The 72089-nt window shown below is 38.7% G+C and overlaps 3 protein-coding genes across 5 annotated transcripts in view; 2 read left to right on the forward strand and 1 right to left on the reverse strand.

Annotated features, from left to right (window-relative positions):
* Positions 1-3824: 3824 nt before the first annotated feature.
* Positions 3825-35542, forward strand: LOC129375251 (uncharacterized). 2 transcript variants are annotated; one of them, XM_055054206.1, is made up of 23 exons: positions 8165-8359; positions 8521-8592; positions 8880-10279; positions 10685-14027; positions 14207-14383; positions 15536-15574; positions 16266-16384; positions 17428-17584; positions 17792-17931; positions 20871-20997; positions 22908-22943; positions 23258-23418; positions 23571-23691; positions 24480-24625; positions 25776-25902; positions 27071-27100; positions 27221-27333; positions 27727-27859; positions 28939-29078; positions 31785-31908; positions 32460-32618; positions 33368-33533; positions 35031-35542. In XM_055054206.1, exons 2-23 carry the CDS (start codon positions 8545-8547, stop codon positions 35117-35119), a joined length of 7095 nt encoding a protein of 2364 aa, XP_054910181.1. In that variant the 5' UTR covers positions 8165-8359; positions 8521-8544; the 3' UTR covers positions 35120-35542. The 2 variants fall into 2 exon arrangements, with proteins under 2 accessions (XP_054910182.1, XP_054910181.1); XM_055054207.1 differs by lacking the exons at positions 8165-8359; positions 8521-8592 and adding an exon at positions 3825-4049.
* A 147-nt stretch (positions 35543-35689) lies between these two features.
* On the reverse strand, positions 35690-43663 carry LOC129375253 (reticulon-4-interacting protein 1 homolog, mitochondrial-like). The gene is made up of 9 exons (XM_055054208.1): positions 43094-43663; positions 42859-43010; positions 40848-40916; positions 40411-40535; positions 39636-39684; positions 39357-39493; positions 39084-39267; positions 37635-37730; positions 35690-36239 (listed from the first exon to the last, which is right to left on the reverse strand). Exons 1-9 carry the CDS (start codon positions 43353-43355, stop codon positions 36072-36074), a joined length of 1242 nt encoding a protein of 413 aa, XP_054910183.1. The 5' UTR covers positions 43356-43663; the 3' UTR covers positions 35690-36071.
* Positions 43664-64998: 21335 nt separating this feature from the next.
* The window catches only part of LOC129375451 (sine oculis-binding protein homolog), a 14706-nt gene continuing 7615 nt past the window's right edge, over positions 64999-72089 (forward strand). For both annotated transcript variants that reach the window (XM_055054539.1, XM_055054540.1), the window contains exons 1-5: positions 64999-65335; positions 67837-67966; positions 68248-68442; positions 70783-70934; positions 71933-72028. In XM_055054539.1, coding sequence (XP_054910514.1) covers positions 65243-65335; positions 67837-67966; positions 68248-68442; positions 70783-70934; positions 71933-72028 — 666 coding nt within the window. In that variant the 5' untranslated portion in view covers positions 64999-65242. The remainder of the gene's footprint in view (positions 65336-67836; positions 67967-68247; positions 68443-70782; positions 70935-71932; positions 72029-72089) is intronic.

Here is a 72089-nt window from a genome sequence, read left to right on the forward strand (position 1 = left end):
TGCCAATAATCCCAATATTTCTTTTCTTTCTTTCTTTCTTTTTTTCTTCTCTAGACGTTTGTTCTTTAAGTTTGAATGAAAATTACATTGAACACTTACCTCATTGCTGGCAATGATTAGACTTGACAGATGAAGTCAAAAACAAAAACACAGAAACTTAAGGCTGTTCTTTATTAATGTAGGATGATTTTCCCCAGTCAAAACAAATTAAAACTGTTTTGAGGGATATTCAGTGACGATTATGCAAAAGTACATTGCTTCTCATCATAACGACTCATCAGAAAATATGCAAGCCTCATACACAATATTTCTTAGATGGAAGGGTGTGCAGGGAATGCCAGACAGCCCATCAAAGCTGATGTGGCACCAACTCAGCCAACTCATTCTTTGATTTGGCTGAGTCGGCCAACAAGGAGCCCATTAAATTCAATTTGAGAGATAACAAATAATGACCTTTGCTGATATTTTCTCTGATTTATTGAAAGGCATTCAGTAGGGAACAGACAGAGCAGATGTGCATTAACGCTCAGTGTGAATGCAGCTTCTGTGTTCCTCTTTCACACAAAACTCACCTCAGGGAACAACCTATTCTTTAACTACTTTGCAGCTTCATCACATTGTAGTAGCACTTAATCATTCTCTCTCCCATTCTCTGTTCACCTCGCAGCTTTCAAGAGGTAAAAAGAAGAAGATGAATCAGAGAACCAACACGCTATTAAAGCTGTGGCATGTAGTATTCCAACATTCTTGGAATAGATCATCACAAACAAGACTGCAAGTAATGCCTATGTCACTAAACGTAGCTGCTCATTGTCAGAACCAGTGCAGAATACCAAGCTCCCTTGTTTATTCCCTCCTCTGACAAAGGCAGAGCTCTGAAACAAAACTCTGCAGGTAGCTTCAAGCTACGGGCAGCGGATCAGACTACAAAGAGTAGTGCTGAAAACAAACAGGTCAGTATGTAAAGTCATACAATATCGGCATAAATACTTCTTGACTTTGACACCCTCGAACAAAACAAGAGGCATGCTATACATGAGAGAAGGGCTTGAATCATTTCAGAAATTAATCACTCTTTTCATCACAAGAAGTGTTTTCCAGCTTTGAATGTCAGAACTTCAAACTCAAGCCGTGCACACATCCACTGCGACGGTTGCTGTGGTGATGCAAGACTAAATGGCTGGGCAGAAACAGAAAAGAGCAGCAGTGAATCACATGTTTTCTTTACTAAGAGACTGAGGGGGCATTCAGTCAACTGTGTCCACTGAGTGGGCTCAGAGATGAGAAGGTGGAAGGTCATTTGTGGGGACTCAGAAGAGAAGACTGTCCTTTGCTGTCTACTTTGTTTGCTATGCAAGTTATCAGACTGTCCTTCCTGGTGGTCCTACATAATATTGTTTTCTCCAAAAATTTAATTAAACTATGGTTTTATTTTGCACTTTCTTGCAAATGCATCATTACTTCTTGAACTTTCTCATGTCTTGTCACATTACAAACCTCAAACAATTCGCTTATGTTTTAAGATAAACCAAAACAAAGTGTTCCATAATTATGAAGTGAATGGAACAAAATGCTTTGCTTTCAAATTGTAAAAAGGATAGCATATATCTTTTACCACTTGAAACAATATTTTTAAAAAGCACATTTCGCTACACCACACCAGATTTGTACATTTGGAGACTGAAACATTTCACAATATTCTTGTAAAATAACTTCACTTTGGAAATCATCTGCAAACATGAATTGCCACAGGTTCTCAGTTTGATTTAGCTCTGATGTTACCTAAGGAATTCAGTTCAGTGTGATGTGAAATGATCACAAGTAGCAGTTTGTGCATATGACAAATAATTTATTTCAATCTAAAGGGAACGGCTACTTTCACATATTTTCTATGTCTTTGTGGTAAAATTTAAACAGAGCTTGCCAATCTTTCATAAAGAACTGAACTGCGGATATTTGCAGATACTCCAGAGGAAACATGAGGCTCTTGGCTGCCTCTTTAATTCATGTTTTCCCTGTTTGGTGTGTCAACTCAGGTGAACCCTGTATCCATTTCCTTTTGATTTCAGAGCTATGAATTGCTTCGTGTTGATTTTATTGTTACAAAAGTTGGAATACTTGAATGTATTAAAATTATAAATGCATCAACTGGCAGGGGCAACATGGTTCAGTAAGTTTTACTTGCCTGTTTTTTTTCCTGTGGAGACATCGACTCCGCGTTTGCATTATAACCACAGTAAACCATGTTTTCTATGCATGGTATAGAGACATTAGATCAGTTACACAATAAAACTTTAGTTTTAATTGTTTCACGAAATCTCCCCAAGGCATCTTAAAATTGAATGTATAGTCATGATGAAAATAGGCAAGACTTACTATCCTTAGAACACCATCCTTTAGGGTGGCAGCTTCATGTTTTGTTGCAGTTCAGCTGCAGGAGAAACTGGTGCATCTCTCTGGTGGCATCATGAGGAAAGTATGTCTGGTAGAAATATTAAAACATCTCAGGAAATCAGCAGTGAAATTAAAACTTAAGTGCAAATAAGTCTTCCAATTGGATACTGACTTTAAGCAAAACACTAAATCAGTTACTTAAGGACAAGCTACTCTATGTTTCAGAGCAGCATCACAAAACTCTAATCAGTGTATGAAAGTAAATTTTTAGGCAGAGCCAAAAGGAAAGCTGTTAATGTTTGCCATTAACAATATTGAAAAACATGAAAATATGTTGTCATTATTATGGCTTTTAACAAATACAAAAACCTATTGTAATCCTAATTGATCAAAAAGTTAGGACAAAAAACACCAAAAACATTAGCTGATTTGACATATAGGAAGATGCTTTTTAGCCCTCTCAAATTCAAACACTAATAATATTAAAATACTGTTATGTGATCTTGGTATCTTGAGGAGGGAGGAAAGGAGAAGTCAAGAAGAGATGAGACAGTCAAAGAAGGACACTATAAAAGGAATATATAATAAACTGTCTTTATATAAAGGAATAAATGTGCAATTCATGCGAGTTTTTCCATTTCCCACATTCACACAGGAAAAAATCTGCATATATACAAAGTATGAGAGACTATTTGCAGCCGTTCACAGATGCCCCCAGCAATGCTCTTCTCTGCAACAGAAGGAGGCATCATGGTGAAAACAGCTGCTGGCTGTGCAAGTCTGTAACTGTGTGAATGTAGAGCATTAAACTCTGTAAAAATATTTCCTGAATGAATAGACGCTTAAATACCTTCTTCTCCCACTGCTCATTAGAACTGGGCCGCTTGCTCATTGAAATGAAATAAGTGTTATTTATTTAATTAGTTCAAATAAACTAAAGCTAGACTTCTGATGTGAAAGTGGAAAAGGCCAGTGTGTTTTCTCTATAAATTACATTCAGGCATGTGATAAGGAAGAGAAAGATCAGTCAAAGGCCAAGTGTGAATATTTTATGGGGTAAAAAAAAAGAGACAGGGTCTTATGTTTCTGCATCTCATCAATGAGGCATGAAAAAAGGACAGAAAACAAAGAGCTGCGTTCAACATAGGCAATGATGAATGCTATCTTGTACACAGCATGTGTTGTGTTTCTGCAGACAAATCAGAAGATCACTGAAAAATAAAGTTGAGCAAAAATTCATAAAAGCTCGGGTTGTTGAAAGGCGTCTTCTGTCTCAGGTCCGAAACTCCGGTGTGTCAGCCATTCACTGACATGGTTGCAAAACAAACCGCCTGAGCAGCGAACTGCTGCGTCAAGGTGACAGTATGCCCTGGGGGTGTGTTACCTGGCCGGGGCAGATTCCTCCGCAGTTACTGTCTCTCTCCCTTTTGGGAGAAAGTATAATTTTACAATGACATCAGTCTGGCAAAGACATGTTTTTTTCTTTCTTTTTTTTTCTATTTTTCCTGACGAAATATTTATAAGGCTCCTCTGTTCTGCGTGAGGAGGGACAGTTTACCTGAAAGAGAGGCTTCACTCCCAGCAGGTTCCCCTGCAGCAGGCTGCATCTGACCGGCCTATTCACTGGACAACCAACGGGAGACACTCTAATCATGGTAAGAAGTGACTTTCTGTCTGCAGTGAGATGGTTATACAGGAGAGCAGCTCGGAGGGGCTTTTGTGAGGGCGTCGGTCGATAAGCCGTTTGAGGTCTGCACAATCTAATTTCACTGTAAATTAGGGCCGCTCGCTGAGTTTGATGGAAATGAGGCACTTTGAGATGATTTCTTTGAGCTCGTCACAATTTCCGAGGAGGACCGCATTTAAAAGTGAAAAGGTCTATTTTATAGCAACAATAGAAATGCGGTCATATGAACTCGTGTGTGCTGGAAACATCTGGATCTAAAATTAACTCAAATTCAAATGTAGGAGTGAAAATAATAATTTAAAAAAGTGATCAAGACCACTCCCATCTCTACTTGTGGTCGCCGAATTTTACTGAACGGTAAAAATGAATCTTTTTTAAAATGCAAACTACCGCATACATACCCTTTATTTATATAAAAGTGCACTACAAGTCACGTAAAACATGAGAAGTTAAGGATTAATTCTGCCTTAAAGGCTGCCTTGAGCTACCCTCATGAAGAAACCTGAACAAGAATTAGAAAAAACAGTGAAGCTGACTTCCACATGCTTTGAAAGTCACAAGTCCCTGCGTCATTTCCCGTGAAAAACTTTATTTGGACACTGCTTCCTGCTGCCTTCGCTTGTTCAAATAAATGTCAGAATTTTGAAATATGTTCACATAATATACAACGAACCATAATGCATTCCCCCTTTTCACTTTCAAGCAACCAGTTTTAGAAGTATGCATATTGTTTTTATTTTACTGCATTTGCACCTTAATCTGTGAATCAAAGCTACTAGAGCGGTCTGAACTTGCATCCTTATCTCGGCCTGTAGAGTACTGACATTTATGTGAAGTTTTTACTTGTCCAGGCATGCCATGCGTTGACATCTAATAACATGTCACAGTTTGCCAGCTGAATTGTATCACTGGTGGTACTCGGGCTCCCTACAGTGGCACTCTGGAAGACATTTCTGTTACCTGCAATTTTCAGTGTCAAGCAGAAATATTAATATCACTAGAAATTTTGACATTTGGCTGCACTGCAACCGCAAACATGAAGATGTTTCATTGGGACAAAAAGAATGAAGATTATTGACAAATAAAAATTGGAAAATATGTCTCACTGCTTTTATTCTAATAGTCCAAATAAATGCCACACAATACATTAACTTCAGAATTCACTTACTTAGTAAATATTGTGGCATTTCTCGTATTTTCAGTAAAAATACAGTATTCCATGAAGGCCTCAGGGGTTTATTGAACAAAACTAGAATCCATAATGCATCATGAACATGAACACTGAGAAGCATAGCAAACAGACCAGGAAAAAGTTGTGAAGAAATGTCGACCACAGTACAACTGAACTCTATTAATCTATTTTCATGATGAAAAACTGGAGCTAAACCCCAGAAGAAAAGCTATGACTGCAACCAAATACAAATATGAATACCGTTTGGAATTTTATTTGTAAAAATGATGGTAATACATTATGGATACAACATATTACTCCCCTTTCATTTCACTATAAGCTACTTTATTGCCTATCACATATAATTCCAATAAAGTACTAAAATTACTGAAGTATGTGGTTATACCATAAAAAAATCTGAAAAATGTCAATGGATACAAATAATTTTGCAAGGCACTGTATTAGTTTAAGGTTGTATAAGACTGATTTACTAAATTAGATTTTGAAGTATCAAACACCCAAGACCCAAATGTAATGGGTGTTTTTGTATGGCCAAAAGTGAGGTTAAATGGAGGTTCTCTGTGCTGTTGACAGATATTTGCATGTATGAAAACAAGAAAACAACAGAAACTATGGAGGATACTGCAACACAGTTTTGCAAAACCATGTCCATGCAGTTGTCTATGTGCAGTCATATGAACTTCCGTTTTCAGTTGTTCATGCCAGTTATGTTACCTTGTATGAATGCATACGGGAAGAGTTTGACCAGTGTTATTGCACAACAACTCTTGACGTTGACTCTTTATATTGGGTTCATGAAGCATCAGTCAGTTACACTAATTCATTAATGGACTGGCTTACTTGCTTTTCATTCTGCTGCTGCAGTACAAAGCACAGAACAGACCGTACAGTGGGGTTTCTCAGCCGGAATAATAAACATCCTGCAAACGACACTAATGCAAATTATCTGATCTGATGTAGACCAGACTGTTTCTCTGCTTACGTGCGTCATCACATTCAGATGGAATGTTGAAGTATGAACAAAGAATTAACATATAGAGTCTCTGTAATTGCCTTTTAGTTAGAACATTTACATGTGACTCAGAGTTGATTGAGACGTAAGGTTTTTGTCTTTAGAAATCAGTTTGGGGAGGGCTGCGTCTTCTGTTGCTATATTTCTGTGTTGATTTATTCTCAAAGCTGAGAGCTGGCACTTCATAAGACTATCCTGTCTTCACTTGAATTTGTTAAAACGTGAGAGCAGATGTTTTGTTTCTGTACAGAAAAGTGTCTGATCTGACTCAAACACTGGTGGTTCAGGTACATACACGTGATGATCCTTATTTTTTAATAATGCTCATGACATACTGTAGCTAGTTTGGCTCAATAAAACATAATAACTTTGCCATGCCATGCAATTAGTAATTAATGAGTCATGTATGCATAATGTGCCTGTCGCAAAAGCAGGATCTGAAACTAAGGTTGCATTTAAAACAAAATATATTTTTTTAAGTTTTTTTTTATGGAAGCATCTTTCTTCTTACAATTATTTTTAATAAACAACAAAAACAAGGGCTGCACAGTGGCACAGTTGGTAACACTGTTGCCTTGCAGCAAGAAGGTCCTGGGTTCAATTCCTAGCCCTAGTTTGCTTGTTCTCCCTGTGCATGGGTGGGTTCTCTCTGGGTATTCTGGCTTCCTTCCACAGTCCAGAAACATGACTATAAGGTTAACTAGTCTCTCTAAACTCTACCTAGGAGTGAGTGTGCATGGTTGTTTGTCCTGTCTGTCTCTGAGTTGCCCTGCGACAGACTGGCAACTTGTCCAGGGTTTACCCTGCCTCTCCTCCAAAATTTAGTTGGAGAAAGGAACCAGCACCCCACCTGACAAGGACAAAGGGGTGTGACAAAAATGGAGGGATGGATGGAAAAAAAAACAACACAAATAAAAATAAACCCCATGTAGACCAACTCAGATGTCCATTGCTTTAAAAAGAGCAATGACAGGACTACTTATGATTTTGACAATTTGGTACAGATTAAATCTTTCATAAAGCCAATATGACATCATTTTGCTCCAATGTTTGTGAGTACAACATCCTGTGTTGGCAACCATAATTAGCCAGGTCCCTAACTATGTAAATTAACAAATCTCACTGGTTCTCTAATTTTGAGAACATGGTTAACTTTTCTCAAGTGCACTCTTATTTTGAAACGCTTATCATGAAGTAAAAATCAAATAGCTTGGACAAATCCTGTTTTTGGTTGTTGGTGGTTATTAGCTCTATGTCAGACATGAAAATCAGTTCATATTTACTAAAAAATGAGCAGCAGCCTATCAGGAGTAAAGAGAGCCTGAGTTCTACCAATGATCAATCTACTAAATGCTAGCTTAACTAAATGTTAACAGCAAAGCTTTTATGTTGTATTACATTTAGAACAACTCGCATGTAAATGTTTTCATACAGATTTTTTTCATGCAAAATGGTGTTTAAGATAAATGTATTTGTTTTATTTTTGTGTGTTTTGTGAGTCAAAGTATTATCTTTGACAATACTTCTAAAAACAGAAAAAAACTTGCAAATTAAAGAAATAGATAGAACTACATAGTTTATAATATTCCACCTAGAATTAGCTATAAAAGCGATAAGAGTAAGATTAAAACTAGAGAAATAGACTTCTTGAACGTATCTGAAAACTGATTAGCCATTTAACTGAATTAAAAGTAAAACTAAAAGTTGTCCATCAACCACAAGTGGTTGATGGACAACTTTGAACTCCAAATTGAAAACGCAACTGGGCGGCTTACGTGGAAATATTATTTGATGACTCACTCCTAAATAACTGCCATGTATAAAAGTTACGGAGGAGCATTTGAATGCATCATTCGAAGCGCCGGGCTACGCGCTCGAGCTCCAGGCGGAGGGGGGCAGAACTGTTTAACAACACGCGTTGACACAGGACTCAAATAGTTTGGGGATGCTCGACTGGAGACAAACAGGAGTAACGCAAGATGTTCACCAGTTACCCTTTAGTGGAGACTCTATCCTGGACTATCTAACAAACTGTTTGCATTAAAGAAAGAAAAGCTTTCCTCAAGAATTAAGGGTGAGTTTATCGTGTATTGACATTCTGGACTTCTTCATATTTTAGAAAGTCAGGTATGAGCTCTCACTTTGATGAGGCGCTGTGCCTTTTTTCTAAGTCTGCTCTTTCTTATAGCTTTTCATTATGGTGGAATGATTTTGTGTTTGTCTTATGCTCTGTAGGAGTTTTTGTTCAAAACCAAAATCATGTTCACATCCTACATAAAGACTCTCAATGATATGGTATTTTCTACGGTAAGCGTACAGGTTCATGCACCACTGCATGTCTTTGCATTGCTAAGAGATGCATGGCTGCAGTCAACATGTCTCTGAATAACACTTATTTGACTTTAAATACCAAAGCTTGCACTCTTACTTTGGTAATAGACAGTTGTGCATGTGCTCAGTTACATGCAATTATTAGATTTTTGTCAAAATATATTTTATTCTTTAAGTTCTATCAATAGTTGCAACAGTTTTGATATATTTTTAGATGGATATGTTAGTAAGTACTTTTTGCTTTGGTCTGCTTTTCGCTATAGTCTGAGAGCCCTGAGGAGCAGCCGAGTACTGGAGTCTTGGGCCGTATTGGCAGCTGGCTGTCTCCATGGAGGGGAAATTCTCCAAAGAGCTTGGATGGAAATGACTTCTCAGTCTCTGATTTCACGCAGAGAAGAGACGGTGATCACGAGAGAGAGGACTCTGTGAAAATCCAAGCTGAAGAGCAACAGTGGCAGGAGAGGGATATTAGTTCACTTGGCCTCTTTAAAGAGGTTTTCCCTTGTGAAGAGAGGGACGCCACGCAGTCTGCCCACAGAGACAACTCAGTTGTATGCAGCACTGGGAGAAGAGAGGGCGGTGCAAAGGAGGGGGAGCTTGGAGAGAGGTGGAAGCAGAGAACAGGGCAGGGCAAGGAGACAGAGGAGAACAGTGGTGCTCCTTCAGCAAGTGGGAATCCTGAGAGGAATGTCAGTCATCTGACGCATCCCTCGTCTTCGTCTCAACGGGGAGTGGCGTGGGACTTTGACCAGGCCCACACCCAGCCACACGCACTAAAAAAAACACAGGCTCAGACAGGTAGGAAGCTCCATGTGTACCTGGAGGAGACTAGTGTGATTCAGTGTGGCCAGAACATCTGTGAGGGAGAGGAAGTTGTTTGCAAAACTGTTAAAAAGAGCTTGCAGATACTTCGGAAGCCAAAGTCATCACAGAGTTTTGATTTAGCAGCGAGCTCAAGTCCAACAAACGCTGAGAAAAATGTGAGGCCGGCTGCCGGGGAACAAAGTTATTACAGTGTTTTAGGGGGAGTGTCGCTCAAAACACACAAAGACTCGTGGTTAAAGACTCAGGCTGAGCAAACAGAGGCAGACGACATGGGCCGTAAAAGCTCAGGCAAGAGGAGGGTCAGGAAAAATTCTCAAGGAGACGGAATAAAAAGCCCCACAGGAAAAAGCCCTGCAGGCAAAAACCCCACAAACACTCAATCCACAGATGACTCTGCAGGTAACTCTGCAGAGAGTCTGCAGGACAAGAGTCCAAGCACTCAGCTGAAAGAAGCATCCACAGACTCCTCCTCCCAGCCAACCCCCTCCTTACAGGTCTCACCTGAAGGAGGAGAAAGCAAGTTCTCCTCTACAGATATGGTCAAGCAGTTGGACCAGTTCCAGAGCTCAATCTCAGTCTCTGCAGCCAGCAAGACGGGTGAGGTGGAAGTGGGAGCAGACATGGACGAGGATGAGAGCCTTTACAAAGTACAGAGGAAGACCGAGACACCCGAGTCCAAACGCAGGAGTATTAAGGTTTCCAAAAGTGAAGTTAAGCTTTTTTCAAAAAATGTTCCTCTTAAACCAAAACAAAGCACTACAGCAAATCAACAGGATTTCAGCAATACGCTAAAGGAGATCACAGAAGAAGAAAAGCCTAAAACAGAGACAGATTTAAGGTAAGTTAAAACTTTTAAGTAACTGAAAGTTGTACAGTCCACATGCAACACCAGTTGGTTGGAAGGTGAGGGGTTAACTATTCAGACTGACTAGCATACTTTTGTTAAATGTCACTTCGCAGACATTTACACAGCAGGTAACTTGTGTGGGAATTGATTCAGGTATATCCACAGAGAAACAAAGGTGTGAGTCATAATACAAAGTTCAGGTCTGAGCTTTAGGATTGGACTTGTAAAAGTGTAGCTGAGATCTAAATTGAGGTCAGATAAATCTTTGGATGATTAAAAAATTCCCTCAAGATTAAATCATTACTTGTTCATAGAAAGTATGTGGTTTCAAGTAAGTTATCTTTAAGTGCTACATTATTTTAAGTATTTCAAATGTTTCCCTTTTGTGTTGCGCAGTGTCCCTGGCCCAAAGACAATTATTCAAGAGCCCAAACCTGTTGCTGGTCGGATTGCAGATAAAATCAGCCTGTTTGAGCAGAGAAAACAAGATGGGAGTGTCAACAAGACTATCCAGACCCCAAGAAGTGCTGATGTCTCCCCAACCAGATCTGTCTCAGATAAACTTAAAACTGACTTCCTTTTGTCTGAGCAGAGGTCAAAATCTGCAGAACGTCATGGCAGCCCCAGGTCGGGCATTGGGTCAGCTGACAGTGAGAAGCCAATGACCATCAAGGAGAGAATGAGAAAATTTGCAGATTCATCAAAATCACAAATAAAACCAGCACCGACTCAAATGCCACCTGTAAAAGGAATGTCTATAAAGTCCCATGCCTCTGTGACAGTTCCAGTATCAAAGTCATCAGAACTTGACATTCAAGATAAACTTGATACCAAAGAGCCAATGCAAACTAAAGCAAAGTCAGAGATAACATCAAATCAAAATGGACAGGATATTTCTGCTGCAGGGGTACCGATGCCTCCTCAAGAATTGCAACAAATAGACTCTAAAGCTAGCAAAACAGAAGCAAAGGATGCACATCAAGTCACACATTCAAGCACTATTGCAAAAGATGACCTAGGAGATTCTGCAGATACTACCAAAAACATAACACCAGAGCACAAAAGCCCAAGCAGAACAAGCTCCCGGTCTAAACGAAGAAAAAATAAAGAAGCGGCTAGTCCTGTCAGCCAAAATGCACAAATACAACCAAAGAATTCTGATGCAAAACAAGAGAAGGTGGAACATACAGAGGAGATGTCCTCTACCCCCAAAAAACTTCCAAAATTGATGTCATCTCAAAATTTCCCTGGAGACATTTCAGAAATACAGACTCTAACAGAAAATGAACAGGATCAGTTCAGAAATGAATCAAAGGAGGTTGATGAATCACCTGTCAACAGAGATGAACCTGATACTGCTAGCTGCAGCAGTGAAACAAAAGACACTATTGACAAGAAGGCCAAAATCATACCCAAACAGGAGGAAAAATCAGAAGAACAGAGCCTTACATTTACACAAGACAGACAAAACTCAGAGGACAGGAGTCAAATTTCTACCTCCTCTCCATCAACACCTCCTTCAGCTAAACAGCATCTTGAGACGCCACCTGCAGCAAATCAGGAGTTATCTGCTGAGCAGCCTAAATTAGATCAAGAATTATCAATGCAGCTCGACTCAACAAGTAAACAGGAAGAAGGCACAGCAGCTAAAGAAGAAGCAGAACAAACCCAGCTTCCTCCTAGCACAGACACAGCGTTAATATGTCAAGCTGAGACTGAATATGTGGAGAAATTAGAAATAATGAACAGGGGAAATCTACATCAAACTGAGGAGAGAGACACAGAAAACACCCAGCAGCTTCTGCCTGGAGACAAAACCTCTGCAAAGGGGGATATTTCAGACAGTGGGAAAAGTATCTTAGGAAAGGAGCAGAGTTCTGAAAAATCAAAACAACCACAAACAACCTGTCAAATGTCAGACAATACCATTGGATCATCAGCCCTCCCTGATAATACACAAAAACCCAGTGAGGTGGTGACTGTACCTCCAGAGAAAGCTGCTATTTGTACAATCACTCCGACTAATGAGGCTGTAAGTGCAACAGAGAGTGATAAAGAGCCACAGAAGGCAGAGTTGGCCACAAATGTGCCTCCTGAGTCACAAACAAAACTCACAGAAAGCTCTGGAATACAAAGTGAGCTGGTGGCAGGAGTAGCCAAGCCCGATTCTGTATCTGTGGAAAAATCTGAGAATCCACTTGATGACTCATGTACACATGGAGCTAATGATGCTGAGCTGTCCGAGTCAGAACCTATTACCAAAGCAGCCACTCCAGATGAGGGAGTGAGTGCCAAAGGCACTAATGGCACTCTCTTGGTGGTACCTGCTCAGGTTGATGTGACATACAAGGAAAAGACAGATTCAACTGCTAAAAATTCTTTTAGTATTTCTGACTATCAGTCTACATTAGACAGAGGGCTAGGGGAAAATGTCAGGGAAAAAGAAACCACTATGTCATCCGCGCAAGAAAACTTGACAGAATTCAAGAAGCACACTCTTACTCACACAATCACGGAGAGTAGTATTGATGTCTGTTCACTCAATGATGCAGAAAAAATAACTCCGAACCCCACTGATAGCATCACACTTCACGTGACAGGTAATAAAACAGAAAATGCAGCGGTGAAAAAAATCACTCTCCCAGCAAATAAACTTTCACCTGTTGCTAATGGGGATATTCCCTCACATTCACAACTCGGCAAAGTCATAAAGGAGCCAGCAAAAGACACGTTGAGTCACACTCCAAAAGCTCCTCAACCCCCAGAGGTTAATAAGCTGATCCCAGACCCAGTTCATCATTTATCCATGAGGAAACTGAATTTGCCAAGGGAACTTAAGAAAGATAATTCCTTCCAACAGCAAGAGACACCATCCAGCTGGCTAGACGTAGATGTTCCCAAGCACAAGCTGAAAGTCCCAGAGGCAAAACTGACCTCCTCTGGAAGTGAGAGCAACCTGTTGGACTCTTCTGCTGAGCTGGATGATGATGATTTTGTTGAAAAGATTAAGAAGCTCTGCACCCCTTTTTCCCTCCCACCTCGTAAGCACAACCACCTTCGGACCCCCCAGCCTCCCTTTGCGTTGCCGGCCATTAGGGAAGACCGCTTTGAGAAGTCATTTGACCCTGAGGAATTCACATTTGGCTTGAGGAAGAAGACTCAGCTCACATTAGAAACAACTCCAAGCCTTTTAGCCAAGCTCCAGAGTGCAGACACAAAAGCTGGCCTGATACCCGCCAGGGCGAGTTTTGCTGACAGGAGCCTGCTGCTTGGTGGCCGTGATTCTCACTCTCGCCTCAAGGACAAGGATGCTGGCAAGGATGAGGTGGAGGGAAAGGAAGAAAAAGATGAAATAAAAGTTATGTCTCGCTTGGAGAGGAGCTCGGTTCTCAGCAGTCTCTCCTCCTCTCTCTTAAGAGGTAAGCGGAATGGAGCTCAGTCTCAGACTGAAGGCACCGGCTCAGACACCGTGTTGCCTAGCAAACCCCCCAAGCTCAGTCCTCTAACTTCACCCCAGCCGGCCCCTCCAAGCCTGACAGACTCAACTCCAGTCAAACAAACAGCAGCCAAACAGATTGAAGAGGAAACCCGGACTGCAAAGACTGTGGTCTGTGACTCAAGTCCTCCACTTCCTGCTTTTAACGACATCAAGCTGTCTGACTATTTAGAGAAGCACCTCCCACAGGATCAAGCAAAAGCAGTGCCGGGAGTACTAGGATTGGACCAAGTCAAACCTGAGGTTAGTTTCAGTCTGAATGAAAATTCTTCTAATGTCATTGTTGTCGAAGTTAAACTAAAATAGTGATGCAACGGTATAAGCTGAAATGGGAAAGTTCAGTGTGTCGTGTGAGTAGGAAGTCATCTTGAATGAGCAGTGAGACAAAGAATCAACCAAAAGCATATTGTTTTATGTCCTAGCTAACAGGGAAAATGGCATCTCTGCTTTCTGGAGGAAAGGCAGGGGAAGTTACAAAACCAGGTCTGGTGCTTCCTGACTCTGCAGTTCCAAGTTTTCCTGGGATTCCTCCAACTGCACACCCTCATAATTTTTCCAAACAGCCTTTGTCCCAACCACACGAGGCTGTCAGAAATACCGTAAGTACATCACAAGCATGCTGCTGCAGGATGCTTTGCTGTGTTGTGCAACAGATTCATTCTCTACAGTTAGAAGTATCAAGTTTCAGTTGTTGGCATAGTGAGCTTCATACTGCTTTACTACAATTTCCATAAAGCTGCTGCTCCTACGGCTTTTATGGAAAAAAAAACAAAACATTGTATGTGTTATTTATAGAAGAGCTTTTACTTCTGTTTTTTTTTTTTTTTTTTTACTCAGCTTTGTTCCGCTTTCTCCTGTATCCCATTTGTTTATTTATAAATAAAGAATCTTTTCTTCAACTAATGAGGATTTTGGTAATCCTTTAAGGCTGAAACCACTTTCACTATGCATACAGCAGAAGTTTCTTTAGAGTTACCAGTGTAACTCTACAGTAAAAACCTATACATAAATCAAAAAAGAAAAGCATTTTTAAACATATCTTAGAAATTTTTAAAAGAGAATGATCAGTGTCCAGGTCTATCAAGGTAATTTTTGCTCCAGTGCATCTATCCCGATCCTTATCTGAATTTTCAGTTAAGTGCATCAGAGAACACACTGTTTGTTGAGGTACAGCTTCATATTGAGATATTAAAATTTGGGTTACAAGATTTCAGATTAGAAAGACAAGAACTTTAGCTATGCTTGTCTTGAGTTTATTTTTGGATTAGATTGTTGGTTTTCTCCTGGAAAGAACAATATAATTTTGTTGTAATTGCACATGAATCCATGCAAAATGTTATGTTCAGGATGACAGAGGCTTGTCGTGGGTAATTGTTGAATCACACATTTTTCCACAGCCAAACATGAAGGCATGTTTGTGCATTTGTTTGCAAATCTGAGCAGTGGGTTATTACAGAATCATGGTCCACAAAGTTATCCAATCTGGTCTTGTTGGTTTGAATTCCACATTTCCAAAACATTCCAGTAGAATTCATAGCATGCATTAAAATTTGCCCAGAATTGTGCGGTTTCAGTATGAAATCAGAGCTGTGTACTCACAAAATACTATAAATAATCTGTAAAGGTTAGGTTAATCTGCAGACACAGAGCAGCTGCACAAGGTTACATTAATTAGCATGCTTTCCATTTTGCAGATGTTTGCCATGATTCAAGGTATTTCTCACAATCCTAATTTTGCTTTTGTTTTTCAGAAAAGAGCTGTCAAGGGATTTCATAAACGCCCTGGAAAGGTACAGTAGGCAAAACCTTTGCCCAATAGAAACAAGATGGAGATAGGAATCTCAGTAGACAACGCTTTGTTTTGGGGAAAACATCTGTTCTTCATATATTGTTCTTGGGGGTAAAAAAAGGCACATTAAAAAGTCTTGTGCAAATGTTTAGCTGCATATGATTAGCATTATGAAATGTTATGCAGCTAACAGTGCATGAGTGTAGGATCTTCATTAGTGTATAACTTCATAATAGCTGTTGCAGCTAAGCCAGTTATTCCCCTGGTGCTCAGCATACTTAGTCTTTTGCCTTCTGCTTCTGTTGTGCTGAGGATCCACTGACTTAAAACAGCTTTGTTATAGTTGTTTATAAGATCTTTGGAAGCAAGTAATAAGAAAAAAACATTTATTCCCAAGAGAGAGAATTTTTGTGGTTCAATTCATTGCTTTTGACTATTTTTAAAATTCCGTCGGACTAGCACAAACATGTAAATAACTTTAAAGTGACTCAAAACATTAACAGCATGCCCTACTTGCATGCCTGCATGGGCTTTTTAGCCTGAGTAAACATCGGTATTCGCCTGTTAATACGTGTTCAATAAATCCTATTTTACTATGAAGCATTTAATGAGGGATGCTTTTTTCCCCATTATTTTCCGGCATGCTTAATGTGATGGAATGTTTTATTCTGCCCTCTGTGTCTCCAATACAGATGGTGTTGTTTGAAAAAGCTCAGTTCAGTGGCCAAGCGTATGAGATTTACAGGGACATGGCAGATGCTTCTTCTCTGGAGCTCTCGCCTTTCATATCTGTAAAGGTTGTGAGGGGATGGTAAGTGTATAAAATAAATAGCTTCAGTTGAAAATGTACCGTGAGATGTAGTTCTAATTAATGTCAAGTGACTGTGAGGGTCAGGGCATCTCAAAGGATTAATTGGGTGAAATATCAGAAGTTGGATTTCATCGTTGGTAACTGCACTCTTTTGAAGATGTTATCACAAAGATTTTACCGCTCATTTCGTGTATGTATATCTTTGTTGCCTCTGGCAGTTTCAGTCTCATAAACAGTGGATTAAGCCAAGATTTTTCACATGTCTCTAGTTTGGGAAAACACAAGGTCTTAGATTTTTAATTAGAAGTTCCTGGACAATGTGATCTATTTAAAACATAAACAGAAATTATCATCAGAGTTGTGTTCCTGATCATTTTATTAAATGTTGCAGCACAATCTTGGGGGTAAAAGACACATTAAAAAGTATTGTGCAAATGTTCAGCTGGGTATGATTAGCATTACTTTATTGTGCTGCAAAAACAGGGGCTCCTACAACAATTTGTGAATCCATTTTAATATTCGGATAGCTTCTGCATCCTTGAACAACAAGTAAATATATTTGTATATGCAAATGAATTGTTTTTCCTTCTATTAAATAAATGCAGAATAAAAACGCAATTTAAAATGAATCAGATGTGACCTTATGCAGGCACACTGAGCCAAACTGATTCAATATTCTGTCATCTTATACAAATACAAAGAATTAAAGCAATCTTATTAAACTATTTACAGAAGGGAAGGTTCTCCTCATTCTCTATCATTTGTTGATTTTACACTTCATCTAGCCAAAGGATTAATCAGAAAAATTATTACGCATTTTCCTGAGAGGTTTAGAGATGTAATTAAAGTTATCCAAGCTAAGCTAATCAGCAACTATGAGGCTTCCGATTTTTATATTTGCACAAAAGATATGAGAGTGAGCATCCAGTGAATATTTCTCTATTTTTTAACTAGTCAAAGCCTTTCATGTCCTTCCTTTATTATTCCTTAAGTTTAGTTTTCTGTGTTTATTGTGTGAAACAAAAACTGTTTTCAAATTACAGCTGGATCCTCTACGAGAAGCCTGGCTTTCAGGGACGCACCATCGCCTTGGAAGAAGGTGGAACAGATTTAGATTTAGAAAATATGTGGGCAGAGCCACAAACTGAACCACAGAACAGCCCACCGATTGTCATAGGCTCAATTCGACTTGCTGTCAGGGTGAGTACACTCATTAACTTTACTTAATTCTCAACTCATGAAGTAAAGTTTCATGGCTGATGTGACATTCAGGCCATATTTCAGTGCATATAAGTAAATGAGTTAGTCACTGATGTGCTTTCATTGGGAGGATTTATTGAAGATTTAGCATTGGCTGCAGCAGACGGTTGACATGTTTGATTTTTTTTTCCTCTGCTCTCTCTGTAGGATTACAGCATCCCTCACATTGATCTGTTTACTGAGCCAGAGGGCCGGGGCAGAGTGACACCGTACCATGATGATACAATAGAAACTGGCTCATTTGGTATCCCGCTGAACACCGCTTCCATCCAAGTCCACTCTGGAGTGTGAGTATTGCCATTTTTATAACATCTGGTTTCATTTAGATCTCAACATTTTGTATTAGATATTCTTAAAGAGTTTATTTTTGTATTAAAAATTTTCTAGTAATCTGAGATGACAAGAAAATGTGATTTTCAAAGTTAGGAACTTTGTGATGTGTTTGCTTACTAAAGGTTTTTCTGAAAATGAGCAGAGCACTTGAAAAACCACAACAATGATCTGGGGATTAATGCTGCATCCAGTCAACAGTACTATGACTGGTTTCAAAACACAAGTGGAAAAAAATGTTTTTGCTACAGTTTATATAAATGGCAGCTATATTGAATATGACCACAATGTCAGGCAGGCACATTCAATTATCCAGTTCAGACTTCTGACTTCATTGGGTGTTGTACTAGATTTCTTTCTCTTAGAACTTGCATATTCAAATTTCTCTATGCACATCAGTTGCATCTGCTCCCTGTAAGGTGAATTTCTGAAGTCCTTGGAGGAATAATCAGCACAATATATTGTGCATAGTTGAAATTTTGACTTGGTAAAATGTTTGCTTTTTCTCTCAAAACTTTTGAGCAAAAAAGTGTTTGTTGCCAAAAAACCTGGCCTTGTCTGACAATTCAGATGACTCCAGTTAAAACCCTAGCAGCTTTTAGCAAACTCCAAATTACTATTTGTAGTGTTAAGAAAGATGTTTTTTGTAGTGACATGTCTCCTAAATACCTGAATATATTCCAGTGATTGTTACAAAGACTTGCTCATCTTAAGATGCCCTTTGTTTGCTGCAGTTCTCTTGAGCTTCAAATGAGTTTTTTTGTCTCATCCTTTACCAGATTTTTCTTTGTATGTGGGTTCAAAACAAACAACTGATCTTCACTCAGTCTAGTTTGTTTTAAGCTTTTTAGTTATTGTATTGACTGTAGATTTGGACAACTTTCAACAACTTGAAACTTACTTGTGTTACATACGAGTAATAAAAGTATGTATTACTTGTTAAAATATTCATGGTATAGAAAACCATGAATATTTGGTAAAACTGATGTATAGTATGCAACCAGAGAGGGTACATGTGTTGTGTATGATCAAAATGTAGAAATTCAAAGAATGTCTTGAGCTTTAGCAAATTAGCTGTCACTTTCGTATTCGGCTTAACTCCCTTTCCCAGCAGTTTAAAACCTGTTGAGAAACCTCTGTGAACAACACTTAGGCAAAAAGCTGCCTGTTAGTATGAGCAATTAGTGCTGAGTTGAACTATCGAGAAAATACCCCGAGGCTCCAAAAGGCAAAAGAAAATGTAGTGAGACGCATGTGTGTTACTCCGATTTGCCATCACTTATGTTGCTTTTTTATTGACTGGGAGACTCTTCAGAGGTTGTCTTACTAGTAGAAATCTTTTCCTCCGTGAAAAAGATAAAAGAAATTGAGGGATAATAATCATGACTTTCTTCATTTATGTTTTGTTTGTTCTCATTCATACTCTTTAGAAAGCCTGGGAATGTCTGTCATGTCAGAAAAAAAAGGAATAGTTGAAGACTAGACGAAGAATGAGAACCAGACAAAGGTGTCCACTTGGAAAAATGTGCAATTTTTTTTTTCCCACAGGCACAGTGTAGGCATTTAGGACATTTTGTGCCTTCCCCAGTAGGCAATGCGTAATGTTAAACTTGTGCTTCATAGTTGCTTTTTGCTGCCTTCTCTTTCAATGAAGAATTGAATCTGACTATCTTCGCAGATAAAACAAAAGTGATGCCTGTCAGATTACATCTAGTTAGATAATTCTCAAAGATCTCCTTCAGTTGCTCGTCCTACATAACTTTTCCACTGCTTTGAGTGGAGACGACTGTGTAGCAGATGCGGTTTTGTTCCAGCCAAATGGAGTGAAGCTTTTCCTTTACTTAGCAGAACAAGGCCGGCATCGCCTCCTGGTATTACTTCCTCAGCGGTGGTTGAAAGGGATGGGTTTGTTTTTTCCTGCCAGAGGCTCACACATGGTGATCGGTATGAGGCATTGGTATTGTGCTCGAAATGCCAGAGAAAAGGGGGCAACAAAGGCTGCCCACGCTAAAAATTAAATGTGAAGAAAACTGCTTTAAACTGCTGCATGCCATTCCTCTGGCATCCAGTCTAAAACAAGAATCTTTTGTTTTTTATTCAAGTTTGTTTCACTTATGTCTGACAAAGGCATAAAACCAAACCCTATTAAGAAGCCTGATTTCAACACTCTTAAGTGCTGCATGCAGCAGGAAGTGTTGAAGTCTTTCCTGTGAGAGCTTCAGCTTTGTTCTTTTAGTCGATTTATGTAAATCGTGAACTTTTTCACATGATCACATTAGAGCCTAAAACATCACTGAATCATTGAATCATAGATCATGCTGTGTTTGGGGCTCTTGCTGGAAGGTAAAACTTCATCCCTGAGTTAAGTATTTTGGAGCCTCTAAAAGCTTTATGTCCAGGATTGTTTTGTATTCAGCTGCATTCATCCTCCCATCAGTTCTTGTTTGTGCTAACGAAGCAGATCCCCATACCATAATGGTACTACCATGTTTGACTGTGTGGATGGTGCATTCAAGGTCATGTACAGTATCCACATTTCACTGAGTGCCCTACTACTAAGCTTGTGACAAACTACAGACATTGTCTTGTTAAGGTCATTTTTCATTATTTGTCAAACATTTTTTTGTCAGTCTATCACAAAAAATCCCAGTGAAATTAACAGAAAAGGTTTACGCTTATAATACTAATTACAGTACTCATACTAATGATGCATATTATTGTAAGTGTGAGAACTATGTGCTTCCACTATTCACTATAAGTAACCACCTACATCAGGCCATGACTTCCTGATGTAGCTGAAACCATTCTGGGTTCAGCTAAGTATAACATAGAGGGAAATTTTGACATAGTAATAAATAAGATGGTAATGTTTGTTTTTTTGTGCATCTTCCGTCAGGTGGTTGGTGTTCAGCGATCCGGGATTTGAAGGCATGATAGGTGTGCTGGAAAAAGGAGTGTATCCTGTTCCTGAGGCTTGGGGATTTACTTCACCATTTGTGGGATCTCTTAGACCACTTAAAATGGTATGTATGTGTGTGTGTAACCTCTTATGCATATAACAGTTCAATCACTACTAGATGCCAGGCTGGTAAAGGGATTTTATGTCTATAAGAGTTAGTTAAATGTTTCGTTTTGCTGAAAACTTTATTGTTTGTTGTCAAACATAAAAGATTCTCAGTCTCTTGCTAACAAGTGCCATATCTGTAAATGTTTTCCATGACCACACTCTCAAGAAATTTAAAAACAGTACAGCAGTAGATTGACATTTTTTATCCAAATAAAAAAATTTATTTGAACTTCATGCTTAAGGAAATATGTTTCAAGGTTCAAACTGGAAAAATAAACAGTAAAACTCCCTTAAATCAGAATGCAAGCAGATGGACAGATGGAGATTTCTCACAAACTATTTGTTTACACTTCTGGCAATTTTGAAGTTATAAGACCTGTAAGATTTAAGACACAATGACCTCCGTTTGTAAAAAAAAAAAAAACAAAATCCTTTTTATGTTTAAATGCATTCATTTCATTGCCAACAGTTGTATTGCTAACAGGAATTAGCATCATCTGCTGGTTCTCCAGCTGAAAAGTGTTTAAGGTAGCCTTGAAAATAAGCCAACTTAATCATGTCTCTGAAGTATTTGGCTTCAGAGAAAAACTGAGCACGTCATAAAGTGCCATTCTTGGTCACTGACCTCTGATTCAGTTTCTGCAGGGAAATTTTTCAAAACATTTCCTTCTATGCTTCCCTTTTTGACCATCACCATTTGAATTTTTGATTTCATTTCATCTATTTAGAAGGGATGAGCTACACTGATAAACATATATAAGTAGTTTCAATATAATTTTATCAAAATTATCTAAAAGGTTGGTTATCCTCAGTATTCTTTGTGCCTTATGTGAATAGGAGTCCAGCTGTCTTTTGGGATGTTTGAACTGTCTAGGTCTATGTTACTTAGATTTTACCCTGTAAATACTGCAGCTGATCAAATTTTCTCATTGTAACAAAGAATGCCCAAAGACCAACAGTGGTATTTTAAGCACAGTTTTCAAACTGTGATATTTCATGATATTTACTATTTATCTAACTTTAATAAAAAGAAACCATCAACAAAACATTTTACATTTTCTCATTTGTTCCTTTGTAGAAACTTGATTCTGACCTGCCTTCTAATCCTCCTTTTTAGAACATAATGAAGAATTCAAGGCCATTATTACTTGTGAAACATACTTAAAACATTTATATTTTTCTTTCAACTATATATTTGTGCAATACTTTTTGTCAGTGTATCACTAAAACTTTGGAAACCATGTACTTTTGGGCATCTTGTTTTGCAGTACTTTGTGTTGGTCTGTCACATAAACCTATATTAAAATGCATTAAATTGGGCAGCTGTTGGGTGGCTGTTGGGTGGAAATCCATTCAAAGATTCTGAATGGATTGTCCTAATCTCTCCTCAAGTTGCATTCGGTAAATGAAAGTCATTACCCAAGACAGTTGGACTCACAGTCATAATTTGTCTTTACATTTTATGCAAGTCCATGACGAAACTGCTGTCTCTCACATCATCCTGTAACTATTTGTTTCATTTGGGGCTTACTAGAAAATGCTGCTGTGCTACAATGCCAGTGACACCATGTTAGAGAAATGCAAGAGAAAATTGTCTGTGCAAGACAATTAGCAGCTTAAACTGCACACTTTAGATTGCTGTTATTCCTTCCTCTTGCGTTTTGTTTTTCTACGTGAATCAGCTCAGGCATGTATGTCACTTTGTACAAAGGCTTTTGGCGTGACTGGAATCAGTTCACAGACATTCTTTCACTGTTTTTTTTTAACTTGCAATTGTTTGACACCTGTACATTTATTTCTAAAATGGCAGAATATTTTGGTTTTATAAAACCATATAAATAAATACATATTAATCAATTTTTCCAGGGTGGATTCAAAGTGGAGAATCCGAACGAAGTTAAGGTAAGCACACTTTGCTTCGCTTTTACATGATCAGTTTTGCAAGTGAAAAATTCAGGTTGGAAGCATCCTCTTGAAAAGCCTTTTGCTGCAGAGCTTTTTGTTTTCAGATCGAGTCTTTGCACTGTTCTTGCGCTGAGCCAAAAATAGTCATGATTTGGTGGAACTTTAAAATGATATGAAATTAATCCCTCTTTTCAAATCCATCCTTTTATGCTTCTGTTCAGCAACCACAGAAAATGTAAAAGAAAAACATGATGCTTATTGAATACTCATTGAATACACAAATCAATGTTATATTTTGTGGTTTTTTGCAGGCTTTGGTGTACGAGAAGGCCGGCTTTGAGGGCTCCTGCTTACAAATCGACAGTGACGTTTTGAGATTTTGCGAGACAGAAGAAGGCATTGCTACAGATGGAACAAACCTTGAAACAAAGGCACTTAAATCTGTGGGATCTTTAAAAATCATTGGAGGATTGTGAGTCATCTTCTCACACTTTTTCATCCTTACCTTGTGCAAGTTGAAATTAAGGTGTCTTTGTCTCAGTCCTAAGTCGAGTGTTTATGGATTTTTGTTTAAACAGCCAAATCTATAAATGCAGTTGAAGTACAGATGTTTTCCTCTTTCAGCTGGGTGGGGTACAACCTGCCCGAGTTTGAGGGTCAGCAGCACATCCTGGAGGAAGGGGAGTACCTGGACTGTAGCGAATGGGGAGGCTCTGAGCTTCTGTCATTACGACCAATAATATCTGTGAGTTCTGCACTAAATACATTCCTCTGGCCTATGAGTGACCAAAGCAGATGGAAAAATGTAATACACTAAAATAAGGTGTTGGAATTTATCTAAAATTGACCAGTCAGATTTGTGATGGGCAAACAACTTCTGACGTTTTACATGCAATTCTTAAGATATCAAACTCACAATTGGAATTCGGGGCACTATTTTTTCTAATTCCTCAAAGCAAGCTTATGCAGGTTAAATATTGTTACTGCAGTTTTTAACAATGCTGGTAAGATAATTGTCCCATTAAGGTTTAGGCTTGTGCTGCCCGATGGTTAAAAAAAGGGACATTAATGAGAAGTCAGAGAAAATATCAGCATCTTAAAATTCCCCAAGTTAAGTGACTTATAAATTTAATCAGTTTCCTAAGTTATGTTTTTCAAATAAAATATATATACGATATATATTGTGGGTAACATTGTTCTACCTACAAAAATGTGGTAAAATATTTTAGCACCAGTAAAAAAAACATTGTTTTTAGTTTCAAATAAATGATAAATAAATCTCATACTAAAATTACATGTTTTTACATATTTAGTGTTTCAGATGGTATGAATCGTTTATTGTGAGTAATTTGGGTAACCAACATTAAATTAGTGTTTAACCACACAATTAAAACATTTTACTAATGGGCTTCTTAGCTAGTTGTTGTGTTGTGGTTTGTGAATAATGCAGATTTTAGCGTGCTGTGACATGTTCAGCATTTTCTTCTTATCTTTGTTCATTTGTGAATCTGGTGGATTTTATTTTTGTGGCAGGATTTTCTGTCTCCTCACCTGAAGCTGTTCAGTGACAGAAACTTTGGCAAGCTTGGAGTGAATGTTGACCTCACTGTGCCTGTCGTTAACATGGATGGCACGGGTTACGGCATGAAGACGCAGTCTATTGATGTCAATAGTGGCGTGTAAGTGACATTTTTTAATTTATTCATCCTAGACGTTTTTGCTTTTTATCTAAGCAGCAAATGAAACTAAAAGACGCTTTGCTGGAAACATATCTTGACTACATGACATTCCTGTGAAATTCTAGAAATGTGCGTGCTTTTTAAAATGTTTTTCTTCCCTTCAAGTTAATAATTAGCTGAGAGTTCCTGCAAAGCCTTGTTGATTTACTGCCAATCGTTGTGGTTCAGGTGTAGCGGCAAAACTGCCACACCCAGGCAGACAGGTCAAGACAGAGGAACAAATTTACTAATGTTTTTAGTTCTGCAGCGTGCACTTCCTTGTCTAGGTATGTTTACGTTGGAGCATGCTGTCTCACACCCTGCTGTGGTGTGGGATAATTGTGAAATTCAGTTTCACACTATGTGTGGAGGAGGTGCGTGGCTCTCTGAATAAAAACACACATCTACTCATGATCTCTATTTATATGTAGCAGGAAACATGCAGCCGTGCTATTTGGTTATGGTCTCTGCTTTTTTTCTAGTGTATAAGTAAAACAAACTCAGAGGAAATAGGAATAATGAAGAGCAGAACACGCAATGCCAAGTTGCTTCCCTAGGGAGAAACTAACAAGACTGTTATTACTGCTGAGTGGAACATTGCGTCCTTCTTTACAAGGAAGAGCTCGCAGTGCTGAAATTCTTGCTGCGCTGCTAGTCTGCCATTAGGCTGCACCGCCTTGCCCATGTTCTCCCGCCGTGCCTGTGAGCCTGTGATTGGTTCTGACGCATTTGAATTCGACTTGCCTCTCATGCTATTAGTCTATGAAGGCAATACAATCCCTTTCTCAAATTTTTTATTTTTTATTTTTTTTAATTTAAGGAACCAGATCAAAAATGCCAGGTCTTAGGGTGATTTTCAATAAAAATGCTGACATGCCACCACATAGCATTAACTGCGGTATTAGTTTGGCTTCTGTCCAAATATTGTTGCATCTTATGAGAATTACACACGTCTGCTGGTGATCTTTCTCAGGAACTGTGGTCACAGCAAACACTCCCTTTTCTCTATTAATTAAAACAAAATGAAATTGAAAATTGTCACATCTGTCAGAGAGATCACGCTCCTCCTCATCTGTTTTGTTTTTTTTTTTGATTTTTTTTTTCCTTTTAGCTGGGTTGTGTTTGAAGAGCCGGACTTTTGCGGCGAGTCCTACATCCTGGAGAAAGGCCTGTATGGGAGCCCAGAAGACTGGGGCTCGCTGCAGCACAAAGTTGGCTCAACTATGCCTGTCGTGCTGGTAAGAGCAGTGACTCACAGGAAAACCATGAAATCTCACTGTTTTTGATTTGGTGGAAAAGTTGCCTGGTTATTACTCAGACAGCCCAGCGAGTGTCTCGCCTTTAGCATTCTGTCGCTAAAACAGCCAATGTTTTGGTTTGGGCTGGATGGTAAGAGGAGCGTGTTTGACAAGATTTCACTTCCCCAGCTCTGACCCACTACATGTGACCAGTCACAACTCTCATCTTTGTAGCACAATCTAATAATAAGACGGAGCGGATACATCTCAGGAGTTCTTGGGCAATTCTCCACGGAGAAAATATCTTCAGAAGCATGAGTCACCAGAACGTAAATGTGGCCTGTGGAAACGGAACATCATAAGAATGAACCGAAAGGTGACTCATGCAGAAGCTGTTTTGGTTACAAACATGAGAATAAACAGTTGCTGTTTAAGCAGCAGGATGTAGTGTAGCGTCACAGATTGAGTGAAAACAAAAAAAGATTGATTTTTTTGATTAAAAACCAAAAAACAGGCATTCCAAAAAAACAGTTTTGTCACTATGGAGGGAGAAATATGATGGATCAGAAGTCTATAAACCCACGAATGGGTTCATTCGATTGAAGTGTCTGCATTGCACTGAGCTCAATACATTTATAGACCTTGAAGTTATCCAACTCCTGACTCCTTCCAATTATTTTTTTTTCAGGTAATCTGAGTAACTAAAACTGAGACATGGGTTATTACTAACTTTAATCAATTTCACAAACAGATTTTTACATAAAGTAGAGCATCTCTCCACCTTAAACAGTGAATCTAATCAATGTATCTAGGGCAGTCTCAGCAAACTCTGATCAGAAACTGCTTTAAAACTATTCCAAGAACAATAACATGCATTATTCATGAACAGGTTTGAGGAATCTTAATAAAAATGCTGCATTTGTCTCCCTGCTGATAATTCCACCTCAACCTCCAAGGACATTGGGTCCATTTAAGCAATTGTACAGAAAGTATATTTTTATGCTGCACATTCATTTCATATCGACTTTGTACATAACAAATGAAAAAAAATGTTTGAGGATTTTTGTCGGCAATTATAAAGCACAGATGGTATTTTTATTTTCAGTTCTCTTTCCTTGGATGAGTTTTCTTTTTAAATTAGTTTCATTTCTCTTTCCTTTTAATGCAGGATGATTTTGAGAACACTGTCAAGTTTAAGGTAGGCCCTACCCACAACAATATTAGTGTGCAAACTTGTATTCTTGTCCATCTGATCTGACTACATGTGCAGGGATATGACTCATTCTGTTATTGTTTTGCTTTTCTTTGCGTCCCCCAGGCGCAGTTTTTCTCCGATCCCGGTTTCCAGGGCTCTGCCCTTGTCCTGGAGGACAGTGCAAAGTGTCTGCAGGATGGTTTCTCGGTGGCGTCCTGCAAAGTCCTGGCAGGGAGGTGAGTAATGCCGCATGCTGAGGGGAAAACATTTCACTGTAACTGCTTTTGAGTTATGACAGGTTCAATCAATAGTGCTTACTGACACTTTGCAACAACCTTCGAAAAGCAGAGCTTAAACGTAGAGGCCGTTGAGAGCAGTTGTGGCTGAAAAGAAGAATTTCTGAGGCTGCTATAGCTCTGCTTTTCAGTTATTTTCATGTACAAGCTGATGAAAATACACTGCACTGCCTACACATATTTCACTTTGCTTTTTGGCATTTGTTTATTGTCCTGCTTATCAAATAAAATTTGTACAAATGCAAAAAAAATGTTAAAGAAAATGACTTGTTTTCATTGTAATCTTCATTTTCCCTTTGCGTTCATGTCCTTGTTCATCCAAATGACCCTCAGCTGGCTGGCATTTGAAGGGCAGAACTTCACAGGGAAGATGTATGTGTTAGAGGAAGGAAGTTACCCAGATCTGAGAGCGATGGGCTGCGTCGGCGGGAGCTCATCCATCCTGTCACTGCAGACCGTTGGCTTTGTGAGTCTGTATTTCATCGATTCTTCTAATGCCATTCCACCCACCTCTTATGTTTCGGGTTGCTTGTCCCTTTAAAGGTGCAGTGCTTTACATCTTCTTTGTGTGCTGTGTTTCATAAATCAGTGTGTGTATAAGATAAAGGATTTTACTGATTGTGTTGCCATTAGTTTTTGCTCTGCTCCCTGGAAACTGCTTGGGTTATTGTTTGAGTAAGAAAAATGGAAATCAGTTGTGCTGCTTGTTCTATTACAGACAGAGTTGAACACCAAGAACTGAAATTTAATTGTAAATTACTGTCTGCCTCATTAAAAAATTATCAATTTAAATATATCTTTTTCTTGACTAACTACACATTTTACATGCAAGGCAGTTCTGGCAGATAAGAAACACTAATTTGAACAGAGATGTTGAAAAATGAAATACAGGTTTCAAAAATATATTTTAGCTTGTTTAACAGAGGATATTAATTGCTACTGGTTGTTTCTATCAGTGGACAAACTGTTAGCTGTTTCTGCTGTTTCACCCATTTTACACTTCCTTTATTAAGGAATTATGAAATATGATTTTCGTTGTTTTGTTATTATGTATTTTATGCTTTGAAATTTATTATACAAATGCGGTGTAACTATTTATACCATTACCACTCTTGTCTACAGCACTGGCCACCCACAATGGAATCCATCCAGCTGCCTTGTGGTTTCTAAACAAGACAAATGTTGTTATGTAACCCCTAGGGAGTGATTTACATATTTATGAACTTATAAGAATCCATAAACTAAATTTAAATTGTAAAGTATTTTGAGTTTGAAGTATTTCATGTTGATTTTGTACAAAGAATTGAGTAGTTCAGTTATTTGTCCTTGTACTTATAAAAGGTGTTGACCAGTAACAAATAAGACACCCACGTCAATTTAGAAAACAGGGCTTCTTTACAAGTTTCCAGACAGTTTATTTGCCAAGAAGCACACAGGTCTGAGTGCGGTCGGTTTCCAGAGCAACCTTTGAAATGACTCTTATTTCGAACTGCGTGACCTGCAGTTTTCCGAGTTTGTTAATGCTCCTTCTGACTTTCTTGGCAGGAGTTTTCTCTGCCATCCATCACTCTGTTCGAGCGATGCGGTTTGCGGGGGAAGAGGGTGCTGCTCACAGAAGGATCAGTCAACCTTCCGCTGGCAGGAGGATGCAGCCGAGTCCAGTCCGTGTTGGTGGAAGGAGGCATGTGAGTACATTGTAACCCCTGCTGGACTGGTGCAATCTAAATTATATACATATACAATTGAAATCAGATATTTACATACACCAAATAAAATGACACACACATTTTTTTTTCTCACTGTCTGAAGTTAAATCTGATCACACCTCTCTTGTTTTAAGTCAGTTAGAATTACTTGAATTATTTCTATTTCCTAAATGCCAGAGAACATAGTGGGAAAATTTTTTTGAGATTTCGTTTTGTGTCTTCTTGATTTCAGAAGTTTAAAAGCATTTGGTCAGCAGCCAGGATAACTCTCTTTTAAACTGTATGACTTGAGTCAAACCTTTTTGTAGAAGTTTGTGGAAGGAAACACAAACATCTGAGTTAATTGGAGGCACACCTGTAGATGTATTTTCAGGCCACACCTGGAACACACTGCTTTCTTGTTTGGCACGATGAAAAAGTCAAAGAAAATCAGCCAAGATATCAGGAAGGAAATTGTGAAACTGTACAAGTCTGGTTCATTCCTGGGAACAATTTGAACAGTTATATACAAGTTATATACATGATGGGAATGTCCAGCCATCATACTGCTCATGAAAGGAGACAGGTTGCCTGTCCAGAAAAAGAATGTATTTTGGTCCAAAATGTGCAGCTTTACCTCAGAGCAAAAGCCAAAGACCTTGTCTAGATGCTGGCTGATGCTGCTAAATAGTGTAATTATTCTCAGTCAAATTGTCCTGTACCAATGTGGGCTCAAAAGGATCTTCCAAATGGACAAAGCATAGAGCCAGAGTTGTTATAAAGTAGCTTAAGGACAAGAAAGTTAGGTTTTGGTGTGGCCATCACAAAGTTCTAATCTCAGTGGTATGGAGAAGTTGTGGAATGATCTGAAACGGTTTGTGCGAGTGTATCTTTTCTAAGAAAATAAAAGAGGTCGCAGTGAGCATCATGTTAATTTTTATATGTGGTTGTAACATTTTTTAATTGTAACACATCTGCTTACAAAAAACAACCTGATTATCAGCCAAGAAAAGCTAATAAATATCTAACATATCTTTTAGAGCTAGTGGAAACTGTGCAAAGAAAAACTGAAAAACTAATTTTTTTTCAAAACTGTGCTGTCATGTATCAGTGGACACAGCTCTTAAATGAACACAGGATGTTACAAGTTGAAAGAATAATAATCAAACTAAAATGAAAGATTCTTCTACTGTCACCCATTGCGGTTCTGTTTAATTTGTGGCAATCCTAAGGATGAAATATAGGAATTGAAAGAAAACCTGATCAGTGCATGTCTAAATAATAAGTCTATTGAAGCTGTCTTTGTTTAATCTTATTGCCAATGTTTTGACAAGTTAGCCATTTTGTGCATGTTTCTATTCTAAGCTCGCCTAACAAAGTCAAAATTCTTTAAATAAAAGGTAGCCTGTTTTCAATAAACTAAGTATAATCTACTTGTTTTTAACATTGTTGATTCATGACATTTCAGCTCCCAAATTTCTAGTATTTTGGATTCCTCCATTACACTTTTTCATTTGAAAAGATAAAAGGATGTTGAAGAACAAAGCTCTGGTTGAGTGGGCATGACATGACTGCAGAATGTAAGACAGGTAGCCAGCTGTCAGCAGGCAGTGACTGACAGGTTCATGCATGAGTGTGTCTCTGCTGCAGATCAGACCCACTGTCCTGTCAAAGAAATTTATTCTGCAATGGAAGGCATGAAGCAGAGAGCTATTTTTTTATTTTCACAGAAAAAATATAAAATCAGTCTTTGCTCTGCTGGTTCTTAGAAGCGCTGCTTCTAAAAGTGACATTTATGGTGGTTTTGAAGCTTTTTGCTTCCATAGTAATTAGCTTGGTGACAAACCTCTGCCGTCGAGTCTGTTAAAAATGGATAAATGTTGGCAGACAAACCAAGGACTGCAAATATAAATCTAATTGATTTTAAGCGATGAAACAAACAGGCTGAAAGGTTGACAATCTAAAAAAAACCCGCATGGCACTCTTCTCCTTTGCCAGGAGCTATTTTTAAATATGCTTAGGAGAGAATCTGAAAGTCTCTTATCGCGACAGAGGGAACATGAGCTATTTGTGTAAATGACTGTGTGTGAAATGACATTTGGAGATGTTCATCAGATTTCAAATTCAGAGTGCTGCCTCAGCACATCTCACAGTGCACTGTTGACATGTAGATCAATGATGGAAAACTGCTGCTGACGTGTCAGATTTAGACTGCAGGTGTGAGTCCTGCTGAGGAAATAAAGAGCTCACTGGCAGAGTCCTCTGTGGAGTGGCTTATTCCCACTGCAGAGCGAAAATCAGGATTACCTCAGAACCTTTTAAAAGATTATCTTAGAGAGAGGTTAGTGTTCTCTCATTTTATCAAACGTTTTTTAAAATGATCGACGTCAATCCATGAAATGAATCATAACTAGCAAAATTGATTACTTTCATACTACAAAAATACACAAGGGAATGTATAGTACTATAGTTATTTTTTATATAAAAATATGATAAAGATTAAGAACATATTTTTGGATGTATAAGTGCAATTTGTCTTTTTCTCTTATGTGTTGCAGTCTTGACAATAAGCAGTTATTCAAAGGCATTTATATGAAGACACAAGATGAAAAATGCTGCCTTTTTCATCGTGAAGTAATATTTATTTATGTGGGTTTCATACAAGATGTAAGATTTGTCTTTGTTTTTCTTTTTTTCTTGCATTAGGTGGATATTATACGAGGGAATCAACTACAGGGGTGGCCAGATTTTAGTGAAACCTGGCGAGGTTCCCGACTGGCAGAAGTTCAGCAGCTGGCAGAAAATTGGATCTCTTCGCCCTCTTCTACAGGTTTGCTCCATCCTGTGTCATACCTACCGTAGTTCAAAGCTTGTACTTAATATCAACTTCTAAAGACTGTGTTCATACATATGTACCAGACACATCTGTTCCTGGCATCCATTTTATTTGGAGATTCACGAGAGATTGGAGTCACCAAACTGCAGATCAGCAGATCAGAAACTGAAAAATCTTTTTTTATGTAAATGTATCAAAGCTAAAGGTTCCTGGGATTTTTGTTTTATAACTACATTAACCAGCGTCATGTACTTTGAGAGACTGTTAATTTAAGAAAAATCAAATCAGTTGAATCTGATGCATTGAAACAGAAGGATAAACTTGTAAATTCCTACATTTACTGTTCTGCTTCTTGTGTTTTACTTCTTGTTAAAAAGAACCTCAAAGAAAATGGGCCAGAAAAAACCCGACTGATGAGTCTTTACTTTGATTTGTTACCACTTTTAAAAAACTCAGAAAGAAAGAAAAAAACTATTTTAATCCAATAGCAAATATCATTTAACCTCTGATCTTCACAGCTTAAATGTCTTTCCTTGTGTGTGCAGAAGCAAGTGTACTTCCGTTTAAGAAACCGGCAGACGGGTCTAATAATGTCAGTAACTGGTGATTTGGATGACGTCAAACTTTTACGGATACAAGAAACTGAAGAGACGGATGGCGTGGAGCAGATATGGTCCTACCAGAATGGACATTTACACTGCAAGGTACAAGCTGGTCATTGTTATATTGGTAATGTCAAAGGTCTGCATTGTTACTACAGGGCTGCGGGACACAGTCCAAAAAATTTTATTTTATTGCATTATTTCCCAGATCTGAATAAGTACGGGAAAAGAAAATAGAGCATAAAAATTCAATCTGCAGTCAGGATATTGATATAAGTTCTTATGTTGTCCCTCTTGACAGACTTGTCTATCCATCCATCCATAAAGATTTAAAGCTGAAGCTCAAAAGAATACGACCAAAATCATTGCACTGGACATTTGAGTCTAACACAGTGTGTAGCTTTCAATATTTAAATGTGCAGGAATCCTGAGGCTGGGGCAATCTTTAATAACTTTGAAAAATGAAACTAATATAATAGTCAAATTTGAAACGAAAACTAATATTAGGCTAATTCTTTGGACTGAAAAGACCATTATTGAGTTTAATGCTGGAGTAAATGGAAATTGATTTAGACATTCAATCATTTTCGAGACAATTAAGAGAGAATACGTATCACTCACCTGTTCTTTGAGGTCTGATTTGATGATTGTTTTCAAGTTTGATGTCTTACATAACAGAAGAATGTAATAAATTTCTTAATATCTGACTGGTTGCTCGCTGATTGAAGACAGATTGTGAGATTTTGATCACTTCCCAGATAACTGGTATACTAAAATATTGCTCTTCTGTAGTAACAAAGGAACAAAACAAAGATGTTTGCTTCTGTTTTTTTCTAATTACCTGCATCCAGCTCTTGGAGGAGTGCTGCCTTAGTCCAAGTGGGAGCGTCACGATTGCTGGAAGCCGAGTTGGTCTCACGCCACCGGAGCTTAACAACCAAATCCACCTCTGGAGTATCACCCCTGAAGGCTTCATACGCTACAGCCCCATCGCTGATCTGGTCCTGGAAGTCAAAGGTGAGCCTCCAAGCCTGACACATAACTCTTGAATCTTAAAAGATAAGTAGTCCAAGTTATTTATCTTACATGTCTAAAAAAGCATCTCTGGAGATTTCTTATGAAATAAGAACACATTTTTTTTTTGGCATTTTCACAGATTTCAATTTAACATTTTTATGTATTTTGATGCTAATTTATGTCATAGACAAATATAAAATGGTTCATCACTATGAAGTGGAAGTGGAAGATTAATAAAACAAGCTTTTCATAGCTTTGAGACACATAGCTGCACTATCAATACATGAGAGGAAAGATTATCTAACAATCAGGAACTGGTCATTGCTCAGTCCATCATATCGTCACCTTCCTAAAATAATGGCCAGTCACTTTTTCCAAAGGTGACCTTGGCAAAAAAAATCACCTTCTTTATACCAAAACATGATATAGGCAAAAAAACTAAAAAATCACGTCTGGCAAAATGTGAAAATGGATACCTATACTGCCTCAGTAGCAAACAGGCAGCCTCTACAGAGTTCAGCTAATGAACTAATATTGGAGCTAGGTATGCTGAAGCAGGGTGTGCCCTTGAGAAATGCAGCTTGAGATCACTGCCTTACAGGAGAGAATGCTAATGGCATCCAATTTTTGAGATGTTTTTAGCATTAGTGGCCTTAATTCTACAGTAAACTGGCAGGAAACAGTGAGAGAGCGAGAAGGAAGACATGCAGCAAACTGTTGCATGTCAAACCCAGAACAACCACAAGGAATGCAGCTTCAGCACATGCTCTACCTTTTCCATCCACTTCACATCAGCACTATGCTTTGTGATGATCAGTCACTTAAAATCCCAATAAAAAAGACATTGAAGTTTGTGTTTGTAAAGCAGGGCAAGAATAAGAAAATGCAAAAAAGTTCAGCTGGTTAATTTTCAAGGAACAGTTTGAGACAAATAACCAATCATTTCAGGTTGAATCTCAATTACTCTATCCATCACTCTTCATAATAATGCAATAATGTTCTTTAATGTTGTCTGTGCTTTACAATTTTCGTTTGGACACATTATGTGAAAAAGAAAATTGAACAACTGGCACTCTTACTGATCTTTCCCCTCAGAAAAAGCTGTTCATTAGTGACACCTTGTGGACTAAACACTGAAATTGTACAGAATTTTGGAGTAATAACTTGGCTTTCATATACGATTTGAATGCCTGTATTAATATTAGAATCTGTGTTCAGATTAGGATCTTTGTCAGAGTAAAAGTACCTTTTGAAAATAACCTTTACACGCTAAGAAATACTTCTCGATAAGCCTACATTTCTGTATAAAAATTGTATTTCTTAATGTATTTGATGAAATATTCTAATTTGAAATATTTTCATGACCTGCACATGAAAAATAATAATTGTCAGATATAAAGGATGACATTGATAATCATTTATATGCCTTCAGAATTTACAAAGCAAGTAAACACTTAATTATCTGGATACTAACTGAAAACGTGTTTTGCATTTCAGGTGGACATCTCTATGATAAAAACCAAGTGATTCTGAACACACTTGACAGACATAAACTACAGCAGAGATGGGATGTGGAGATCATTTAAGCCGCCGTGTTGAACTTTTCCCTCCTTATAAGAAGAACTTTGTCAGAAGCCAGAAAGGATGATATTTGGCTTCAGAGATGTGCAACATTTTGATGAGAAAGGTCAACACGGAGAGTAAATTTTCTAAGTTTGTATTATTACCCATTAAGCATATATTAAGGAGGAACATGAACATACTTTGATTTTTAAACCTACATAAATGTTTCTTTTAGGTTTGTGTAAATTTTTCCATTGGATAAATCTGTTTCTCCCTGATAAGTTAAACAGTGTTACCACTCTTACTTTGTAAGTAACGGCATGCTGCTGTGCCCTGCCTTACATTCCAGCTGCATAAAATACAAGCAATAATCACTTGTCTTTTTTTGTTTTACCAGAATTATTAATGCTGTAAAACTATTTTTGTCAATAAATGTGTTAAATATATTGCACATGCATCATTATTTTATAAATGTAGAACAGATAAATTTAATGAGAATTTATTTGTTTTTCTCAAAAACAAATTCTGTTCAGATAATGTAAACATGCAACATACAATACATGGTTATGTTCCAGCAAGAAAACACAAAAGAGTACAAACAAATCCAAATCTTTTACTGAGAAAGCTTTAAAGATGATTAAATCAAATTCCATGTCATATATATTCATCAACATATTTCTGAGAGTCTGGAAGACAACAGAATGGTGACCTGAATGACTTTTAAATGTCACCAATATAAATGTACTTTAATTTCAATAAAGCATGAACACAGCAAAATTTAAACATCATCTATAAATATAAAATGGCGCAGAAAGGTGAGCGCTATAAGAAAAACATTATTTGGCTTTCTCTCTTTTCTTCTGCACCGTTTCCTCATGACCTTTCCCATCTGGAGTTCACAGTCTGTCGCTGTGAATTGTAGCATTGTGAAAGGTTAAAGAAGTGCACGAGGGATTCTCATGGCAATTTTCATCTTCAATTTTGCTGCAGTGTTTCTTGCACTTTTTGCTCAGACTCCTCCATGTACTCATCGTCTTCAGCCACCTCAACTACAGTCTTCCCCCTGGCGTGACCCTGCTCCAGCTTCTGGAACGCTTGAGGCACCTGGCTAAACGGAAACTGGGCCTCCACAACCGGCAGGATCTGGAACAATCCAGCAGAGAAAAATTCAAAAGCTGAAAGTAGAACTGATTCAATAGGTGTGGGTGAAAAATTAGGAACTGTTGCCTGTCTAGAGTTGCAGAAAAAGTCTGGGCTTTTTTTCATTCAAATGCTTCATAAGGGAGTTTCCCTGCCTGCTGAGCCTGTAGTTTTTGACTGCGTTTTGTGGATTCAGGATAAAATGAGCCAGTACTGAACATATTAGTCTCTCCCACTGCAAATAGTGACTATAGCCACAAACTGCTGTCAAAGACTGTGAATATAGGTTTTTTTTTTTTTTTTTTTTTTCAAAAGCGAGACATAGTGGAGGTATAAAATCTGCATCCTCCACACTCACTTATCGGCCCTCTGATAACAAGGTCTTAAAATAATACTTCATAGCAGAAAAATAATCTCACACAAGAAAAGTGCATCTATCAATTTGATTACATTTACAGTTCTGTATGTCATCTTTTGGACAGAGAAATGCTTTAATAGTCAAAAGTGATACGCTGATGTTTTCACAAAATATTAGAAATAAAAGGGGTTTTTTTTGTTTGTCTTTTTTTTTAATCTTTTTCACACTGACAGGTTTTGAAAATAGAAATACAATTATTTACATATGATTTATTTAATTCAGGACTGAAAATAAACATAGGCTCTGCTTTAGCAGTGCCAAATGTGAGGAAGAGGTTAAGAATGTGATGAGGCTGGACAATCCTCTGCTAGTCCAGCACCGGCAGCCCAGCTTGTTATTCTGGTCAGCAGCTCTTGTCTTCAACAATGAATGGAGGGCGCAATGGCGTCACTACAAACCAGATAGTGGATGTCTGTGTGAGTGAGTGGTGGTTTTGTTATTTGCGTGTGTGTGTGTGTGTGTGTGTGTGTGTGTGTGTGTGTGTGTGTGTGTGTGTGTGTGTGTGTGTGTGTGTGTGTGTGTGTGTGTGTGTGCTTGTTCCCCAGCTTCCAGCCACTGGTCAGAGTGTAAGGCAAGCTGTAAGCCCCCCAGGACAAAAGGACAGAGGGTCCACACGCCTCAGCGACTGGCTGCTCAGCACTGTTTTAAAATCCATTCACAGTTTCCTGGCGCCCGACTCACATCGCCCCCCAGCAGCGCACGCCGCCACACTGCCAGCAAAACCAAGAGAGGCACTACGGGAGTTCGATTCTCGCTCATTTGCAAAGCCGCTGGGAAGCGTTGAACACAGGCATGTAGGGAATCCCTGGCATGTTCGTTATTTCTTCTCTCCATGATCTCCATCACAGCACGAGATCCACTGTCAGTCTGCGACTGCTGTGCAAATCAGGCTATTTCTAAATCTGCTACTCTGTCAGCACCCACAGCTCTGAATGTCAGCTTCACATGATATGAATATTGAAGCAACACTGAGGCAGTACCTTCCCTGCATCCACCAGCCGGCTGACTTCATCCAAGGTGGGACCGTCGGGAGAATAAAATGCCCACCTGTAGAAAACTCCGCTGGAGGTTATGTTCTAGGAGGCAAAACAGTGAAGGCAAAAATGAGAGATAAAACAGCAGGACAACATGTCAGAGAAAACATGTTTACAGTGTTTATCAGCATCAATGATGCATTTTTTTCTACAAACCTCCACAGAATAGCTGGATTTACACTGAGATTGAATTACATTTTTAAAGATGGGAAACTGGATTTTATTGAGGGATATCAGAGTAAAGAGGGCTAATTTCATAATTTTCAGATTTATATTTGTAAAAACATCTTGATTACTTAAATATTTTTATCTATAAAGACCATTATTGTTTGTGGATGTAACATAGAAACAGTTCAAGGTGCAAGTAAATTTTTTTTCAAGGCTTTATATGACATTCAAGGAATGTTTTCAACATTTATCTAACATCTGCAGCAGTGATTCTTGACATCTTGAGTTTATAACAAGCTGATGAGCAAAATACATTTTTTAAGTTAGACTGGCAGGAGCAGCAGTCCACCTAAAAGATACAGGACACAGATCACCTCAAGACTGGAATAAGGTCTCGCAGATCTAGGAACGTACATGACTCCTGCTATGTGCTCATCGACCACTAGAGGGCTCAGTTGTGCTATGAACTCCCTGATGTGATGAGATGAAAGATAGATGGTGGTGGTGAGGCCGCTGCAGCTGAGCCCCACCTAACTGACCAGCTGGCTGCTCTCATGGACAAAAGGCCTCGAAGGCTTGGCAAGACATGCTGTATTGCTGGTATTTGCTGGTGGGGAGTCAGTCAGTCGGCTGTAATCTGAACAAATACCAAATACTGCTGCGTCAGCGGCAAACACGCGCACACGTTCACACCAATCAAGTCGAATCTCCTCGCATGCACAGACTCACTAACAGCCAGCCAGCCCCACAGCGGCCAGCTGTGCTGTCATCGCTGCCTTCACTGGGCCAGGCCAACTTGACTCAGTCCCTGCAGCTGCTCCACCCTGTCCTGTGTGATTCATGCATTACAGTCATGAAATGTTCCAAATTCACAACTACTTTACCGAATTAGAAGATCAAAGTTTGAAATTCTTACTCCAAGTCTGATTTCCTGCTGAAATCTGAAAGGCAGCCAGTGAAGCCTGGTCATGTGGTGACACGATTTCTCCCTCCCTGCTGTACCTGAACTTCAACTATTCTGATCAACTGAATGGAAGTAAAATGTAGAGGGAACTTCAGGTGTCTGAACAGGTGTACACTCCCAGCCAAGCTCTCTTGTAACATCGTTGAGCTTTAAACATGTCACCTATGTTCAGGAATCCCCACCCAAACAGATAGATTCATGACGAATACAGATTCATGTGCATTTAGAGGTGATAAAGAATCATTCAAGCGATCCATGTTTACCTGAAAGGCTTTGTTGTGCAGGGTCAGCCCAGCCTGAAGTGATCCATCTAGCAGCCCCATGGAGTCAGTGTTGCGGAGTAAAGGTGACACCAGCGTTACATACTTTGCCCCTGACCAGGGCTTCAACAGGCGCATGGCCCATTCCTCCGTATCTCCTCCCACATTGTCCAAAATAAGGTCAAACCTAATGGTACACCCACAAGCTGTTCAATTTAACTAAATCTTATTGAAAGATGGGTCAAAATATGTTTTCGTCAAAGCATATCTTTTCACCTCTCCATCAGGTCCAGTTGTTCGGCCACATCTCCTGCAGTGTAGTCAACCACCTCATCGGCTCCGAGACCTCTGACGAGGCCTTCGGCATTCTGAGAGCAGGTAACGGTCACATGGGCACCCCAAGCTTTTAATAACTGGATAGAAAAATATTAAAAACAGACAAAAAAAAAAAAACAGATGTAAAGTGGCAGCAAGAAGTTTTTCTCTTGTTAATGAGAAAAACATTTGATTCATGAGTCAAATGTTCCAGCAACAACAGAAAATGAATTTGAGTACTTGAATTGAAAACGTTCCAACACCTCCGGATGCTCCAGTGATCAAAACTCTGAGGAGGAACATTAAAAACCAGGTTATTTACCATGTTACTCATTTAAGCAATGCCGTCAACAGAAACTGCATCATCATGAGGTTCAAAGGAAATTGTAGGACTGGAAGATATGACCTAGTGCCTTGAAATTGTTTCACAATAATCGCTGGTGTTTTTCACACATATTCCAAGTTAAAACCACAAATTTGAAAGTTTTTTTTTTTTCAGATTTCACATGGCCAAAGTTCATCCAGAGCAACCAATAGCTCCAAGACCCACTTATGTTTAATTTAATCTCAGTAAAAAGTTGTGGAGCAATCCACCACTGTGCATCACCCTGAACACACCATCCCCACAATGAGACAAAGTAGTGGCAGCATCTTCCTGTGGGAATAGTTTTCTTCAGAAAAGCTTGTTGTTAAGAGGAATAAAGATAATAATAAATACTAAATTCTTGTTAAATAAGGTACATCTTATCTACTTTACTGGAAGAAACCCTGTCTCAAAACGTTGAAGATGTTAATACTTTTATGAGGCACTACTTGGTTTATAAATTAAGTATTCTGTTTCTACTGTGATGAAGAAAAGAGGAGGAAGAGCTCCAGTTATTTTAAACACACCAACTTACAGAAATGACCCCTTCCTCATCAGGCATAACTTACATTTTCTGTAAATAACAAAAAAAAAAAAAAAATACAGCTTCTGGAAGGTGAAAAGTTTATCCAAGGTCATGCTGCTTCTTGCCTTTTATTCAAGGAGTTTTCCCTGCAAAGACCACCTGCATTTGTAAGCGCAGAGAGGGCTGTGTTGGCTACATAGGGGATGGATGCAGCCTCTATGTGACTCAGTGATTTTGGCTTGTAGGAAACCTACAAAACAAACAAAAACTGTCACAGTAAGCCTAAAAGAGCTGCAACGAAAGCAAGGCGCTACAGAATGAGAGAAATATAGAACAGAAAAAAAACAGGCCAAATTATGTGTCTGCAATTACTGCCACAGCAGCTACTGCCACCAAACAAACTGAATCCTAATTGCTTACACAGCAGGGCTGCATAACGCACAATCACTTGAAATAATATTTTCTACAGTACATTTTGATATTTTTCATGAAAAACAGACAATTACTTCTAACTAATCTTAAACGCATGCACTGATGTTATACAACAGTCTCTATATCTCACCTCATACTCTGTTAGAGTCACATATTCTGCCAGGCTGCCTTGTTTCCACGGTGGAATAGCAGCCCACACCTAGAGGACCAACATGACATTTAACAAGGTGAACACAGCTGAAATTACACGCCCACTCATAGTGTCTTAGTCTGCCTAATCAGCCATCTAGTAGAAGACAGTTCCTGCCGTTTATTATAATTAACTTGCTTTGAAGGATATTTTGAAGCGGGCGGCTCGCTGCTGCGAACTGTATGTTGCTGGAAATCTTCGTGTGTCCTTCTGTTCCTTAATCATGTTCACTTGAAGACGAATTCGCAAAATTACATTTCAGCCTACAGGAAGACACTAATGTGGACATGTGGGTGACAACATAGTAGGCGTCTGTAATTGTTATGAGTCATCTTAATGTAACAACCAACCAAAGAGAATCTTTTAGTTCCAAGAAAGGACCATGAACAATAACAGTGTAACCTGCGCAACAGGTTACACTGTGACCCTCTGACTATAATACATAGTTTATTATATTATAATTGTTGCCATTTAATGGGGGTGAAATGAAATGGCTCTTTTTGGTTTTGGCTGTGTCAACATGAAAGCCATGTCACTGGTTCCCAATGTGTGAATTACTGGGAAAATAAAGAAACAAATACAAATGACTGATGTATATTTTTTATTTTGTCATTTTTTTTAGGCTGATCAGCTCACAGTCTGCCCACATAGACAAGCCTAATAGCTTCTGGAGAAAAGCTTTAAGGTCAGATTAGATAAAGATCAAATTTTCTGGCCACATTGGCAGGCAGAATGTATGACTTTCAGAATTTAAAAACACCGTATGAACTGTAAAGCAGGATGCTTTTGAGGCTAGTGGTGAAAAATGGGGCACTGAACAATGATAAAGGAATATCAAAAAAGGGCAATCCCTTAAGATTGATGGATTTTCAACATAATTATAGTCTATAGTTTATCTATTTCAAAATAAGTTTTGGAATAGATAAATTAGGTCATCATTAATCTTTTGGAAACTACTGATCTCAAACACACTGAAAATCTGTGGACTACTCCTCAAATTAAGAATTACTCCAACAGCTTAATTGTTACAAAAACTGTAGTGTCAACATCTAAAGAAAAACGTACTGTTCTGTGGTGGGCTTTGTTCCTGAACATAACCAAAGAATATTCAAGGTTTCTCAAAATTATTGTATAAACATTCCAAACTTTTCATTATTTAACTCTCCAGAATTTTTATTTGAACTTAGTCAAAAGAAATTTGACTAAGCAATCAAATCTTTTAAATAAAATTAAAAAAATGTTGCTGTCCTTTTCTGACATTTACTTCCTTTAAAGCCGTAGTTTGCAGATAAATGATCAAATAGTGGAATAGTCTCACTGCACAAATGCATGAACCAGGAGAAGAGCACAAATAAATTCCACATTTTAGTATATAAAAAAAGCATGTACAGAGTCTCATTATAAATGACAACAAAACAACAAATTGAGGCTGCAAAGAGGTAATAAAAAAAGCTATACTGAATAAATTGTAAAAACTTTTTTGACAACTACTGGTGATAGCATGATCCGAAATTGCTTTTTCCGCCAGATGTAACCATTTTTTGTAAAATTTAATAAATCTATGAATATTTTCAAACACCAATGAATTTTCAGACATTTTTTTTATGTCTGCTTAGAGAGCAAAGGGATTTAACTTTCTAACATCACAGGTACAACCAGTCTAGAATCAGTACATCAGGGGGAAAAAAATGCAGGACAACATCTGACAGAAAATCTGTGGAGTCACAAATGAAGAGGGCTGTGGATAAGAAAGCTCCCAACAGTTTGAGAAATTTGGAGAACTTCTGTAAAGTAGCATGGGGAAATATTGGGAAATGAAGGGCTGGGTGGGACAGTATGTCAAAGAAGACTGAATTGTTTTTTGTATCAAAGGGTGATTTGTGTATATTTTTGCAACACACTGTAACTGCTCTTAATTCTTTCTAAGGCAGATTTGTATTGAAGCGCTTACCTCATCTCCTGGAGCAAAGTGGGTTACCCCAGACCCACAGTCCACTACTACACCTGACAGATCACGGCCAAGAATGAGTGGAAACTCACTGACGCTGTTAACCACAGACAAAGGATCCCTCCTTAAGTTAAGCAATGTCGCCCCGTATCCTCCTACAGAGGAAAAAATTGCAAAACATATTCAGTGAAAAAATTAGGTCTCGTGTTATTGCTGATTATGCCAGAATAGCACTTACCCCTCATATTCAGATCCAGAGGGTTGAGACTGGCCGCGCTAACGTTTATCATCACATCATGTGCAAAATTAACAGTCGGGATAGGGATTTCTTCTGTGAGCCTCAAAACTTCACTGGAGCCATACTGATCAATGACCCAGGCTGACATGCTCTGCAGCCTTGAAGGTGAACTGCAGACATTTCTGCAGCCAGCCCGGGCTAATGTTTTGCTCCAGCCTGCAGCCCTCCCATTGAACAAACACAGAAGCCTGGCTGATGCCATAACTCTGATACACTGCTTTTAAATCCACTGCCAGCTAAGGTCAGGTTTAAAAATATGTCATTTACAACTGCCTACTTGGTACCAAGCTAGCTAATTACTGGACGAAGCTACAAGGCTAATGTCAGCATGGTCAACCGGTGGCCGCAAGACATGCATGCCTTAAGGTGGATAACAGACTAAATACATCGGCGACGGTCCACTTGTGTGATACTGCTGTTCTACATTTTAATAAGTATGAACTACTGAGCACGAACCTGCAGTTAAAACGCCTCCATCTATAGCATGTTATCAAACAAGCTAACCTCTGAACTCAAGAAGGTAGCCAATCAGATGTTAGTAAACATAGACTCTGTCCAATAGTGTGGAAGAATTGGCTGTGACGTACTACGTGTTCATTCGTGTTTCCGCCGCCACATTTTTTTATGACGCTTCTATTATGTTAGTTTTTGATGTGATGCCCAGAAATAAGTACATGTCGAAGATGAATGAAAACATAAATAACTAAATAAATCTGTGAAATAAAATGGACATAAACTCAGAAAATAAAGACAAGTTAGAACTTACTGAAAAAAAAATTAAAGTTTGTTTAAATAATTTTCGAATTACCAATCATGATTAACCTAAATCAACAAGTGCCTGTTAGAAAAAAGTGGTTTCAATTGGCATTTCTCCACAAAACACAAATAATAAAGACGCTAATTAAAAGTAAAAATTTCTCACCAAAAAAGTGAACAATGTTTTTTCCAAACACTTTTTTTTGGTTAATATGACCAAACAACACAATCTTAATTTTCGCCAGAATAAATTATCCTCAGTCATTCAGGTAGCTGCCAGTTTCAGTCAATGCTAAAGATGTACATTTTTAGGCACCGTGGCTTCTTTCAGCCTCTGGGATTATTTTTAATGTTAAGCTCACTTTACCACGGACAGTGACACTGGTGTTCCAACATTTTCCAGTTTATTATACATTTATGTCTTGGTGGTTACTAAGTTATAATTGAACACCAAAACCAATTATATTTTTTAGAGATAACAATAGACCTTTTTCACGCTTTCGGGTTTGAAAGCGGATGTGGGGTTGGCTAAAAGGCTACGAAAATGGCTCAGTCTCGGCGCAGTTGTTTTTCTTCAGTCCCTGGTTGTTCATGTGGGGCAACAAAACAGCCTTATCAGTCATATCATGCGTTCTCGACGGACCTGGACCAACGGAGGCAGTGGATCCAGGCGATGCCAAGAGATGAAGGTCCGAACTTTTGCATAAAGACGGGGAGCACTTTCTTATGTAGCCGCCACTTCACACCGGAGGATTTTGTTAGCGGATCCACCACCAGCCGCCTTAAAAGTGGAGCTGTTCCTTCCCTGTTTGCCTGGAATAACTTCACTGCACCGGCAATGAGAGAGTCTGCTTTCGAGAGGGCGAAGAAACGGCAGTTTGTCCTCTCAGAAAGCTAGCCAGGCTGAAGATGCTACTGCGGACCATGACTACACGGCACAGCCACCCGCAGGTAAACGTCTAATAAAGATTGTATATTGTATATATTTTCCATGTAAGAGAATTTCAGTAAAAATATAACTGTTGCTATATTATTATTATTATTATTATTATTATTATTATTATTATTATTATCACATAATAATGAAATTATGTGGTTATGTATTTTGTGGAGAGATTAAGTCAATGGCTGTATACATCTATGCTCCGACTCACAACATGTATTGATCTTCACAGAAGTAATGTTTCAAATATAGCATTAAAACTTAGTGCTAACCGTATGTTTTGCTATTTTATTTTGTCATTTTACAGGTGCACTTGATGAAGCGCTGGATTATTTTAAGGAGTTGGAGGCCAGACTTCAAAAAGTGGATTTGTCTGCCACACTTTTTAGCCGCTGCTGTGCCTCTGATGACCAGATCCGGTTCTACACCAAATTTCCATCTGAATGTGTGTTCCGGATCTTCTGGGAGTCCATTGCACCCTCTACATCACGCCTGGTGTTCTGGACCAGAGCACAGAAACTTGGAGAGGAAGCATGTGCTGAAGCCAGCCATGCCCGCTGCATGCCTCTGATTGATGAGTTCCTGATGTACTCATTCAGGGTAGCAGTGGCCATGAAGGAGCAGCTCATTGCTGACATGTTTCAAGTCAGCATAGCTACTGTCAGCCGAGTGACCATCACCTGGGCCGACTACCTCTTCATTGTGTTCTCTTCCATCAACCTGTGGATTAGTCATGAGAAGGTAAAAGCCAGTATGCCTGCCTACTAAAACAGAATAGTTTCACAGCGGCTTTCTAAGATGCATCTATTCAAACTTTGTATGGGTAGTTACAGTTAGTCAAACATTAATATCATCCTTTGAGAAACTTTGGAAAAATATAAAGATTAGGATAAGAACAAGGATGCTGTCAAACTTCAAGAGCTTATTGCAAAAGATATATAATAAAAATCATCAGTAAAAAAAACAAAACATTTATAGCGATTGCGATAGCAGAAACAAAACATCTTGTCTCAGTGAAAGCAACGTTAGATTTAATTCTGTCAAGAGAGTGAATAGTTTTTAAATTAATTTTGAATACATTTCGATTCACACGAAAGATTGGTGTATGTAAACTTCTGGCTGTCACTGGTACAGTCAAAAATCAGAAACATAAAAACTGTCTCCACAACAGTTTCCAAAACAATTAAATCTATTCAGCTCCTGTTTTCCCCCCCTAATATCTTAAAAGGAAAAACATAAAATATTCATAAACCAACATGCTTGAAAGATATTGCAAACAATAAATTCACTGCTGAGTGCCCCATCAAATGTACGGATCCGAGCCAGAAAGCTAAAACTAATGGAGAGGCCAGTGAAAAAAAAACTGAAAACCTAATATTTACGTTTCAGTTAGTCTCAAGGGGCTTTAAGCAGATTGCTTTACATGATGTCTAAAACAACATGGTACTTGCTGCATGTCTTTAACTGCTTAACGGGAAATATTCATATTGATTCCATGCAATGTCAATATCTTTAACTATTTAAATATTGCAATTAAAGCACTATGTGAATTTAACGCAAACTGGTAGTATAAGTAAGTAAGGATTAATCGAAAGATTAATCCTTAATTCTATCTTTGCAAGACTTGTGTAGTCTCAAGAAAGAAAATAAAAGAAAAAAATTTAATGATGTCTTTCTCAGCAATTCATAAGTGAAATTTGTGGCAGCTTAAAAAAATAGAATAGTATTAAATAACACTTGTCCAATAAGTGATGAGGCCTAATGATGTTCTCTTGTTCCAGAAACTGAGGACAGTGAGGCCTCGGGCTGCGTGTTCGTGATTCAGCTCAGAACCAAGTAACAAACAGCTATGTCATTATCACCAGAACTCCCAGAGGAAAGCCGACACCATGAAAATTGGCTGCTTTGTCTGTGCTGGCTCATTATGGTGTTCCTGCCTAATGATTTATGCCACCAGTTGCCACATTAAATACAAACACAAAAAAACAACTTCAATTTCATCCTGCGAGCAGAATGCAACATCCTACAAACTTAGCCTGACAAAACAAATTCTTTGCCATTTATTCAAGAAATGATAGACTTTACCAGTAGATCTAATTCTTTTTTTACAAAAATACACATGCACTGTAGTTTTTCTAGGTCTGTCATCTGTCTCGAGACCTGTGGCCCATCTCATGCGGCTGCTCTAAAAATATCTTTGGTCTAATTTCATTTGGTGGTCATGATAGAAGGGCTGACAGTTTTTGACTAAAAATGCTTTCCTTCTTAATGCATGTAAAGTGTCTAGCAAAACTACTCACATCCCTTAAACTTTCTCAGATTCTCTAGTTACATCCACAAGGTTCGATGTATTTTATTTTAAAGTATATGTATCAGACTAACATAAAGTAGGGCGCAAGTGTCAAATAAAAGGGGAATATTTTAAAATAAATATTCACTTTAATAATAATGAAAAGTGAAGCTCTGATGTCTTGGCTGGAGGGTGTCCCAACAACAATTATCAAGTCTTGCCACAGATTTTCAGCTTTGTTTAGGAATGGACTTCTCTGACTGAACCATCGCAGGATATCACAAAGTACTTGGATCTAAAGCAAGCATCTGTAGCCTGTGACAGAGGCTCTTTGAGTCTTCCTTAATGCCTCTTAGTAACTTTGGCTAAAAATTATATTGAACCAAGTAATGATTTGTTGTTGGGGTTTTTTAAATGGATAGAACAGCAAATGCAGATTAAAGCCATTTTTAAAGTTTTTGGTTTTTCAAATTGCATTGAATTTTGAGAACAAAGCAATGATAAATTGTATACATTTTTCTTATTAGGTTGTAAAACGCTTTTTTTCTTCACATCATTTTGCACAAATATCGACACTCAAAAAAAGAAAATGTATCCTTTTTTTTTGCTAAATTTGAGTTATTCTTTATTTTAATGACTAGAAATATAAATAAGAGTTATCAAGTTCTTTTCTATTGTAGACATTTATAAAAAAAAAATAGTTTCAAGCGGTCATGTAATATTTGCAGCTCTAAATTGATTTTATTTAGCTTGTCTGAGGGCAAAAATGGCTCTTTGGACCATAAAGGTTGCAGACCCCTGACTGATTAGGTCAGTTCTCAGTGGGCGTACTGCTATCGATTATTTCCTGGCTCAAGACATCTCAAAAGAACAAGTTTTTAGCCTGATCCTGCAGAATTTGATGACATACTGCGCAGCCAATTCAGTCATTTGAGCTACCTTTGATAAAGCAGGGTTATGTCTAAAATGTGGGGAAATTACCTGTAAACACTGAAATTGGACAACAGAGATCCAAACCACTTTGCTTCCCTGTTCCTGTTAAGCCCATGGAGGTTGTGTGTTCTGGGTAATGTGCAGTGTTTGTTTTCTAAACTCATGGTATTTTGTAGCTTGGCCAAACATTCCTCTAGCTGATTTCTGGCAAACTACAGGACTTCTAATTGCTTTCTTCAACAATGGCTTTCTTCTTTCTACCCTTTCATAAAGGCCAGATTTGCAGAGTGCACAGCTACAGTAATAGTTTCCCTGTCAATAGCTTCGTCTACCTGTGCAGCTCCTCCCCCACCTGCATGTCACACTTTTCTAGAGGACAGATGTCCAGCTGAACACTGAGACCCAGCTTCAGTTGGATGAAAGATATGAAAGGCCACTAATGGTGAATAATGATCACACTAGCACCGCTTATTATGTGACAGGTCAGTTCCCTGCTGAACAAAAAAAGAGAAGAAAAACAGGACTTGGTGTTCTCATTTTTTACTCTTAAGGGAAGGCGCTCAATAAGAATGTGCTAGTTGAATTTTAGGAAACTGGGAGCAATGAAAGGAAGAAAGTATCTATCGATGTGTGGTGCAGAGACAGGTTACTTTTTTCTGAAATTACCAAAATAGGTTATTTTGCCTGTCTTGTGTCTTTATTTTTTGTGTTTAAGTTTATGAAGGTTGCTTAACCTATAAGCATTGATAGAATATCTGGCAGAAGTGAAACATACAGTGTGATTGGAATTAAGTGTTCAAATCACATTTCCATATTGTATCACATTAGAACCACAAACTTTGCTTTGGCTTCCTTATTTTATGTACACAAAGTAATACAGCGTCACCACCCCCACTGCAAAACATGGTGGTTGCAGCACCCCTTTGCTTTTGGACTGGAAAGCTGGAAAGTTGATGGGAAGATGGATTAAGCTAAAAGCACTACAATTCTGGAAGAGAACCTATAAGTTGCTTATGTGTAGATTCACTGCACAACAGAAAAACCATGCTATGCATCCAGATCTACAATGGGATTATTTATGTCCCGTTATAAATGGGAGATAAAAAATGGGACATAAGGTTTCTTATATATACCAGAATAACCAAGGCATTGTTTTTTACCTTAATTCAATTGAAAAAAAACAAAAACATGAATGGGCAAAAAGTCTTTTGATATACAAAGATGTACCTATTCCAAAGGTCTTGAAACTACTTGCAGCAAAATGTGTTTCTTAAAAGGATTTATTCAAGGCAGGTGAAGAAATGGACACAGAATAATTTAGAAAACCATGCATGTGGTACATATAAACCACAAAGGTCTATGGCTATGACGTCAAAAAATGTGAAAACGTTCATGGGGTGTGTTTATATTTGCAAGGAACTGTAAGTAAAGGAAGAAATCATTCATTAGTAATGAGGATGCAGATCACAATCATTGTAATTGTGAGATAAGGCAGCCTCAAGTCTCTTGAATCAAATAATCCATGGCCTCATCTTCTGCCTGGAATATACTCCTTTGTGCTGCACGTTTACAGAGAAATTCATGCTTAATGAACTCAGCCATGGGGTCACACCGGGAGATTCAGATTTTAAAATGCTCATTAGTGGCCATATTATATTGAGTGTGATGGAGATTTTCCATTTGCATTTGCCTGAGACGCACAGCACTCCAGGTGCATAAAAAGGTGAAAGATAACAGGAAAATAAGCAGACGGCCATACCTTGGGTAAATGTATTGGCAGTGTACACTGATGCTGTCAAGGAGTACTTCATCATGCTGCCTTTTAGGAATTCCTATCATGTTAATCCCTCCTTTCAGTATTGAATCAGATTATTTTTGACACTATTGTTTCTTGTTCTCGTATCAGAATTTAACAGGAGTTCTCTGATATGCTAGAGCAACAATAATCTGATGAAGAACCTGCGCTGGGTCGTCCATATTCTTTTTGATTTTCTGAAGAATCCTTCTTCATGAAAATATTTCTTCTTTGCAGAATCATTTCTTAGAGGTCATAATGAGACTTCTAACCAGTCTGTTGAGCTTTTATCAGTCACTGACTCTGGTGTTGCTAACCCAACACATGAAGGCAGAAGACATGCATGTATGAAGGGGGGTTGCTCATGTTACCTCCCTGCCCCCACAAGATGCTGCCCTGGGCTTTTGCCCAAGTTGCCCATATCAGAAACCGCCACTGGTCTGAGGTTTCAGCAGTCCAAACTCTATTCAAAAAGCAGAGAAACAATATTTTAATCATGTCACACTATGTCCCCAGATTTGGGGCAAAAGCTTTCCTAGACTATAATGTTTTAGCATTTATTTTAGCTGTACATTTTTCAAAGGTGCAAATTCATGTGCATACATACAGTACATAGCCTTGTATGAAGGAAAGCCAGAACTCACTGCTGTTTGTGTCACAGATTACATCTTATCAGAGGACTTCCTCCATGGCGTACAGACTCCATTGGGGGCGCGATGCTTTGTCCACCCTGTTTATCCAGAGGCTTAAGTCTGAATGTACTGTGAACTGCTGGTGAATTTATTGTCTGTTAGAAACTCTGCAGAGCACACCCAAACACTCCAAATCCAAAATCCCTCTGTTTCGGAAATGAAAGTTTCCATTGGTGTCTAAAACTAGACACTAACCTTTTAAAGAAATTCAAAACTAAGTTGTCTTGTAGACAGATTCTCTCTGAACTGTGAATATCTGTAGCTCTTGTAGTGTTCATGAGAAAGGTGAATGATCAGCCCAGAACTAGACGAGATGGCATTCCTGTGATCCAGAAGAGGGTTCAACTTTGTGGTACAAACTCCTTTTGCTGTGTTTAGAGGAAGAAAAACAAAGAGTTCAAGATCACCATCCCATGGTGGTGCAAACATCATGGTTTGAAGATGCTTTTCTGCATAAGAGACAGGAGAGGATGATTGAAGCCATGAATCAAAAGACGTTTGGCAACATACTTCCTTCTCACATTAAGAGCATTGGAGATGTGTGCAAATCTGGGCAAGCACTACTGGAAACATCTGATATCTGTAACTGCAAATAGAGTACCAAACATCATGCTCTATTTTATTTTATTTCAACTTACAATTTCACACAATAAAATGTTAACTGATTAGTTAAAATATATATATGTGATTTTCTGGAGTTTTTTCAAAGATTATTTCACTCACTGCTGAGGTGTTCCCACAATGAAAATTACAGACCTCCCCATGTGGGGAAACTTACAAATACCTCTATGAAATGCAATCTGGTCAGTTTTATGATCTGCAGCCTTTTACTTTTTCACTTTGTAAAATTTATGTTTCACTTACATTTACCGATAATATTGATGAATGCAATAAACTCTACGAATTATGACATTTAGTAGAATCTGAGCTTTGACATGCTGGAATCACAATATCTGCATATTTGACTAATGTAAGGCAATGAATCTTTTCAAAGGACAAGTTAGCCATCAACTATGTCCTTTTCAAAAATTCAGCCTAATTTACTTGGATCTTTAATTAGAGAATCACTCTGGTGCAAATACAGCAAAACTTTCGCCACAGCTCACAGTCTCACACCTAATTGGGCAACATTCTGAAAATGAGGCGCATTCATTACAGAAATGTCAGTGCCTGTCGGTGGAGTGTGGGAAGAAGAGCAAGGCTTTGGAGGAGGTGTGGAGGGGCTGCAAGTTGAGCTGATAGTCTGCTAATAAGACATCATCAAGGGAAAAGGCTCCTCAATCAATTCAAGAGCCACAATTTATGAAGCGAGCAAGGAGCGGGATTAACACGATAGACATTGTGATGCTTTACGAAATCTATTTACACAAAATTGACACCATTTTATGTTTGATGTTCAAATTGTTTTTCTTGAAAGGTTGTTTATAAGAAAACACTTGGAATGAGATAGAGCATCAAACTTCCATTACTAGGTGGATTTAGTCTGAAAATGTGTCTATTATTCATAAAATTATGTTATCAACAACAAATTATTTTAGATGACCTGTTTGCACGAGAGCATTTATTTTAAATATTGTAGCAATGCTAATGTTGGGTGTAATTTTAGGAAAATCTTCCAGGATTATAAAATTGTAGTTGGTTGACCTCACTAGTATGAATACCAAGAAAGCCTGTCTGATTATTTTCTATTGTTTAGAAGGATTTCTTATAATGACATTTAATGTTACTGAAATGTGTTGACTTGACAAAAGAGAAAACATTGGTAAAAGCTGGCAGGCTGAAGGCATGGGTATAAAATATAATTATAATTTTAATATAAAACCATTCAAGAGTGATTTTTAGCTCAGAAGAAAGTGAACCAAGCATAATTACATAGCCTTCGGTTGCATCTATTCAAAATTTTAATCATCTCTTCTATTTTGTTTGCATTCAAAATTAGATGAATGTTTTCACTCCCTGCTCTCTGTACTCATCAGCCGTCTGAGTATTTCTGTAGATGACATTAGTCGGACGTGTGCAGGAAGTCTGAAGTGTACAGAGTCAAAAGGAATGGTGAGAGTTAAGTCCCCCATGACCCTTCAGTTTCACAAACTGGTCTGCCTGTCAGGTATTCATTGACTAGGGTGGCCTCCAACTGTTTTCGGCAAAGCAAAACAGACTGAATTGTGTAGAAACCAAAGAACATGATTCACACAGTGCTGACTTCTTTGTCCAGATGATAATAGGTTTGTTGAAGCAAATGTATGATTGTATCTTTGGCTCCATCTCCATGGCAATATAACCTGCAGGGGTTCCTGATATCTACTTGTTTGTGTACTCGAGTGGACAAAGGTGTCTTTGGTTTCAAATACCAGACATATAAACAATGCATGAAAAAATATAGTTTTAGTTTCAATATAAACTGAATTATAGTCTATGTAATAAAAAAAAGAAGGCAAAAGAGAAGAAGTTGAACTTATGGAAGCATTAAGTAAACAAGGCTTATGGGGAAGTAACTATCATCAGATTATCTAATAAATGCAAAGTCAGCAGCTCTTTTCCCAAAGTTTCCAGGTGACCTCTGCTTTGATGAATGAGGCAGTTTTTCTGCATTAGGGAACTGTTCCAGAGAGATGCACCATGGTTAATGATAACGGTGTTTTTGATATCCCCCAATGACGGCATAAGCCATAATTACACTTTATTCTGTTAGCTTGAAGAAAGTAAATGAAAGTGAATTTTATGACAGAAAATCAAAAACCATAAATATAAAAAAGCTGTTGCTTGTCACTTTTCAAAAAAGCCGTAATGAAGCTATAAAATATATATATTTTGTATACACTGAGGTTTTCTTGTTATTTCCATTTCACCATAAGAACATATTTGTGGGACTTTCATTTATTACAATGGTTCTTACTGGTGAAACTACATTGACTGTAAAGCATAGACTCAGTGATAAACCATATGACAGGGCTCTCTGACCCCTGAGCTCATTGTGTGCAGGATTAGTTCATATGCATTGCAGTTTCCTGGCTGAAGCTGCATATACAACCCTGTTTGTATGCTCAGTCGGTGGAAGCGATTCCCAGCAAACAGGTGCTACGGTGCGGCATCAGGTGTCCTTCTGAAAGATTAACGGAGATGACGCCGCTTTGTCCTATATATTCAGGCAGTGAGACCTCAAACTGAGGAGCATCTGAGTTGCTGGCAGCAGGGACATCGGGGTTGTAAATGTGGGATACAACCTGATTTGTTCATGAAATCAGGTTAGCATTTATGGCTCTCACTCTTGTCATGTTAAATAGGTCACTCAGTGCTTATAAAAGGATGACGTGTTGCATCGTGGCAGAACAAACATGAATTTGTTTTATCTTATTGCGTAAAAAGAAGGAAAATCATAACCTCAACTGACTGACTACACAATGGACAAGCAATAAAGAGACATCCATCAAAAAACAACAACATTTTGATCCAAAAAGGTACATCCTGGTTAAAGGACTGGTGTTCAGAAAACTTTGCATTATCAGGTCTCCATGGTGACTACAGCATCCCCTCATCCATTCATCCATTTCCCTGCCTAATTGATGAGCTACATGTGATTAGTAAAAATGAGAGAGCGAAACCAAACCGGCTCCCTTTGTGCTAATTGATCTACCTCTTATGATTGTGGATGCAGCAAATGAGAGTCTTATTGTGTGTAAAAAAACAAACCTCCTGAGGGGAATGCAGAGCAGAAAAATAAATACAGCAGACCATCTGGCAGGAAGGAGTTTTTAGCTAATTTCCAGCCCTTTGGCTGCTTTTTTTCCCTTTTCCTTCCTCCACTCAATGTTCTTATGGATGAGTTTCTGCAACCCTTTTTACCAGTACAATGTAAACCACCTGATTTACAAATCACTGAAAAATGAATTCAGCAAAGACTTATCTAAAGGAACAGTGCTCATGTATACTGAAAGGGATATTTTGAGGGTTTAAAAATGTTAAAAGAATGTTGGTAGAAATAGCAATTTTGTCTTCATTTTGGTGCAAAGTCGCATAGTTTAATCTAGTGACATTCTATTTCGCAAAGAAAGTTTAGAAAATCCAACACAAACACCATTTCTATTACTTCTCACTTAATAAAATTCTGAATCATCCCTTTCAGTTTGATCAGAATAGACAACAAAGTCAGTTATTAATCTGTTCGCAAAGTCATGCTCAACAGGACTTGTTTCATTGAACTGTTGGGAATAAACCTAAATTTGAGATGTGCTGAAATGAATGCAATAAAAAAGCATTTCATTTCTTCAGCTTAGTAACTAATGTTTGATTTCGGCATTTTGTTTTGTTTTTTTTACTCAGTCTCAAACTAACCAACCATATTTGTGTCTCTGCTCTGAATATGTAAATAATTTACCAGGATGCTTGACCTAACATCCAAAGAAATTGTATTATTAAGAAAAAACTAAACAATTCTTTGTAAATGCTGACAGCATTTGTAAAGAGCTTTTACTGGTTCATGCTGTGTGTCAATACATCCTGTGCTGCTGAGTGAGATGTACTCACAGGCAGGAAGGACAGCAGCCTGTTCTGCTTATGAAAGGCAAATGCTAACAGGAACAGATGATTTGCATGAACAGAGAACATAAGTGATAAAAATAAATGAGGGTCTGGATGAGCTCATCATTGCATATTATTTTGCTGTACCACAGCATTTAGATTACAAGATGGTTACTCAAATGGGTGTTAATGAATTTAATTTATTACACATATGGTTTTCAATTGCCCAATATTGTTACTGTACAACTAACTTTTGTTAGTTTAATTTCAATCCATTGGAATTAGAAAACAATATTATTCATGTTAAATTTTCACAAAATGTAGGAGAAAGGAGAAATGTTTGTATATATAATCTCTGTCTCAGTGTAAGCACCTATCAGAGGGCTATTTTTTTGCTTACAGCATTTTTTTTTTTCAATTCACAAAAATTCGAGATCAACATGAGTTTTGGTTTCTCCTTTCTTCTAAAATAACTTTTGAAGGAACATAATCTTTCTGCACTGTTGCTATTGTGTGCTCTACTTAATGTTTGCATAATACATCTCCTGAATAAGAACAGCACCACTGATACTCATTCAAAGAATGAGTGTCAAAATCATATTACGCTGACAAAAATCAGTGTCAAAATCATATTACGCTGTCAAAAATTAGTGTAATATGATTTTTGACTGTTTTAAAAATTATATTATGCTGCAAGATAACTGCTTGAAGGCAAAAGACAAAGACAGTTTAGAGCAATTCATTTGAACCCATGATGTCCCCCAGTTAATTTTGGGATAATTGAATTAATCAAAAACATAACAGATAGGCTTTGAAAAACAGTTTTGGTTTGGTGAATATTTAATGGGTTGCTTTTCAACAGCTTGAAAACTGACTTTTGCAATTAATACAAATTGAAGTATAACAAGTTTTTACTGTGTGATAAATTACATTTTTCAAGATAGGATAATGTGATTTCAGTATTCTTAGTGTTGGAGTAGCTATACCACTTTTCTGCACATCTGACATCACCAAACATGGCAGCATGTCACTGACTTTGACATTAATAGTATCCTATAACTTCAATATAGCAACATTGAAGGTATACCTCTTTGAATGGGTCCAATGAGCTGTAAAATAAACTGACTGTAAATCTAAATCTTTCTGTGCAGATAAACAGACGTTATCGTTATGTAAAGAAAAAAAGGGGGAAAAAAAGCTACTTTCAGTTGTTTCCTGTTGTTTTGTGTTTTACAGACATGAAACCTGACACAAAGCAGGGAGGCCTGACCCCTGATGACCTAATCATGACCGTATCTTATATCAGGCTTTACCATCCAAAACATTAAACCGTACATTTATTTTACTTCAAAAGTCATATTGAAAATTCACACCCACAAAATGCTTCTCCCATTTCACAGTACCGCATGTGAATAATGACCTCGCGATAATCCCTCTGCTTGCTTCAACAGAGAAATGTATGAAACAGAACATTGTCGGTGTGGGTTGGGACTGGGTCATGATATGCAGGGGAAACTGTCCCTGCAACAGTGGCAACCGTCTGAATAATTCATAGAGTCAATCAATGATTAAAGGTTTGCTGGGTGTCACACCTCATACCGCGGAGCAGGTGGCTCTGGGTGGCGAGGGAGCTGCATGAAAGCTGCGGTAAATGCTCTCTACAGATGAAACGGGGATCTCAATCAGAAGATTTAACTGAAATATTTAGTTTTTATCATGGCATCATCACTGTTGTCAGAGGGCTTTTTCTTTGCTTACAGCATTTTTTTTTCAATTCACAAAAATTAGAGATCAACATGAGTTTTGGTTCCTTCTTTCTTCTAAAATAACTTTTGAAGGAACATAACCTTTCTGCACAGTTACTTTTGTGTGCTCTACTTAATGTTTGCATAATACATCTCCTGAAGAAGAACACCACAACACTGTTGTGTTTACAATGCTGGTGGTAGCCAGAGTACCGACATTCTTCACAGCAAAAATGTGTCTTATAGACTGTTGCTGCTAATGGACCTTACTGGAAGCTTCAGTTCTGGTGAAAGAAAGGATGCCTCAGGGGATCCAATGAAGGAAAAGGAAATGTTTTCACTGGAAAAGTGCTTCACGGAATGAGACCATTATCAGCAGATAGCAACAAAAAAATTCAAAAATACCATAAATATGCTATGGAAGAGGTTTTAAATTTAAACAGCAGGTCCTGTAAAATTAACTGTGTATCTAAAATACTTCACTATATTTTGTTAGGATTTAACATGTACTTTTTACATCCTATTTACTTGTTTTATTTTTGTTGTATTATTATGGTACATTTTCTTTTTAATTATTGACTATGTATGCTTTTACATCTTCCATTAGTAAATTTAGTCACGTTTGTGTTTAAAAAGGGTTATGTAAATAAAATTGTTACATATGTTAAACATAAAAAAATAATTTCTTAATTTTTTTTATTAATTAAAAGGTGGATTTATAATGCATTGTTGGCGTACCTTTATTGTGACACTCTACGGTTAATTTTAAGAGTATAGTTAAAAAAAGCAATAATAATAGGTTTTTGAACTTTAGTTTGGACAGTAGATAAAAAGTCAATAGATTCATTCACATTAGCATTGGACAGAAAAGGAAGGTATGCTGTTAGGAAAGGGAACAATAGTGAAAATTCAGAAACAACAGGATGGATTGTTTTGGTGAGTCGTTTCTGAGCTGCATGCTGCTTGTTTTGCCATTGCAGTTTCCACAAATGTGCAGTGTTTGATGTTTGTTTCCTTTTGTCTTTATGAACTTGTCCTGCTGCCTGCCAAACTAGGAACAAACTAACACAATAGTTAAAAAATACAACCAAAAGATATCAGAAGTTTATGAGGAACTTTTCATAAACTTTCCAGTTGAGTACATGAGGAACTTTTCAGAGTAGCTTTATAAAAATATATTTTAAACAGCCTTATTTACAGAAACTATGCACCAGATTCAACAACCATGGCCTAATAAAACATTTCAGTACTTTTTGTGACAGAAAATTGACAATGCAAATTGCTCTGAAACGTGGTCCCAGCACTGAGACATGCCGATGGCAATATCATGCTGTGAGGAAGAAAGTTTTGCATCTATATGCAAAGTTGTTGGCGACATCCTTTAAAAGAATTTCAGCTGTTATTTGAACAAAAGATGTGGACCTATTGGGGCTGAGTACAAACTAAGTCTGGGAATTTATACGAGTACTTCCCACATTTTGATTTGAAAAATTTTTCAAAACAATTTATAATTTTCTTTCTACCATACAATTGTGTGCTACTTTGTGTTGCCTCATCCTGAAGCATGTTTTTTTTTTTTGTGCTGGTAATTCAAAGCCTACCTAAGCAACATTAACTGTTTTCTTTCAGGAGTGAAAATGTATTCCTTAAGTTATAAAAAAAGGCATAAATTTGAATTGAATTTCAATTTATTTAAACCTCCGACACGTGTAACAGGTAACAGCATGCCAGACTCAATATCTTTACTCCTTTCTGCATTATCAGTAAAGAGGAGTCTGATTCTTAATGGCTACACAATAAAGGATGACATGGCTGAAAACGCTGCCAGTTAGTGTTTCTCTGGCTGCTCTCCAAGTGAGAGGAGGAGAATGCCAGGTCCCTTTCTGGCCTGCAGCTCAGCAGCTCCCTGTCTAGACTGGCTTGATGAATACATCACCACACCCTTTTAGTCCATGTTGAATGATTTTATGTACAAAAACATCTGCAAATTTAGAAAAAAAAACAGAGGAAAATACAGGGATGAAACTCATTTTTTAACAAAATAAGAAGCAATTCCAATTGTCTGGTTTTATAATTTATTGTACACTGTCATTTATTCCATAATCTCATTTCAATTTCAATTTATACAAAATATAAACTATTAAGGGGAAATAAAAATCAAACATCACCCTTCCCATATTGTTTTACATACAGTCATTTCCTGGGCCGTGAGACCCATGGATGCAGTAAAGGAAAGTGCCACACCCTCATCATAAAAAGACCAAATTTCTTTTTTAAAAATCACAGGGCAAAACTAACACAAATCATGTGGCAACATATTTGCTACATACATTTACAGACTAAAGAAGCAAAGTTTAAGGAAATCCAGCTAAATGCAACAAAATTCACTTTAACTAAACAAACACCATTCTGATGTATGTGTTGCCAGGTAGACTCAAAGTGGCAAAAAGAAAAAGGAATCTGTACACTCTAGTGGTCCGCATTTCAATCAGAACTTGTGACATGACACTTGCAGCCCTGAGCGTCTCCAATGCATGTGATGGTGTGACTGTGGAAACGCAAACCGAGAGGGGGCGGGGGAGCGGGGTGAACCAAAATCCGTGCAAGGGAGGGGTTTCTGCAAGAGAGGCCTGGGTTGGAGGGGTCCTGAACTCCTTTTGTTGAGCGTTGACATAATTGATGAGGGTCCATCTGCGTGAGTTTTCTGGTCTCTGAAGGAGAGGAGATGCTGGATCAGGTTGGGATGATGGGAGGCAAGGCGGAGCATTGACACGGAAGAGAGGAGAGGAGAGAGACCATTTAGCAGTCGGGCTTTAGGAGAAAGGCTGCCACGATGACTGGGGTCAGGACAGTGAGGCCGCCTGCGTTCAGCGAGACTGCCGCTCCCGTGGAGGAGGTGGAGTTGGTGGACTTGGTTGGACTGCTTAAGATGTGTGGGGTGGTGGCGGTATGATTGTAGGTTGAGTTGGTGGATGTTGTGTTGGTGCCCTGTGAGTCCACCTGTTGGAGGACGCAGAAAAAACAAGATGACAATTTAGCATGTTCTGGAATAAGATCTCAAATTGAAGATGTCCATAATCTGACTGAAAACTGAATAAAACGACTATAAATTTCAGATGTGATCGTTCTAATGTGCTCTGTAACAACATACTGATAATTTGTAGGTTGGTTTATGTTTCGAAATGTGACACCCACATTTGGCAAATTGCACTAAAAAGAAACTTTAGATTCTTCCTCCACCTTTCCACAGACAGCTAGCCAGTACCTAAATCATTAATCATGTGTGATACAAACACCAAGTTTAAAATAAACAAATATATTCAGACGCAGAAGATACCTAAAATATTCAACATGACTGACAAGAGAACTTAAACATTAACTCTTTTTTTAAATTTGCTTCAATACAAGTGTCCACATTAACTTAAATTCTGTTCATGAAGATCGTAAAGTTCGATTATAAGTAATGTCCTCAAAACAAAACAAGAAAAAAAAACTATAGAAACGTGGTTTATTCTCCCCCAATCACGATTAACATGAAATTAACATAAAATAATTGCTAAGAGCAGACTGTGAATGTCTTACCTGGGTTGATAAGCATATTGCGAACAAAACCATCCCCAATTGAACGATCGTCATTTTGGACATTTTTAAAGATAAATGATTTTTTTCCTGAAGTAGGTTTGGCCAGATGGAGACAGGAGGACACCCAACAGGAGCTGCTTCTATGTAATGTGAGCGCAGCATCAGCGGAAGCCTTTTATACCAACGGCTCTGCAGCGGAGGTGGAGCCCGAAAGTCCGGAAGGTTGTGGAAATCTATGCTTTTTTATCACCATAACACAACATTGATAGTGACGGCCGTTTTCATAACCAGAATTTCAATCGTGGATGGTTTTGATCAAATAAAATGAGTTTCTAAATTGTTTGAGGGGAGTCCCAGCGCGCATGCTCGGTTGCACGTGAACGAATGATCCTTTTCAGCTGCCCGCATGTTGAAAGACATTCACCTTTCTCATTAAATGTACCGTGTCGAACCCCGACCTCACATCCTCCGCCAATGATGCATCCTCCCTTGGTGTTGCTATGGTGGTTCTGGAGCCACCAGGAGGGTGAATTCTAAGTTTTCATGTTGACTGAGAGGTCAACACGCATCTTCTGACAGACACACACATTTCTACTAAACCAAGCAAACGCGCTGAAGAAATGTTCAACTGATTAGTTACCTGTTGAATTCTCCAAGTGGTTTCTAAATGCAGCAACAGTGACGCCTAGCGTTAACATGGTAAAATGATTTTTGTTTTGTTTTTCGTGCCTCAAATTATAGTTTGTATTCTTGATGTGTGGGAGATTCAGTGAGATGTTGTCAGAAGTTTTTGTTTTTGTTTCTGTCACATGACTTTAAGGTCGACAGAAATCTAAATTTGCCTCTTGGAACTCTGAATTTGCAACCATTAAACTTATGAAATATCAATTTTTATGTAAAAAATGGATTGCAAAGTCAGCCTACATCCTTCAGCATGGATTTCAGAAGAGTATTTGTTGGATCTGTCTTGAGGAGCTTCCTCCTCCACAAGGCTTGTGAGACTTCTTCTAACTTTCTTTCAATAATGACTTTCTTCTCCGCTATGGATCTGTGCAGCTCCTCCAGAGCTACCACCTCTGGTAATCTTATTTTCTCCACCTCTCCTTCAATAATGCTCTCCTTCTCCAGCTTGCCAGTTCAGGTGGATGGCATTTTGTGTAAGAGATTTTCTGTTTTCAAATGACAATCTGCTTTAAACTTGTTTCTCCTAACAGCTGTGTTTAAGATGCAGTTTTCCCACCAATGTTCCCTGACAAACCTCTGAAGCACTTACAGAACAGGTGTGTTTATACTGAGATTAAGTTTCATAGCTGTGGAATATGCATAGTATTGTCCCTTCTGAAGACAAATTTTCTGTATTTTATTTCTTTATAGTAAAACACTTACTGTTTTACTGTATAATATATTCCCAATACAATACACAGACATTTGTGGTTGTACTAGAAAAAAATTGGTAAATTTGTGGGTACATGAATATTCACTTTCTCAATGCACTATAATTATATGCAGAAAAAACAGAATAAAGGGCTTCTTCACCAATTATGGACAAATATCGCCCTCTATTGGTGATATCACACAACTATAAACCTCACAGACTATTCTTTAATCAAGTCTCACAGAGACAAACACATTTTCGTCTTTTAAATTGCAAAGAAGGCTTGATGTAATCATGTTGCCAGTTTACAGTAAAGCAAGCAATCACACACAAAGCGGCCTATTTTCATAATTCGCCCCAGATGTTGAGGATTGTAACTTAAGACCCGACAACTGTCTCTAGTCCCATGTCACTTGTGTTACCCCAGCAGATTGCTGAAGAAACAGCGAGACGTCTTTAATTCCAGCCTTCAGCCCCAGAGGAAGTCGAGGGGACAGCGCTCCCTGCAGAGGCACCAGATGTGCGCTGTTATGGAGAACATGGAGAGAGGGGCCTTTTGTGAGGCATCAGATAAGCCTTGTTCCCAAAGCCGGGTCAGATCAGGTATCACCACTGGGTCTACGAGGGGGAGAAACCCAAGCCCTGTGCAGTGGATCGGGTTTCTGTTTACACTAGCGTGGTCTCTGGACTTCTCTCCGGGCAGGGCAGACAGAGAGAGGCAGGGAAGAGGGAGGGAAAAAGAAAAGTTTTGCTGTCTTGTGATTGTTTACCTGTCTGTCTCTGTGCATAAAGTTCGGCGCTCTGATGGAAGTCTTGCAAGATGAGAACTTCTGCTTTAACAGATGAACTCGTTCTAACCCATTGCAATGTCCCTAGAGTTTCATCAGCAGTGTTTGAACATGATACAGTAATAAATTCCCTGGCCTTGCTTTAGGAATAATCATGCAGCAAATGTTTATGTTGAACGCCTCAGTTTGCTCACAGAGACAGGGAACACACCTTCCTGGTTGTTAACCCTGCCCATGTGTCCTCAAGCGAGGCTGCATGACTTGAGCCAATTGTGGACCTTTCAGGTGTTTTTAGTGCAGTGTGTACACACTGGCTCCACATACAGAGCCCTGATCAAACAGATGCCATTTGAGAAAGCTTCGAACCCTGTGCCATGGATATCATTTAACTCGCAGGGCCCTTTTCATCTCTTTATTTTAAGACAAGAGCGTACAGACAGTGTTTGCACTGTGTCCCCTCAGATAAAACACAGTCTTTGCATTCCTTATGAAATGTATCTGTTGAGATTTGGGAGGGGTGGGCCCAGGTGTTGGGTTACATCAAATCAGAGGGCCCTGCGCTGGTGGAACCGGCAGTCAAATGAGCTGCCTTTCATAATAAAAGCGCAGTGTGGGCTAGCTAGGCATTTTGTGTAATATATACACATACTATAAATATATTATGTAGTTATTTTTGAAACCTGCAAAAATTCAACTTTACAGTTAAAATGTTGAGACAAAGCTTGTAAATTTGCAATTTAATCTCAGTGAAGGCCGGCTATTGCCTTCCTACACAATTTCACTCAATTCTCATCTCTTGTTAGTGCTCCGTGTGGGATTTCTCCCTTTCAGTTTGATTTCCCTGAATGAATTTGAAGAGGGCCAGTCAGCGAAAACAAGGAGGAGGAGTTGTTAATGGTTGATGTTTAATTTCTGTGCTGTTTTAGAATTGTCTGCTATCGTTGACAATGACAGTGGAGCAAGTGAACAAAGCCATTCAGTTGGGGTTAGCCACGCTTCCAAATATTGAGCAAGAGGAATGTTTAAGATTTTTTATAGCTGACAAAGACATTATAGACCTACTCCCCACAGGGTCTTTTGCAGCACACACAATTTTAGGTGACCTTAATTGAACTGGAACATTACTTAGCAAAATATTAGTAAATATATAAAATCAGATCTAACAGTTTGAAATTTCAACACAGTCCGTGCCTCCAGCAAGCAATCGTTTCTCAATGTCTGAGGATCCAAACCCTCTGTGACAAGCAAAGTGAAAAATGGGTTGGTTTTTACCAAACCAATCTCAGTATGAATCTAGCTGCTATGTAAAGGCCTTAGAGGCTTGTTAAAAAACATTAGCAAAGAATTAGCAAAAATGAAGATAAATGAACACATTTGGCAGGTTGGGGAAACATGCCAACACGTGGCCTTCAGCCTAAACTGACGGCTGGCCAAAAAGGGTGTTATTTAGATTAGTACGCAAGATTTCCATAGCGAGTGTGGAGGTGCAGCAGAAACCCATCCTGCAAATGCAAAATCAACTGAACAGATTGTTATGCACTGCACAAATCTGGATTTTATAGAACAGAGAAAACCAACTGTCCATATTTTGCTGGGTGTCTTTTAGGACACATAAAAAATGTGTCATTGAACTTGCTCTCATTGCAGCCTTATTCCTTGTGGATGCTTCACCTGAGATGTGGAATCTGCCAGAAGATGTTGGAAGAAAATCTGTTAGAAGGTGCAGGATACAGGAGCATGGCAAAGGTTTACCTTCTCACAGGATTATATCTTTTAATAAATCATAATGTGATTGTTCAGATCAAAGAATATAAGCTTTTTTTCACAATGAACCAGACAGAAATCAAAACTTTATTGTGAAACAACAAAAATTGATTGAGGTTGAAGCAATTTGCAAAAATTACACTTTAAACGTGCAAACTGTTTCCAGCAACAAGTGTTGATTCAGGGATCATTCAGATTGACTGGAAATGCAAGCCGCACTTTTCAGATTTTTCTTCGCAAAATAAAATTGAATTAAAATGTAACCTTCCATTTCCCAATTATGCAGCAATTTACCAAGCAGTGCTAGCTGCAGAGTTGGAAAAAAATAATGTACCTCTTTTTTCTGTAAAACCCAAATAAAATACATTGAAATGTAAAATAAAAATGTTTTGTCGTTCAAAAGATGCTCCCACTGACATTCAAAAAACCTAAAAGTCATAGGATTTAAATCCTAAAATATGATGCGTCTTCATTCAATTTCTGAAACTGCTCGAGAGTTTTGTTTAATCTGAAAAACGTCACAATAAACACGCTATCAATGAATTTCAAACTTTGGGTTTTCCCGCTGTGGATTCACCTGTCGTGTGCATAAGGAGTGTATTTTGAAAGTTTTAACAGGAAGACGCATGTTGTGCATCAGTTGGAGCTTGGTGGCAGTGGGGAGAGAAGAGAGTGAGGGGATTGTTAAACAGCGGAGCCTCCAAAGAGGAGACTCCACACGCATGTTCAGTGCTACCCGAATGGAGCGGAGCCCCAAACGAGAGACTCAGGCGTCCGGGGAATGACAGCCACTGTCACCGGGATTGACGAATTCCCCCTGTGAGTCTGCGCGACTCCGCGAAAACTTCCCCTCAGCTGATCCTCGAGTCACCGATCCGGGTCGGATCCAGCCTGAACGGGACTACAGTATGCCAGAGATGGAGAAAGGCAGACCTCCGGAAAATAAACGCAGCAGGAAACCAGCGCACCCAGTGAAGAGGGAAATCAACCAGGAGATGAAGGTAGGAGGATAGACTTGGAACAGTTCTTTGCTTCTTTGCGCGCAAAGTGCGCACAAACCAGTGTTTGGAAAAATCCCCTACACTGAACGCTCACTCCCCCTTTTCTTATTATCATAAAAAAAATAATCATCATATTTTGTTGTTGTTGTTGGTAAGTTTAGAAAAAGTATCACTTTTTTAATTTTAGAAGACAACAATTGCATTTAAGAAAAAAAATATATATATATATATATAATTTCTTTTTTATATGAATGAAATGTGTCGCCCAGATGTTGACTTTTTGATTAAATAATATTAGAATTTAAGAGGAAAGAACAGGCTGACACTTGGTCTTCCTGTGACGCCATGGTGGGCCAGCTGTGGCCGGACGCGCACACGCCAATGTCCAGAGCAGATCCAGATGTGCGTCACTTCTTCCCCGCTCCCTGCGGTGCGCTCAATCGCAGCACCACAGAGGCTCATGAGAAAGAGAGAGGAGGGCATTTATATGCCTTAAATAGCCTGCTCCAGCCGCGTACTGGGAAAACTCTGCAGATCCGCCGTACAACTGTAACGAATGCAAACACGCATAGTAAATAAAACTCTCACAAAGTGTTCAGAATCCCTCATCGGGGTCCTTGGTCAAATCACAGTAACAGACACGATTCCCTCCCACCATTATGAGCCCATTGCATGGAAACCAATCCGTGGATTGTGTGCTTTGTTTGGGTTTGGACACAGGCTATTTGAGACTCTTGACTCTGCTGTTAAAATGATATTTGAGGATCCTTGAAGCCGTAGCGAGGAAATCAAAAAAGACAACACGTCTTCCTGGGCAGGATGAGGGGAAGAAGGGGCCTTCTTTAGAGGAAAAAAAATCCGCTGTTTTTGTGTGTAAGTGGTTTGGATTGCAGCGTTTGATATCCACAGGAGGTGTTTTGTTTCATCTTAACTAATTTTAATCAAAACACTTGAAACACTATCCCCCTGGCCTGATGTAAGCCTGCCTGGGCTGGATCTCTGGGTCGGCCCAGTTTGTTGCCTTTGGCTTGTAGTTCTCTCTCTCTCTCTCTCTCTCTCTCTTTCTGTCTCTCTCTCTCCGTGGTTTGGGATATGGCTTGTCACTCTCACAAAGCAGATGTTTGTCCAAACTGCCAAAAAGAAACAAAAACAACATTGTGGGAAGTGCAGTGGGTGGATGAGGAGGAGGGAAAAGAAAAATATCTTAAAAAAAAAAAAAACAGGAGAAAAGAGAAAGTGACACCGGGATATGCAGATGGAAGAAGGCCCAAACAGTGAGAGAAGCTGATTTCTAGTTCAACTGAGGTCTGCCCCGGTGTTTTCTTTGTAACGCATCTGTTCCAGCACCACTTCGGACCCCGCCGCCTCCACGTCAGAGCGCGATTCGCAGGCACCAGACACCGGATCCTTGACTTTAATCATCGTTAGGCATATTTAGCGGGATATGATACGGCCGCTTCCACTCACTCACCCACCCACACTCACGCGCACGCACGCACGCACATTCTCTCCCAGAACAGACAGAGCAAGAAAGTGAGCAAGCAAATAGGGAGAGATCCATTTCTGTCGGAGGCCCCGGGTTGCGGAGGTCGGAGCGAGGAAAGAATGTGCAGTCAGTACTACAAGCGCTGCAACACCACAGCACACTGGCTGTGTTGGAAAAGGGGGTGAAACCCGAGAGGCAGTGCCGTGTCGGGTGTCAGGCCTGGAAGGTGCCGGGATGTGGAGAGGAGGACAGGGCAGGGGTGGAGAAGGGGGTGGGGAGAGGGGGTGTGAGGACAAAAAATGAAAAGAAACGAGAGCAGAGTTTGGGGAAAGCTGGAGGAGGAGAGAAGGAGTTGTGGACGCTAGAAAGAGAAGAGGGAAGAGAGGAGCGGGGCATTTCCGAGAACCGTGGGACCACTCGGTGGTGTTGGGTGTCCCGCTCCGATTTCTGCCCGCTCCGGATCAGGTTTCTTCTCCAATCGGGTTCCTCTGAAGCCACAGAGAGAGGTGGGTGGATAAAGAGAAAGACCCTAACATGTATTTTTTTCATCTGGTCGTAATAAATAATAATAATAATAATAATAATAATAATAATAATAATAATAATAATAATAATAATAATAATACCAATTTGAGGTCAAACATCTACAATTTTCAGATTAATATTCCTCTCTCCTTTTTTCCAATTAAAAGGGATAAACAAAGGGTGATTCATAGATTTCACACTGGTGTTGGGTTATAAATCTTTCCGTCTCAGATTAAGCAAGAGTAAACAACTTGAATACATCATGGAAAAAGAGTCACACTGTACTCCACTGTGCCCCTATTCATTTCTCCCAACAGGGCCGTGACTGAGAAAGAATCCCTCATTTTGTCTCAGACTAGAAAGCTTTGATTATGTTTACCATAGGATGAAAACGTCCAGTAATAACTCCAAGATGCACGTTCACAATTTCCTATTGCTTTGCTTGACATAAGTTGGAGTTCTGACTTCTGTTCCTCCTTATGTCTGGCAGACATTTGCTGAAAGCACCATGAATGAGCTCTTGGGATGGTACGGCTACGACAAGGTGGATCTCCGAGAGTCCGAGGCCAATGAGATCAGAAACTACAGAGAGAGGCGGCAACATGTGTCTGTGCTAAAAGGTAAAGGGGGAGGTGGTGACAGGTCACTGTTTAGAGCAGCATTACACCAACTAACAGGTTCAGCAGGTTTTAATGCAGACATTGAGTCACTGCAAGACATCGTCTCCTGTGGCTGCAAGTCCTCAAGTTACATTCAACCAGATGTGCCTGTTGTTTGTGCAGAAGTTATTATCGTGTTCCGTAAAGCACACTGTGGTTTTATGTTGTTGTATTGTTTTACAAAGCTAGATTCCTGTTACAGTTTTTTTTTTTTTTTTTTTTATCTTTCTGTCCGTTCTCAGAAAACTCGTTGCCAAAACCCAAAAGCCTGGACGCCAAAGTCAGCCACTCAGTCCTGGCCATGAAGAGCGGAGAGAGGGACCTCTCCAGTGTCCCTTCCTCCTCTCAATCTTCTTCCTCAACAAGCTCAATCCTGACCACCCCGAAGGAGCACAAGAATGCCCCTGTCATCGTCCCCCTCATTAAACCTTCAGCAGGTATGAGAGGTCTTCTCTGGCTATGAAGAACTAAATGGCCTCTGCTAAGCCTGCACATTAAAATATGTCTTTGGTTTACAAGCATAGCTCACCAGAACTGATAATCCTTGATATTTACTGTATGTCCTGAGAGGCCAGAGTGTAAGATCAGCTACAAGTGATGGAACAGGTATTAGTTTCAGTTCTTTCCTGAGCAGTAACTGAAGCTCTGGAGAAAGTGAGGAGCTGCTGCAGTTACATGACATGTGTGTTTATCCTTCAGTTACACGGTGCTTATCACTGGGTAAAGGGTCCTTAACACTAAAGTGGCTATTTCTAGTGAAATACTAACAAACCTTGAGATTATCTGGAAATGCACTTATCAGAAATTTCCAATACAGATTTGAACTGAGTCCAGTTTCTTTGTAAAACCATAGTTGCCAATATTCGTGAAATTTTGTTTCGCCTTTCTGATTCCTGATGTGAAGAATCATACATTATTAGTATTATGAGCAGGAGAGATGTCACATTGTGTGAGAAAGACAGAATGATCACTCTAAATAGAGCACAGCTAAATTACAAAAAGGACAGCATAATTTGAAATTAACATTTTTAGCTTTCATTCACGTCTTATATTTCATGTCTGAAATTAGCATGATAGTCAGCGTAACTAACAGTAAACAACAGCCTGCAGGATAAATCCTTAAAATGCCTTTAGCATAAAGCTTGAGCAAGAAGACTCAAGTAAAAAAAGTGAAAGTTTGAAACCATGAAAGAGCAAACTGACAAGCAACTACCAGAGTCTTGTACTCTGGCATAGCAACCTGAAGGAAACACTGACTTGCCTTTTCCTTTTAAATAACTTCTTAGAGCCTTTGTGCCTCCCAGATGCTCAAAACAGCTAAAATTTAGTGTTCTTTCTTCAGTAACAGCATCCAGACCAAAGGAGTTATTGGCAGAAACTATTAGTGTTGGAAAATGATGCATACACTATTTAACCCCCTTACGATCGCCTCAAAACCACTTACATGTTGTCCAATGGGTTCATAAGGTGTCATCATGACTCTTAAGGGGTTTAAAAAAAAAAAACATTTTTAATACCTGGCTCCCTGGTAAAAAAGAAAAGTTCCCAGTTCCCAGTCTCTGGACCTCCTTCTGAATTCATGACCATCTTCATTGGCTGTAGTAATATAATGTTGATGTCCTGTGAAAATTCAAAACATGTAAAGTAATAAAATTGGTGTGAGAGAAACCTACGTTGATATTTGCTGGGTATCATAATAGTTTGAGGTGCAACAGATTTTTTTCGCTTCTTTTTTTTGTTTGTTTGTTTCTGAAGGAGTTTGCAAATTTGCAGATAGAAATCTGCTATGTTCCCAAACAAGATCTGAAAATTCAACAAGATAGCTGTAACAGTCTGTCTGTCTGTCACCTTCTGCAGTCAACACTGTGTCAGTTTTTGCTACCCCAATTTGATGAAACATCCTTAGTGAACGTACGAACTGAGCTGTCGCGGGACGCCTGGACACACTGAAGGGTGTTGTAAGCATGAACTGGTACCGCTTGAGCATGGTGCCTTCACTGACCAGCAAAAGATTGTGGTTTTGTGTTTAAGAGTGGCTAATCACAGGTCAAAGGCTAATATATAGCTCAATTGCAGTCAGTATCTCAAGGGATAGTAGAGGTGGATTTTATTACCTAAATCAATATAATTTTTGTTTTAAATGTGGACCAGTTACATTCTTGTGGAGAACCTTTCTTGTGACTAACAATTTACCAGTTAAAGAAACATTTGAGGCAAAACTGGATTTTAATTTGAAGAGGCCTATGAGAGAAAAGTATTTATTTTTTCTCATAGACATACATGCTTTTTCACTACTGAGATATATAAGTTATTGTACTCACTTGTCAAGGACGTGAGTAGCCTGAAATAACGCTGACATGTTCATTATCGATCAATGATTGCTGGATAGTTTGGTCAAAATAGAATTTCACTGTCCATGTGGTTCCTCTCTACAACAAACCTGCTTAATCCCATCTGGTAATAAGGTGATGTAACAGGATATCTGGACTCTGATCAAATACAAGCCAGAGACACCTTCATTTAATTTATTACAGGATGCATTGGCTGGAAGCTTTGGAGCACATCCAGTTTTAAGTAAATGGTTTGAGATTCTACTCTATGTCTAACTTGTTTAGCTGTTTAATAAGCTCTGAGGAAATTAAATTGTTTTCATTGCTCCACCTGCACAGATTTGAAGCAATGCAAGCAATTTTTGCACAGAATTATTCAAAAAATATATCTGCAAATTCTACTTAATGACTATCTTGCTTTTTTTGCTTTTTTACATCCCTCTGCAGTGGAAGACGTACAGAACGTGCAAATAGTCTGCGTTTGGTGCCAGAAGGAGGGAGTAAAGCGCTACTCGCTGTGTATGGGCTCAGAGCTCAAGAGCTTCTGCAGTGAGAAGTGTTTTGCTGCCTGTAGACGAGCTTACTTCAAGCGCAACAAGGTAGGTGATGGAGCACAACAATTAACCTTTAGATCTATGTGATTATTAATGAGTTAAATACATGTATAGCATAGCCACAAACAGTCAGGTGCCTACATAAACACATTAATCTGTGGCAGAGTGAATTTAAGCATCATGTGTCTTCTTGCAGGTTCAAAGACTTTCAACAACAAATTCTTTCAATCTTTAAAGGTCAGAAGTGATTGGTTTATTTAAAGGATCCATTTAAGGAGTGGAAGGAGGGAGGTCAAACTTTGCACAGGACACGTAAGATCAGTTTCAAGTTAATGCAAAAGGGGCCGGCCATTAAGTGGCTTTGGTCTGGAGGACAGGAAAGCTACAACTGTAGAGAAACACTCCGATGCACATAGCCACGGTTTCCCCTTTTCACTGCAACAAGATGTCTTGATATTTAAATATTCAGGATGACATATTGATGTGAGGTGTTTCATCTTTCTTGTTTTTTTTTGTTTTTTTTTAAACAACAGAGAGAAACATAGTAAATCTGAGCAGAGTGTGCACAACAAGCTGTCTAGTTTTTTTGTGGCAGCAGAGGAAAGCACTTCTGTTGGCTTGTTGCTGCTTGTCTGAGAGGAAGGCCAGAAGGCCTGGGGCGAGGTGTCCACTTTCAGTGCATACCATACCTTCAGCTGCCTCATATTTCGTAATGCAACACGACTCATTGGGTCACAGAGATGGGGGGAGCACTCAGATCCTCTGCAGATCATCTTACATGAATCAGAAGGAATTTCCTTATATTAATTCTGTCACGGGAAGGAAAAATAAAGCACTGCATCAACGGCAATAGGTACCACCAAAATAAGTAGCATGAATCTTGAACTTTTTTTATTGACCTTTGTATTTTGACCTTGATGCTTCATAAAGAGGAACATCAAGTGATATGTTATTATCACACAACAATTCCAGTGTAATCTTTGAAGATACTTTTGTGTGCCTAGTAGTGGTGTGTTTGTCACTTTGTGTTTTCTCCTTGTTAGGCCAGAGATGAAGACCTCCATGTGGAGACATCCCCTCAGCGCCCCCATCCTGAGGACTCACCCAGATTAGTGTTAAAGATGAACACTAGTGTCAGAGTAAGAGAAAATTATTAGTGTTTTTTTTTTATTATTCTTTGGAAATTATTTATAGGTATAA

This window comes from Poeciliopsis prolifica, unplaced genomic scaffold (assembly GCF_027474105.1).
Source record: "Poeciliopsis prolifica strain line A6 unplaced genomic scaffold, Auburn_PproV2 SCAFFOLD039, whole genome shotgun sequence".
In the NCBI taxonomy this organism is placed as follows: domain Eukaryota; kingdom Metazoa; phylum Chordata; class Actinopteri; order Cyprinodontiformes; family Poeciliidae; genus Poeciliopsis; species Poeciliopsis prolifica.

What these genes read in the sequence shown, in the direction of transcription:
- LOC129375251 (XM_055054206.1), top strand. Translation starts at nt 8,545, where the DNA reads ATGTTCACATCCTACATAAAGACTCTCAATGATATGGTATTTTCTACG. An exon ending in ACGAGGCTGTCAGAAATACC is followed by an intron (nt 14,384 to 15,535) that starts GTAAGTACATCA and finishes TTTGTTTTTCAG; the next exon opens with AAAAGAGCTGTCAAGGGATT. An exon ending in ATCCAAGTCCACTCTGGAGT is followed by an intron (nt 17,932 to 20,870) that starts GTGAGTATTGCC and finishes ATCTTCCGTCAG; the next exon opens with GTGGTTGGTGTTCAGCGATC.
- LOC129375253 (XM_055054208.1), bottom strand. Translation starts at nt 43,355, where the DNA reads ATGGCATCAGCCAGGCTTCTGTGTTTGTTCAATGGGAGGGCTGCAGGC. An exon ending in TTGGAACGTTTTCAATTCAA is followed by an intron (nt 39,494 to 39,635) that starts GTACTCAAATTC and finishes TTTTCTATCCAG; the next exon opens with TTATTAAAAGCTTGGGGTGC. An exon ending in GGCTGGTGGATGCAGGGAAG is followed by an intron (nt 36,240 to 37,634) that starts GTACTGCCTCAG and finishes GGATTGTTCCAG; the next exon opens with ATCCTGCCGGTTGTGGAGGC.